We start from the raw sequence: 72,089 nt of genomic DNA on the forward strand, positions 1-72,089 counted from the left end.
TTTAGTTTAGTTAGGGTATGTTAGGTATTTTAGATTAGGAATATTTTGTATGACTTTCTAGGGTGTTTTGCTGTGTTCTATGTAAACATGTGTCAGCAGAAAGGAAATATACCTTGCCAAATGGCGCTACAGCTCTGTGTGAGCCTTGGCCTCCCTAACAATGTGCCTCCATGCTTTTCTATCCTTCGCGATCTCCCACCTCTCTTCACTTTTAATCGTTTTAGGTCTTCCGTTACGTCGTCTATTCACATTGTCATTTTTCTTTTCTTTTCTTCTTACATAATATATTTGCTTTTTCATTATTTTCCTTTGTATTCTCGATTCTGGCATTCTCTGTACGTTGCCTAGCTATCTTATTCATTGAGATTTAATAAACTTTTCAATATCTTCATTTTTAATATACTGTTTACTCTTTCATTGCTCCTTATTCTCCATATATCGTCTTCTTTCACTGGGCCGTTTATCTTGCGTATTATTTTTCTTTCGAATCTTCGTAGAGCTTCTTCTTCTTCCTTTTTCATGACAAATATTTCTGCTCCTTACGTTACGATTGGCCTGATTAATGTTTTGTAGATGGTATGGTTTTCCTGTTACCTTGGTTTTCCTGTTTATGAGTTTGCTTCTGATTAGTTGCATATTTGCGTAGTAAGCCTTGTTTCTCATGTGTATCCTTTCTCTTATCGTTCCTTCCTTTTTGTTTGTTGATTGAAATAGGTCTACCTAAATACCTAAACGAGCTCACTCTTCCGAATTCTTTCCCATGTATAACTATGCTTTTCTTCTTAAATTTCTCTGGTTTCCTAGTGATAATCATATATTTTGTTTTGTTGACGTTTGTTTGTAATCCAAGTTTATTTGCTTCTTCTCCTAATCTTTGATATGTTTCCGTCAGATCTTTTTCTGTTTTAGCTACTATTGCAATATCATCCGCGTATGCGCATATCTGGGCGTTTTTGGTGAAAAGTGAGCCTATTTTGTCTACTACCTGTACAGCTGCGTGCAGTGCTATAATAAAGAGCGGGTGGATAGCCCATCTCCTTGCTTGACTCCTTTGTAATACTGAAATTCTCGACTTACAGCATTTCCTATTCTTACTTTAGCGCTTGTTTGTGTTAGATTAATCAGCTTATTGGGAATGCCCATTTGCTGCATCACCTTAATGATTTGGTTTCTATTTACACTGTCAAAGGCTGTGCGATAGTCAACAAATAGAATTATAAGGTCAAGTCCGTATTCGTAATGTTTTTTCTATAATTTGCTGTAAAACGAATAGTTGATCAGTTGTGCCTCTTCCAGGTCTAAATCCACACTGGTATTCTCCGATTATTGTTTCTGTGTACTTTTTCATTCTTTTGTTAATAATGTTCATTAATATTTTGTACACCGTGCTCAGTAACATTATTGGCCTGTATTGCTGCATTCTGTGCCGTCTCCTTTCTTGTGTATTGGGCACATAATTCCTCCTTACCAATCCTTAGGCATTCGTTCTTCTTTCCAGATGCGCTTAAGGGGTTCATGAATTTCCCTCTTCATTGTAACGCCTGCAATCTTTATCAATTCTATTGTTATCTCATCTTCGCCTGGGCCTTATTGTTCTTCATTTGGTTTAAGATTTTTCCACTTCTTCATATGTTGGCTGCTTTTCTGTGACGTCCCTTGTATTCTTCCCTATGTTTATAGTGGTTGTGAGTTCCAGCTCTTGCGTCTCTTTCTTTCCTAATTGTTCCTGGTAATATTCAGCCCACCTTTCTAGTATGCTGTGTGTATCTCCTAATATTTCTTCATTTTTGTCTTTGTAGCCAATTTCTTTGGGTTCACAGCCTTTATTTACTTTTTGATGGTTGCGTACATTTTACTTCGCGTTCTTTTGTTCGCTCAGATTATTTATCTCCATTATCTCCTCCATAATCATCTCCTCCTTCTTTTTCCTGTATGTGTTGTTGGATATTCTTCTCTTCTCTTTATACTTATCAACGTTTCCTTTTGTAGCAAATTCATCCTTGCCTCATTTTTCTCTTTTATCGCACTCTTCATCGAACCATCTGTTTCTCTTTATAGTCTGTATCTCTTTCCCTATTATTTCTTTACCCGATTTCTTCAGAGTTTCTTTAATTTTTCCCCAATGTGTATGTATTGTTTCTCTTTACGTTTCCGTCCATCCTTCTATTTCTTGCTTTATAGTTTTTTTTATATCGTTGTCTATTTTCTTTTTTATCAAGTTTTTTTTTGTGTTCCACTTTGTTCTACCAAATCCATTCCAATGTGTTTTTCTTATCTTTTCTCGTAGCTTTACTTTCAATAGAAAGTGATCGGAATCACAGTTTTGTCCTCTGGAGCTTTTCGCGTCTATTATTGCTGATGCGTGCCTTTGACAGATCAGTGCATGGTCAATTTGGCTGACTGAGTTCCCACTTGGATTCTTCCAGGTTCCTAGATGTATACATTTATGTGGGAAGCATGTACTTTTTATTATAAAATTCCGTCTGATTGCCAGCTGGCTTAACAGATCACCATTGCTGTTACTTTCTTCATGTATTATATGTTTTCCACTTACTCCTTTTATGCTATAGTTCTCATCTATATGGGCATTGAAATCTCCCAGGATTATCTGTATGTCGTACTTAGGTGTTCTGTCCAGAGCTTCTTCTAACTCGTCGTAGAATTTTTTTTTCCTTTTCATAGTCTTCCTTCTCTTCTGTCGGGGCGAGGACTGTTAAAATAGTTACATTTCTCCATTTACCTTTTAATCTGAGTGAACTGATTCTTGCGTTGATTAGTTTATATTGTAGGATGCTTCCTCTCACTTCTATTGAAACGATGAATCCTGTTCCGTATTGGCCAGTTCTTTGCTCCGTTCCACAGTAGAACATTGTGAAGTCTTTATCCTCTATTTTTCCTGTGCCTTGCCATCTTATTTCTTGTAAGGCCGCCACTTGTATTCCATACTTCAGTACTTCCTGTGCTACTTCATGCATCTTGCTTGGTCACATACTTTTCACATTCCAGGTTGCCAGAACCATGTCCTTATTCCGTTTCGCCGATCCATTCCCTATTGTCCCATCCTTCTGAGGCACACTTTCGGGTTTCTGAACGGTTGCTTTTTCTGGTGTGAGGTTGTTAGCCTCACGCCCAACCCCCAACCTGGAGGACCGAGTAACTTTTTGTCAGGGTTGTCTTCCCTTAGCCTTTATGGGTCCTTCCACGAACTGCAAGGCAGCAGTGCTGGTTTTGGTTCACCCCGGTTGACTCCGGTGCCTGCTATATGTAGTAGACATTACCCTATCCACCACCTGGGGAGGCGCCTGGTAGGGGTCCAGCAATCCCTTGCCCTTTGGGCCCAGGAGAAAGGAAAGATGAACATGGTATAAATGAGAGAACCGTGCTACATGTGTGAGTTTGAAAAGGATGCGTAAACACTCCAGCCGGTCGTAACCATGTAACCTGACACCTATCAAAAGAAGAAAGATAAAAAGATAAATGAAAGATCTAGTCTACCACAAAATAAAATATATTAATGTAATGGGAAGATTTTAATGTTGCACAACAAGCCTGTTTCATATTTTTAATTTATATATATATATATATATAAAATACAGTGAGTTAAGAAACATTTAAAAGTTGACATGATGTAAATAGAATTTAATGTTATCAATGATTGGTTAAACTTAAGAGAAATTAAACTGTAAAATCTCGCTATATCTGATTCCAAGGAGAATGCCATGCTACCAAAAATTTTCATTTTTTATTTATACTTTCTTCAGTAAAGTTTGTATAAAATTTTGAGCTATTATTAAATAAAATGTTCAAGCTGTGAACTGAATATTTTCTTTCAAAGCAGAAATGGGAAATCCAACTCTAGTCTTAACTAGTCGAGAATACAGTAATTTTTACAAAGTCTATGGTATACTGAAAATACATAGAGCTGTACATGAAAATGTTCTCAATTCTAAAATGAAGATTACAGCTGTGAAAGAACCAGAAGCCATTCTGACCACAACCCGAAAATGAAACAACCTAATTCTGAAGTAAAATTCATTCTTTCAGTTATCTCAAAATTCTCAGTTTGGATTTTTTAAAAATTATTTTCCGTTGCGCTATAAAATACTGATTGGAAGTTATTGCGAATTTTTTCTCTTAGGGCGATTACACACAATATTACAACTCTTTTTTTTTTTGAGTCATTATGTTTTAACGCTAAAGTAAATAGAATCCTGGCTGGTGTAGCCAATTATAACAATACCATCTCAGGGTATTGGGGAAAAAAGATCAAGATTATATTAGACTTAATGTTCAGGTTGCGTTATCTTTAGAAAAGAAAAAAAAATGAAGTTACTAACAACAAATGAAGTTGCTACTATTATCAGAAGATTTCCAAATTCTTGCTTTGTGTCCAACCAAGAATAAGAGTCGACATTGTTCAGCTTATTTAATATATTACTAAAAAAAATATGAGCAATTGGAACTGTATAAGTTCAAGTTTATAGATTGCATTCGAAATCATAGAGTTAAATTTTTGGTGATTAGTTTATTCGTGCCATTCGTTAATTACAATATACCAGATTAAAAAAAATATTATTAAACATTTGCCTCCATCGTGGTATCTCTAAGATACTTTTTCAACATTTTTATGAAATGATGTTACTATAGTGCTTTATCATATCTAGGTTCTCAAACATGATTCTCCAACATATTTCATTAGTACATATAGAACTCATTATCACTCAAAGAATTGACGATCCATCCCTTCTACTTATGTATTTACATAGCAAATTCTTTATTGGGCGTTCATTTCTTATAATGTCCCTGTCATTCATCAAACAACATGCAAATTATGCAGACATAGGCAGTATCATCGCTACTTTCCATTTTCAATAAAAAAAAATATGAGTAGCATCATGTATTACTTTACGTTAGCCTATGCGTCATTCGCATAATACATTTACTATGAAAGCACTACTATTAATGGAAATGATATATTTACAAATGTCTAGCGAGAACGAAAGAAAAAAATCTACATCTACTCGACAGGGTCCAACTATTGGAACGCCTTTTCAGAATTATTATCATTCTAACTTATTATCTTTGTCCACAACTCATTAAACTTACAGAGGGATGGTTACGCATAAAAAAAAATCATATTCCACTTAAGAGTGGCAAGTTGAAAGAAAACATTCTAACACTATTGGTTTCCGATGAGGCAAATATATAAGTAGGCACGAACATTTAATTTTGCACGGTAATTATGGCACGTTCAAAGTAAATATCTACCTAAACTGAAAATAAATAAACTTAGCACGAAATAGTATTTTATAAATAGTAATATCGAACTCCGGAGGTATGTCCAGAGTAAAGTTCTCCCGCATCGGCACAGACCGATTATTCGCACTCATCAAGATACGATATCAACATCGGAGGACATGTTATGTTCAATTTTCCCTAACCTACAAAGCTAAATATATGGTGCAACGCAATGTGATGATACATACGAAAGAAAATTTTAAACTACTAATGCATTTAGAGATACTATAAAAGGGCATACGACAAAATAATAATAATAGACACGTTCAAAGTACAATTTTACCGACATTACACGTATTGAATATGCACACGACAAAATATGGCAAGCACGTATACAAAATACATTACAAATTAATATCAAAGGGACACACGACAAAATATAGCAAAGCACGATCAATCACAATTGTTACCGGTTCTACACATAAGAAATGAAAATTTTATCTAACCTACACGCATGTATTACCAATACGACTAAAAGGACACATTAATATATTAGAGCACTCTCAAAGAAATTTCATCATAATATTTACAATGGACATATATCGCGAAGCAATATTAAATCAAATGAAATAAATTACGAAGCACTTAAATTCTTAGATACGGAATATTCGTATGTGCATTCATAGTAAAGGTTTCCCAACAAAATAGCATATATCACATTGCAATATGTAAAAGGCACGTATTAAATTTAGAAACACGGATGAAAGAGAATCTCCTAACCTAACCTACATAGATACTATGGATCACACATTTACAAATTAGACCTAACCTAACCTACAGCAAATATTTCACAAAATAAGGCATCATCACGAGACATAATTCAGTAATGTGTTTAACATAACCTATCTAACCTAAATATTCAAAATTTTCAAGGTACATTGCCATCGAAAGGTGCGTACAAAGTAAAATATTACCCTAATATCAACATACACATTTTCAAATTTACGTAGAGACACATAAGATTTAGTAATTCAATTATACATGCTTGTATATGAGTGGACGATGACGATTGATAAGTTCAGAGACGCGTAACGCCCTTTAATTTAGTTACCCATACTACTTCTCAAAGATGCCATTTGTTGAACTGCTATACTGTTTATAGAAAAATAAGAAAATGGTTGTTACCCAATTATCCGCAGGTCTCTCAGAATAGTCCGCAGGTTAAGCTGCAAACTCCAACTTCGCAAAGTAGGTTTCATCTACTTGCTTGTTTAAAAATCGAGAGATGACTCCTCCGGTATACTGGCTCTACACTCCACAAACGTAGAATGTCTTTCCGGTACGCCGCCGTAATCAACTTCAATAAATTATATCTCCCACTCCATTACTGTATATGTCTAGTAATGGCGGAGATGACATCCGATGGCTTGTAGCCGAAAGAGGTTTTACTAGATTTTACTTCGGTTAAGCTCCTCAATATCTATTTTCTTCCAAATAACATATCAGGTTACTCTAAAATATAATTTTTAACTAGGTTGGAGGCCGAATTGCACGTTTAGTTGCTAGATTTCTAAATTTTGGAGGAGCTAATCCTAAGCCATCGTTCTTCTACAGTGAAATCTATCGATTCACTGCGTCATCATACACTCGTAGCCAGGCCTCGATAAACGCGGTTTCTACTATTATATCTTTGATTATAATTCGCACAATTTTACCATAAATACATATCGATACAAGAACCTAACCGTAAAAATCATGAATCTCTATATCTATTTTAATATCTAACTTACCGAAAATCCTATTTAATAAATTATAAAGAGTAGTTTACTTTCTTCAGGCACCTGTTTAATTTTTGTCATGACAACGGAAGACTTACTATCACTGCCGAACCGCCATGTTTGAAACTGTTAGTTTCACGTATGGCGATTCGAACGCCCTCTTGCGGCAATAACCAGAGGGATCGCCATATCAGCAGTAATATAATGTAACAAATGAACGCCAAGGTAATTAACAAATGAATGAAATATAACAACACAACTACATCAGATATTCGGTAAACTTTTAAGCTAAAATTTAGTAGTATTTAGTTTTACTTATATTAATTGTTCTAAGAATACTGTATGGACTGTAATTATCAACATTTTTACATGGTTTGAAGTGAATCGGTAAGAACTAGATAAAAAAAAAAGATTTCCGGATGTGTTTACGTGCGTATCTCATATCAAGATTGAGTGCATGTATTCTTTTGTGCCATCCCTTGTACAGCGGTGGACACTTCTAAATGGTACAGCCATATGGAGATTTACGGCTAAGGTATACCATTTAGAAGTGTCCACCGCTGTACTAACAATACAAAACGAATTAACATTAAATTAGTGTAAACTTACACGTAACAAAACTGGGCACAGTAATACTATGCGGGAACCAACTTCAACTTCCACCGGTAAACATTACAATACGGACCCAATGTAAACAGCCGGTAGTCGGTCTGTTACAACAAATTTCAATCACAGAAGTCCTCAGGGCCAGCTCAACTGGGAGGTTGACATCCTGTGTTGGTAGTTTTTGGTTCGCAACCTTTCTCACGACGGATTGCGGATGACAGACTGCAGACTTTCCCGATTTTGACCTTCTCCTGACTTTGGCCTTTTTCCCGATTGTATCCTTTCTTCCCAATTGTCCTGTATTTTATTCAATTTTGTTTCTGAATCATAAATCCTCCGTGTGAGGTACCCATTTGACTATTTTGCATTCGTAAAACACATGAATAGCGAGCTGGTGAACCTACCTATTTGACCGGTAATGGTCTACGACAAGACATGACAAGACTATAGTGAAGAAGACAAGACAAGAGTACTCACGGGAATTCGACAGTGGTCGTTACGGCGATTACCTCGTGTGTTGTGGTGCTCTGTGAGGAAGAGATGGAGTGGGATTTCCTATACGCCTACACTACACTTACATTTTCTTTTACATTTACACGTACATACATCCCCTTCTTTTTTTACTCTTTGTTCTTTTTTCATTTTACACTTCCCACTTTCCTCTAACTTTTTGCCCTGTTGAACTTGGCTTTCAGCCCTCTTTCACTGTCTGAACTCCTTTCCCGACTTTGACCTTTTACTTTTCCCGATTTTAACTCTATCTTCCCGATTGTGATACTTATTACCGTTTTACTATAATCACCTACTTTGTCATTAATTATTATCCTTAATCCTTTTACTTTTTACCTTTGTACTAATTTATGTCTTTACCTGGCTACATTTATTACAAACCTTGTTCAAAGGCTTTAGTGCCAAGAACATACAAGGGGGATTTCATCCTTCCCATGAAGTGAAGTGAAGATTACTCACATAGTTTAGAATTTTACTTCATTTCTCTCCTTAATTTTTCACCCTGCGATCGTTCCCAGTTCTACTCTCTCTTGTGTGCAACTTATGGTTCGGGACCTTTCGACTTGGATTCCATTTTTTTCACGGCACCGGTTTCACTTCTCAAATTTTTTCTCTTTTACCTCTCTAAAAATAGCATGTTCCGCTATAGTTCAAAGCGCTCTCTCTTGTCATCCGCTTTTCTCTTAAGTTTCAAAGAGGTTAGACTCTACCCTATTTGACCTATCTTACTTTTCTGTTGTAACCTCTGTAAATTGCCGATAGCTCTTATTCAAGACGGTGGCAACACTTCTTCTTCGAATTAGCTGCAACAGCTGTGTAGTGAAGTGTTCACTGTACACTAATGGCGTTTATAACTTTTTTGTAATATTTTATACTGACATTTCGTCTCACAATTTTTATTTCCGTAAATTTTGTATTTCGGGACTCCATCTGTGGTTTAGTGCATTACAACGGATTAAAATTGTGAAGTGTAAGAGAAAACGGACTATTGTATATTATTTTCTGCCCAGTATACAAAACGGTATTTTATTTTGTACAGTTTTACTGTACGCATCCATAGTGTAAGTAGTAGTACTAGGGTGCTGGTTTACGTTTGGCGCACCACATTTTGTAAGATTTAAAGGTAAAAATGAATACTTTGTATGAAAAAACATATTTATAAGGAAACATTTCTGCAGCTCACAGAATTTTATAGAAAGTAATACAGCTGTGTTTTAGGTGTACAAGTATAGGGTTACTAGTTTAAACTCTTTACAGATACTTTACGATGGATAATATTACCGAGTACATATGAAACATGATTCTATTAGATGTTATTTTCTACCGGCGGTGTATTACTGATCAGCATACAGTAGCTGTATTTTATATTTAGAATTGGAGCGTTACCAGTATGAAAGAATGAGAACTGCTATTGAAGTTCGTGTCTGCCAAAACCCATTTCTTCACTGTTGTCGCTTACTATATACCCACCATTTCTGACGCGCCTGCTCCCTTCGGACACGCCCCCCCCCCGTGTCTCCGCGCTGGCCGGTCAGTTTTTCCCTGCCCTGATTCGGTTGAATGCAGTTCGTGTTTTTGGTGGACACCTAGCACATGTTGGTTTTTGATTCTGATGTACTTTTTAAGCGATACATCCAACAGCTATATTTCTACGCAAATCGAAAGATATTGAATTTTTTAGGACTTACTTCCGGTGGCCCCCTTGAATTTTATCTATGCCAAGAGAGATATTTTTATGTCACCCAGCGCAAATCTTTTAAGAGAAATTAAAAATAAAATTACAGGTATTGAAAAAATTATAATTTTTCACCAATTATTTCGAATGGTGCGCCAAACGTATACCTGCACGGTAGTTAGGGCGGGATAGAAACCCTGCAAGGGTTGGTTGGGTTCTGTTCTCGACATAAAATAGGCAAATTACAGACGCCCAATTTTTTCTGTACATTTTATAATATATGGATCCGTATAGTGAAACTACATGTTTTGGAAGATAATATGGAGAAAGTTAGTTAAATAATTACAACTTTTCGACAATTATATTGAGTGATATGTCTAAACTTGACCTTACAAAATTATAATTATTTAGCGGGGGTTTGCTTATGAATGCAGCGGTGAAACATGTGAAAATAGTGCTAAAATAGGAACCAATGTGTTACAGTTTGCCTTTACATACCATTTATGGTATCCGTCCAACTAAGGGGTAGACCGAAACTGGTGGGTCCAAGTAGGGTGCGTTCGTATTAAGCAAGCGCGTCAGTGACGGTGGGTATAGGCGTTATCTAGGTAGTGAGGACATATTGTTTTTCGTGGTTACTAGATGCGTTATCTCTCGGACAGTTTTATCTTTACGGGTTGTGGAGTAGTGTAGGTTAGCGTAGTGCTGGAAGGTTGAAGTAACAAGTATTATTGTGAGAATTTTCGGAGAGATGCGAGTTCATTTAGTAGTTCTAATGGCCTATGTTTAGCAGAAGGGGTCCAGCTCTTTTCTCTAAAAAATGTTACAATTTTGGTAATTTCTGTTCACATTCGGTTAGTTTGCGGTAGGGTTGGTTAGTTTAAGTTAGATTAGGCTAGTTTAGGTTACGTTAGGTTAGTTTAGTTTATGTTATATTAGTGTAGGAGTCCCGCATAATTTTCCAAAAAATGATAGAATTTCGCCTATTTCTACTAATATTACGTTAGTGTAGGTTAGTTCAGGTTAGCTTACGTTAGTTTATGTTAGGTTAGGTTAAATTTGGTCACGTTATGTTACGTCTAAGTACTTGCATCACTCATTTCTCCTGTAAATTTTGCGTTTTTTACGTGCTTCTGGACCCCTTGTACTAAACATACCCCGTTCTAATATGAACACGAAATGGAACTGTATTTATATTTAACCGAAAATAGGTGTATTAATTACTACTTAAATAGTCCCCTGTCGAAGTGTGTTCTTAATAAGTATATCTGTCTATACAGAATGTTCAATTTTATCTGTAAATTTTGCGAAATTTGATGTACCTACTTGAACTTAACCTGCAAATTGGCTAGTCTAAAATTGGCCACTAAGCAGTTTATGTATTATGATGTCACTTTAACTACATATATAGATGGTAATCAGGTTAAAAAAAATACCTCATAAACGTTATCAACAACGTTATCAATAGTTGGGCCTCATTTGAGATTGTTACAGAACCGATTTGAGTTGGTTTAACATAAAACTTACGAAGTACAGCAATTACTTCAAATAGTTTCTGCTGTAACATTAACGAAATACATCAATCGGATTCCCAAGATGTGGATAGTTAATAATGCATATATAGTCTATTTTCTCAAGTAGAAATGTAGAAATAACTCCAAACTGCATACAAAATACATAAAACACAAGGTCTGCTATTTATATGGGTCGCAGAACAATAATTTATATACTTCGAACAAGATTTGATGTATCGTTCCTAATGCAACTTACAATATATGGCTATTTACCTTTGGGGAGCCAGCTTTTTCACCTACTTATTTGCGATATTCTATTCCGATTCAGTCGTTTTATGGTTTCATACGTTAAATTAGGATCCATAGTATAGGTAGTAGTAGTAGTAGGACTAGGAGGAGGAGTAGGAACGGGTTACAAGCCCCGCAGGGGTTCGTTTGGTTCTGTTCTCAACATAAAATGGGCAATCACTTCTACTTGCCTTTACCTACTGCTGTAAAAAATGTGTACGATATTTTCTCAACACTATCAACTCATTTCTCCTGTAAATTATCTTGTTTTTCACTAATTTTGGCCTTCCACTTCTAAAAAATTACCCAATATATCTAGAAAAAGTGAATGTCTAAAACGTGAACATTCAGGAGTTTTTTTCTTTTTTTTAATAGTTTCCAATAAAATAAACAAGGATTTCATTATTGCAGGGTAATAAACATTGAAAACGTAACAAGTAACATGAACAAATAACCAGAGTAATTGTCTGCAAATATTCATAACGAAGAAATGTATAAACTCAACCAAATATAATATGGTGCACACTCATAAGGGGCCATACCAATTTACCAAAATTAACAACTATTTACAAATAAAATTAGCGATTTAGTTATTTGTACGTTAACGAATTTAACACTATCCATTGCATTTTCAACTCATATTTCTGATGGTGGTACAGATTAGGGACTATGTTTAGCAGAAGACCAATGTCCAGCTATTTTTTTTTTTCTCTAAAAAAAATTTTACAATTTCGGTAGTTTCTGTTCATATTAGGTTAGTTTAGGGTAGTTAAGGTTAGTTAGGGTAGTAAACTTTAGATTAGATTAGGTTAGTTTCAGTTAGGTTACGTTAGTTTATGTTAGATAATATTATTGTAAGGGCCCAGCATAATTTTCCAAAAATAATAGAATTTCGCTTATTTCTATTAATATTAGGTTAGACCAGGTTAGTTTAGCTTAGGTTAGACTTGGTTAGGTTATATTAGGTCTAAGTACTTGCATCTTCCAATACCCCCATAAATTTTGTATTTTTTTACGTACTTCTGGACCTCTTCTGCTAAACATTTACCCAGATTAGGATCAGGAAACAGTAAAATGAATAAAATAATATCCCGGATGTGTTTTTGTGATTGCGCGATTTATTTATTTTAACTAAGAGAGTTTCTTTCTATATTCGTTGATTTAGGAGAACCAATTCTGAATGAACTTCGAGCAAAGAGACTCGTGCAATAAAGGACAATAAATAATGTGTTAGTTAAAGTTGTAGATGATTTGTGTATTCCGCAACTTGAATTATTGAATTCTGTTAAGTACTATAAATTACTGCAAAATTGAGCTGTAGTTTTTTCTATCATTTCCTTAATTCGTAACTAACATGGCATCTGAATTGATTTCGCCCCTTAAAATACAATTGGTGCAGTTTAAATCTGAATTCGGGTTTCCAGATACTCATAAAAAATGAAGAAGTGACGTGGCTTCATTCTCTTCACTAAAACCTTTTGATGTTGATGTTGTTAAAGTACAGTCGTACTGTCAACGTTTCCAACAAAGGGCATGTTAACGGTTTTGCTGTAAGATGGAAAAGGGACAACATTTTTGTCGATGATAGGTCCAAAATCTTACGAAAATCTATACCGTTTGATTGCCTAAATATGCCCTATGATAAGAAATTCAAACAGGTAAAGGAGCTGATGCTTGGACATTTTGGTGGGATTACAAATTAAATTGTTGGAAGTTTCTGTTTGCACAGCATTAAACAAGAAAATAAATCAGATTGTGACACACTTTGTGTAACCCTGACGAAGCAAGCATCCTATTGCAATTGACATGCTTGCTTGGAACATGTCTGCGGTACCAGTTTGTATTAGAAGCAAATTTACAGATTGTTGCTTCTCTTTCTTAGTTCATTCTACTGCAGAGCTTCCACCCATCTGGACGACCTGAAGATCCTGGAAAAGTCAGGGATTTCAGCTTACTAATAAAAGTGAGAGGAATTTAAGTAGAGATTTTTGCTTCTCAGAACACATTTCTCTTTCGGGTAGGTTGTATTTTGTAAACTTTTTTTTTTTTTATAATTATTAATACTTCTCTACTTACACATCCACACTATACCTGTATATGCATAGTAGATGAACAAAGAGTTTGTCTGTCTCCAGTGCATAAGCGTCAAAAACCTTGGGATCAACATCAAGTCCAGTGTTCATTACAGATCGTATCACCGAAAAACGTGTAATCACTTATTCAGAAATCTCCGTTATTTTCAAAGATTGGTGTGGGTTTGCAAAAAATCTCTATCAGTGTTCCCATCATTGCTTGTTCCACTACCTCCTACTTTGAGTCTATCAACATTAAGACTTTTTTTTTTGTAATCTAAACTGCATCTGAATCCCATATTTTTGTGATTCCAGTAGTTCCTTGTGCTCCTTCCGAACTTACCATGTCTTGAAATCGAGTCTATATGCAATATGGAGGAGGCACTAAATAAAATCGCATATACGCATGTAACACTGACAATCCAAGGCGAAATGTGGATTCGTCTACGTCTTTCATAGAAACTCTCTATAAATCGTTCATTTCTTTGGGAGATGCTTTCAAATATGACACTTTGTTGTTCATGAGTGCATTACTCACTTTTTACTGATCATAGTAAGAATGAGCTCGTAATGCATAGTAAATTGGGTTCTACTGACGTTCACAGTTGATGGGTCAAGATCTTGAATTTGCTGTTCGATGCACTGGATTCATGTATTATCACATCTTTCGTTTCCTTGCAAAACCGAAATCATATAGGGAGTATCTCGTTGATCACGTTCGAGGATTCTGGTACATTATAATTTCCTCACCTACAAGTAGCCGAATTGCACGAAAGACGTAAACAGGAGGTCTTCCTCAAAACATAATGTCATGTCCTGCTGAAAGTTCTGCTTGTATACACTGTGACCTGTACTTCCATCATAATCCCAATTAAATTTTAAGAACAGTTGCATGTTTTGGCACCAATACATAGACAGTTGTATTGGCTCTTGGCTAACTTAACATCGAGAAACAATGCAAACGCCTCTTCTTTGGTGTATGGTTTGGCTGAAATGCTCTAGTGCTATGCGCTCATAAACGCTTGTCTCATCTTACGAGCTCTAGTCGGAGTTGTTTCTGTCACCTCACGAAGTACTTTTGCTGCATCTTCTTGTCCTGATAAAGGAAGTCTCATTTGGCAGTAAAGGTCAGTTTCGATGTACTCGCAGATGTGCGTAAGTCTTCCGTTTTCCTCCGTTTGGTTCTGTCAATAGATTATCTGAAATCCTTCAATGGACGACCACCAGGATTTGATCAACGTTTCATCCGTCTCTGGATTGTTCTCCATCAAGCCATTCTGTATATGTCTCCAGATGTCATGATTTCTGCCACTGTTATACAGTTGTTATCATACTTGACTGCAAAACCTGGAAACAGTTCGTCGAATGTCTTCACTAACGTGGGCTCGGTGATCACCAAGGTCGAATTGCGTCAAAACTCATGTCTGGACATGCAGTGTTTGCTCTCTTTTACAATGTCCTTTCATTTCGCTCATTTTCTCATAGAACTGAATGCGTCTCAGCTTCATAATGAACTATAGACGTCATCCACGTAAAATAGTAGGAATTATTAACCTCGGTGTCCTGTCACCACACACAATCACAAAGAAACATGTATTTTACGAATTCGCACCTAAACTCCCGAAAAACAATTATCATGGATTATTCTTTCAGGCCATTTCAATAACTCTGCTGGGGAACGCTGGGCAATATACTAAATCTCTGCAGTTTTGTGGAACTTCTAAAATAAATTAATTTTGTCACATTAACATACTTTGTTCGAGGAAACGTACATATGGGAGATACCACATAGCCACTTTGGACAGTTGCAGTGCTTGAGAAGTATGTTGATGCAGTATACGACAAATATTTCTTGTGACCACATATTCTTAGATACCAAGCTATGAACTTGAATGACAAATACTCCATTTGGCAACTATTTCACAGACACATTCACAATGGTTAACTTCCACCCTTTCTAACTCGTACATTACATGTTACTCATGTTCATTGTTTTTATATAGTAAACTATGGATATTTCGTAACCCATACACTAAACCAGTATCACTAGTTTATCAGTACCAAGGGACCAGTATCACCAACACACAGCATGCGTAGTTTCCTTGGAATCGCTTGTGCCTTTTTTCGATTTTGGCCTTTGTCATTATTTCTGGAGATATTTGAATAGAGGCCGTTCCTCCTCCTGCAACCATTTCCTCACACAAAAGAAAGAAAAACGTATTCCTTAATTTTCTATCTAGTATGAGTATACGCCTTTTTCTGCAAATTGATCATGTTCTTTTGGAGATTTCAAGCTTTTTTGAAGACTTCGGGAGGGTCTTAGGCCCCTTCAAACCGTTCTTCCGCAGAAACGAAAAAATACGGGTCATTTTATTTTGTGTCTAGTATCTACCTGCAAAATTTCGTTGAAATCGGCGTGCAACACTTTATGGATGTTCCGTGTAAGATACCATACTGTATAACTAGGCCAGAAAAACAAATATTTCAGGTAAAGATAATGTGCACTTTCTGTATATTATTTCAGGTCGTAAATGAGGATGGTCTGGGAAGTTTGGAAAGGTTGTCTCTCTGCAGCTGGAGCATTGAGTGAATTCAAAGAGTTAACCTTGGAAGCAGAATATCAGTTAAAGGGATTATTAAGAAAGATGCTGCTGTAGAGGGCACGATGAACGAAGATCAGTATCCGACATCTCAAGATGATCTTTGGGATAAAGACTGTCAGGTTGAAACTCCAACTCCTTTCGAGGTAAGTTTTGTTACACATCATGATTGTAAGTACGAAGACTGATCTTAATTTTTATGAGTGTCAAGAGCACTATGTACTACTATCCACTATTTTCTTGGTTTTTTCGTGAGAAAAATAACAGGCTAATGCTTTTCTTACCCTGGAATTTAGTTAAAAGCCTACGGCTTTATTGTAGTCCATATTTCAATATAGTGTTTTTTGTGTTTATTTTAGTTGAATAGGATTGAACATTCCTTTTCACCACCAAGCAGGGTTTGCTCGAATAGACCTAACTAAAAATTAAAGTAGTGATTCGTTTAAAAAAGATATTTCAAACAAACCTGAGTTTTTGATCTTTTTCTTGGTATATTATTGGTACAACCAAGCTGTATCATATTTTTGTGAACGAAAATTTGGACTTTTATTGGCAAATTAGATGTTTTCCCATACTAAAATATCATATATCAGCATTTAATAATACTAAAATATTCTAAAACTCGGGAAATTCTGAAAATATTAAATGAATGAAAGAATCTCAACGTATTTGAGAAATTAAAAAAAGAAATAATATATGGGTTATATTTATATATAGAATAGCATACGTAGTTTTGTATAAAAAAAAAATCTGTTAGGAAAACGGAATAGTAAATTTTAAGAACATAGCAGCCTAGAATGTAGGAATTTTCGATTTGGGTCATTTCTGGCACACAGTTAAATCTGCGAATATTTCCTTATGTGCATTTATTTTGGCAGGATGACAAGTGAGGATATGCGTGCATCACGCAAAAACAATCTGATGGATATTCAAATGATACAGGGTAAATCCATGTCAAGTGATCCAGGAAAGGAATAAATCGTTACTTGACAATGTTTAAAAAATCTGACTTTTGATGTGCAGTTATCTTACCATGTTGTTAGTTCAAAACAACTGACGTTAGGTTTCGAGTGGCAACCATATTTGTTTTTAAAGATTAGCCATTTGGTGGCGTTGTAAGATGTTACCAAATCTGAAGTATCTCAGCTCTAGTTGTTCTATCGATATACAACAAAAACCAAAATGGTCAACAAATTGTAAGCCGCAAGATTATGTATTAGCCATTATCGTCCGTAAAGTATAGCAGGGTGAAAAGCAGGTTTGAAAAAGGAGGTCATTGACGTTAAAAGTTCCGTAACGTTCTCTGAATAGAGCAGACGAATTTTGCAAGAAGGCAAATTGTCAGGAAGGTGAGCTTTTCTTGAAAAAGAGATCTGATATAGAAGTGCTCATTCACTAAGTTTCAACCCTTAGAGATGTCCTCCTTTTTTTATAGAAATTATTAAAAATTCAGAACAGTGAAAAAAGTGCGTACTTCACAGGTATATATCTCTACTGGAAAACCTGTTAAAAATATACAATTCCTTCCCATAACAGGTAATATTTATCAAAAATTAGGAGTTTTAGCTTTGACTGTAAGTATCTTTATTATTAACACAAAGTTATACCTACAAATAACCATAAGAAGAAGTACGGATAACTGAGAGTTTACTGTATAGACATCATAAATCAATAGGCAGTGGATGAATAACTCACAGAGAAGACAAGCAAAACATACGAGAACAATGCTGGTTTACGTACAATTTAAACAATGTGTTCCACAAAAAGTTTGGATATTGCATAACACAACTGAAGAGTGATAGTATGACACCGACCAGTCGCTGTTGAAAGTGATTGTAATTATTCGTATCAATAAACAGTAAACTGACCTCTGTACCCTGTGAAGATTTTGGATATTGTATTATATCATGACCTTCTTCAGCACCATTTCGTTTGTTGTGCTATCGTCTATGGATATCATGCTCGTGAGTTGTTACCTGGAGAATTGAAAGGAAGCAGGATCATCCGAAGAGCAGCTAAGTTTGGTTATCACTTGTAACTACCCACACTTACTTGTGGAATTTTGTTCATGACGTGGAAATTTCTGTTAAGAGTGTCACTTTTCACCACTTTCTGTCGATTTTTCTCATTGAAAGAAAAACCACTATGTTTCTTCCCATTAACTTGGTGTGCAAAACACGTAAAAGTACTTCTTTTCATTGTGTATTTTCACTCATCATGTACACACTTACTGTCCGTGCAACAAGACCTGGCCTATGTCGTAATTGGCCGCCAGAGCGGTTGTGTCTGTTGCAGAGCCTTTGGCAACAGCACCACCAATACTCCGCGTGCTCTACCCAACTGTCAGAAGGCAGCTCTTGTTGCACGGATAATAACTATGTATTTTCCATGGTAATTACCCGTGTAGCTTGGTGTGTGGCACCAGATATAAAAATTCATTTACTGCAGTAGAAATTCTTAGTATAACATTTTATATAACATCAATTTTAATAAATACTATCATATTGGCTATGGGTTGACACTTGTTTATTATTGGTCTATGATGTTGAGAAACAATATGGTACCTGTCAGTAATAGAATAGTTGCCAACTTCATAAAAAAAAAATCACGTGCCTTTCACAATCTTACGCATTGGATGGTTACCATTTGTGTGTAATAATTTAAAATTGACCCCAAAAGCTTGTGTATTTAGCTTTACAAATATCGCTTTGCGCATTTAAAATTTGCATTGTTCTTGTTCCTCTACAAATCTGCAGCATGACTGAGAAACTGATTAAGAGAGATTATCAATTCGAAATCGTGATACCTATTTGTAATCCTCGTTTCTTTATATAATTTTGTCTTCATTTTTTGCAGGATATATGTAAAATTGAGTATAAGGAAATTGATATGAATGAAGACATGGGAATACCAGAAGATTTATCTACAGATCCAGATCCGTTTTTTCTATGCTCTAATGAGGAATATGCAGGTGAAAATGTCGTACCTAAACAAGAGCCTGTAAGTGATGATGATGATGATCGGGGAGGAATTGATAAGGAGGAAGAGCAAGAAAGTAATTACGGTGACGTCGACGACGATAATGATATTAATGATGAAGTAGATAAGCAATGTAATTTTCCTGCTGCTGATGTTGGTAGTAAAGAAGTGAATATGTCATCAGAACCAGATTCTGAACATGCTTCAACGATTCAGTCACAAACAGCATCATCTTCGGAGTCTTCTGAATTTCCTAGTAATGCTGACAAGGCTTCATTTTCAGCAGCTCTAGCAAATCAGATGTAAGTATTTGACCTGTAATAATAAACCAGGGAGTGTGAAACAAAATTGCTTATTTTTATGGTTGATTAATATAAATCAGCGTGAACTGATGATTATTGTTTAAATCAGTGATTTGAATTAAGATTAATATTATTTAAGTCTGAAATGCTCATTCTTCATGCTGGAGAATTAAGTTTAAAAATGGAAGATATTTGAAAGGGGTGTATTTGAATTCTTCCCTCTTAAGGTACATATTATAGTGAGAGTAACATGATAAAAGCACATCTTGAGTCAAGTATTATGTTTGGAAATTTATTTCAAATGGTCCGGCCTTGGATGTGACGTTTCTATATTGAGAAAAAAATATTAAAATTGCTCTCTTTCCTTCCCCTTAGAAGTGGAATTTCTGAAAACACTGGGACACGTTTTCCCTGGATTTTAATAAGAAGTTCGTATACCAAGTTTCGTCTCCGTAACATGAATGGCTCGTGAGATACACTATTTTTGGCATTCATTTTAAACTTCTCTCCCTACTTCTTGGGATACGTATTTTAATGGAAATATTTAACATATTGGGTATGATAAATCGGAAAGTCTGGTTTGAGGTATATCGGAACATTTAACAGAAACTCATTACAGTATAACATAAAGAAACTTGTTTCTGAAAATTTGTTTATTCATAAAAAAGAAAAGAAAAAAGTTAAATTTAAGAAGAGATTGGTGAAGTGATGAATGGGAAGTAGTGATTACAAAATTTCCACAATATTGGCATAACAGTAAAAATCATCAACAATAGTTGCTAACCTTCCACTAATGAACAAAAGAATACGCAAATTAAACTCGCCATATTGCAGCCCATGTTCTCATTATTTGACGCGTGGTTTTAAGTGTGACAAGGTGATTCCTGCACTGCTCTATCCTAGTAAGTCCTTTTACTTTTTCCTATTTTTTTTCCTTCACCAGTTGTTTTCCGTAACCAAGTTGCTAGGGGAGAGTCGAAAGAATATTCACAAGTGATATTCAGGAATAGCATAAACCTGTAAATAGAATGGTAATTAGAATTCCTGAGCGTGTCATTAAAATGTCTGAAGTTGTGTCTAATTCGAAGTGCAGGAAACTCGGAACAATGGAACAATGAAATACTTTCGTTTATTCAAGAAAGAATTCCAGTCCAAAGTTAGTATTAATTCTAAAATGAATAAAGTGTGAAGGACAATCCTTACTCTGTGTTTTTATGCTGTGAATTCTTACTGGAAGTTGCCTTTAAATGTATCACACATGCTATTCTGTAAAAGCAAATGGTCAAAGGTGTTCTCCCTCAAACGAGCGACTGGTCGTGGATAAATGTGAAGTTCAGCAATTTTTGTGCTTATACAACTGAGTGCTTTCTGATCAGTGAATGCTCATAATTATTTGCTTTTTCAGTTACATTTTATAATTTTGTATGTTCCACATCGACGGTTTATTTATATGATGCTTTCCAGACAGTGATACTACTAGTTTCCATATGAGAAAGCAGGGGCGTCATCTCAGACTTCGCTTGGGAGGGGCAAGAACACCACTGACATAAGAATCTCACGTTTTGTACTAGTATATTAGTAGACGATCTATTAAAGCATTGGTATTCCTCAAACTCTTGGGGAGGGGGCATTTGCCCCCTCCTGCCTTCCCTAAATGACGCCCCTGTGAGAAAGTTATAAAAACTATGCATTTAATTTTGATTGTTAAGAATGTGAGTTTTGCTTTCCTGTTACCGTTCTCTCCGGAAGTTGTGTCTGATAAATAGAGGAAATAACGATTGTATATCAAACCATGGTAAGACGTAAACCCGGATTGGAATCACCATTCAGTCGTAGATTTTTTCACTCGTTGTATATCATTCCTTCCCGATAAATACACCTTTACGAAGACACTTATGTGTCGGGTGGAGTGGATTGTGTGCTACAGTGAAATTTAGAGCTATGTCGACGGTATTTCTCTACCAGAAGGGTCACCCCTACCAAATTGGTTTAAATGGAGTAACCAGATGAACAGTGTTCTGAGAGAAGGCAACAGTTCTCCAGTAGCCAAGTTGGGGGAAATTATAGTGATTGGTATGGCAACTAGGACATTAATCCTAGGCGTAATCATAGTGACACGCAAGGTGGATACTGCAAGGTGGAAGGCAACAGGAAACCACCACTCTATTTTTCCCTAGTTTTCTGACAGGAGAAAGAGAACATATGTACTATGGTCTTCCGCAGGTTAAAATATAGTTCTGGAGTTAAAATATCCCTCATTCGGATCTTGGGGAGGGGCATGTCTCGGAGAAAGAAATATGAAAAGAGAGAGTAATAATGTAGAAAAGATCGCTACAGAAAGGAAGACAAGGAAGAGCAAAGAGTTTAGAATAGGGACATGGAACGTATGTACCGTGTTACAGGGAGAGAAGTTAGAAAATTCTAATGAAATGAAACAAAATATCATAGACTTGGTAGGAGTTTGTAAAGTTAGATGGGAAGATAATAGGGAGTTAAACAGCGAAGGATATATATATGTTAACTTTTAATAAAAAGAATAATTATAAAAGGTTGTTGCTTTTCTAAAAGAAGGGTTTTATGCTAGTGTTATTTATATTTCAATTGTATTTATCTTAAACTATTCGTAATCGTATAGCACTGTAAATCAAACCCATGTGTTCACACTTATATAAAGCTGAACTCTCTATTGTACCTTTTAATCGTATCTTTGTTCTGTAATCTTTTGACAATATCTGTTTGAATCTTTCCCAATTCATATGCTCATACTTTCTGGTCTTCGTACTTACGAAATATATTCTACATTTTCATTACATCTTGTTTTCCTTGACACTCATAGACTAACTAACCTTAGTCTACACAGCATTATCCTCCTCCTCCTGCACGCCATTCCAGTTGGAGTTGTTAACCCGAATTCAGTTTTTTCAATCTTGTCTTCCTTCTAGCAATCTCCGCTTCATCTTTTTCGCCGTACTGCTTAGCTTCCCATGCTTTCTCCACCATCTTCTCCGCTTCTTCCATGTGACAGTTTGCTACGTTTACTAATGACTGATGGTGAGACGTAGATTTTTGTCTTAAGTGAGCTTTGGCTTTTGGCATCACAACTGGATTGTGATCCTGATCTACTGTTGAAATTTTTGCATGTAAATGAATTAGATTAAGATTAGGTTTTTCAACTATTGCAAATTTTGTGTTTTTGATTTGATATTTCCACTCAAGCTTGGGACTAAACCTTTTGGCTAAACATGCTCTCGCATAATGACCAATAAACAGACATCTAAAACATCGTTTTGATTTAGCTGGATATTCCGTATTGATGTGAACTCGTTTACATCTTGTACATGACTTAAATACTTCACTAGTGCTTGACAGTGTAGATAGGTAGTTATTATATTTCTGTTTGGTTGGTGTATTTTCTTGCTGGCATTTTAATTGGCATTTTAATAAACATATTTCTTCTTTTAATAACGTTATCTCCTGGTCTCTGTGTTCAAATTCCTATGAAACCCTCCTTTTACCTTTTGAATCAACCATCTTCTTTCTGTTTCCACCAACTTGAGAGCATAAAGTTCTTTAAAGACAATCGCGCCGTTTGTTAACTTTTAAAAAAGAATAATTATAAAAGGTTGTTGCTTTTCTAAAAGGAGGGATTTAAGCCATTGATATTTAGGTTTCAGTTGTACTTATCTTAAACTGTTCATAATCGTATAGCACGGTAAACCAAACTCATGTGTTCACTTTTATATAAAGCTGAACTCTTTATTCTACCTTTTAATCGTACCTTTGTTCTGTAATCTTATGACAATAATATCTTTGAATCTTTCCCAGTTTATATGCGTATACAGTCTTTCTGATCTTTGTACTTACGACATATATTCTACATCTTCATTATACCTTGTTCATCTTGACACCCATAGACTAACTAACCTTACGTTAGACAGCATTGTAGTCTTCCGTGACACCTCCTGCCAACAATATAGAATATTATACTCAGGTACCGTCAAATGGGGTGAATAGAAACACATTTTTGGCTATATGAGAATATAAGTCTGGTAATGTTAAAGATTTCGCGTATCAGATTATTCCAAAAGAAAGGTCTTAATATGCTAATGAATTTCAGTAAACGTCATATTAATTTATCAACTCCACTTTTCTTCACCTTGATTTTTCTTAATGTTTCTATTCACCCCTACCCATGGGGTGAATAGAAACAATTACTTTATTTTCATTGTTGTTTCTTTTATACTATTGGAAAGGTAAAAAAGAAACAGCGTATTTGTTGAAACGAACGATTTATTTGATACCTGCAAGATATTAGTTCAATAAGACCAGTATTACATAAGTTACAAACTTATAAAACAATACAATGCACAATATAGGTATAAACGACCATATAGTTTTGATGATATTTGAATAAGATTTAAACCACTGAAATCATCAGGGAAACTTATCATGAGTTGAGTTTATTTTGAGGTTTACGTCCCGTTCAGCAGCGAGGCTATATGAGACGTGAACCTACTGATTAACGTAGAATCAGAACTACATGAGCTCCCGCCGGGAATCGAACCCGGGTCTCCCACGCCAAAGGCGCGTACGCTAACCGCTTAGCCACGAAGGGGCCCGAAAGTTATCATATACTTAAAGCGTGCTGACGAACTCCTAATAAAACCCATCAGTTTCGTTCTGAAAATTTCATTGTTTATGTGCTCTCTTATAAAACACTCCCACATATGCATCATGTTCCCATTTTTGCACTTGGGTGCTGAATAGTCTCATCGAGTTTTAGCTTCTCATTTTACCACAGCAAAATCACCAGCTTTAGAAAACCATCATCTAGTTCGTGATCGTCTGGAATGTTGTCTTCTGGAGTGTTGTCTTTCTCCTCTTCCGACAATACAAAGGTAGGTTGAGTTTCGTTGTGATTTGATGAAAATGTATCATTTTCAGAAAACAAACCAAAACTCTTACCAGAAACATCTATTCGTACTCTCTTCTTCCCTTATTTAATTTTTTCATCTTCTCTCATGCTCCTGAGAAGATCCATAAGGGAACGGTTTACAGTGTGAGATGACTTTTGCTGTTCTGTTTCTTCTCGTTCATTGTCTTTTTTTTTTTTTTTTTTTTTTTTTTTTTTTTTGGCAACATCCTCAGTATTTGGTCTCGACAAAGGGGAAAAATTCCACACTTTTCAAATTCAGCCCTGATATTTTCCTCCTTCAGTTTCACACTTTTTTTTCAGAAGACTTGGAAATTTGTTTTTAGAGATGGTTGATACATTCCTATCAGGTCCTTTTTTCTGCTCCTCAAGAATTTTCCACTCCTTGAGGAATTTCAAGAATTTCCCAAGAAGTGTTTCTATTCACCCCACTAATTAAAAATCATAACAATAACCCAGTAAAGTTAAATTTTGATTAAAAATAATATACAAAAGGAAAACTTTTACTATGAACGTCAGTAAATGAAACAACAAACTACAAAATAGGCATATGTTCAAATGCAACAAATATGAAAATGTCATACTTACCAAGAAAGTTTAAGGAGCGCTAAAATACCGTGTAAGATTTCAGTAACACATTAATGCTACTGCCGTCTACCTCAGTGTTCCCAACTCAGTAAACATTTTGTCTCTGCCCTGGACACTTTAGCCGTATAAGACTATGTTAAGAAATTTCAGTTTTCTTGATTAATTTATCGTCCAGATAAATCCAAAACTAATCTGGGAGTTTTGTTTCTATTCACCCCCATGTTTCTATTCACCCCATTTGACGGTAATGAGAAGGGTAGTTATAGTGGTGTAGGAATAATTCTTAGTGAGCTCTTGAAAGAGAAGGTAATGAAAGTAGTATTTATTGCTGATAGAGTTATGATGTTAAGACTTAAAGGAAAAAAAGAAGGATATACTGGTGATAAAAACATGCATCGAGCTCCGCATACAACTAAAGAAGTAGAGTAAAATTATTAGAAAAAATGAAAAAAATATAAACAGAGAGAAGAGGGGTGCATGGTAATTGTAATTGGAAATTCCAGTGCAGTTATGAGGGCAAAACAGAAAGGCAAATACTGTATATACTCAAATCTAATGCTGCTTGTAGACGATCCAAGAAAGCTTGAACAAGACCATTCAATACTTCAAATTTACACGTTCAAAAGAGTATTGTTTAAGACACTTGAACAAGAGTCTCGAAGGGACTTGAAACAACTTTTACACGACCATAGAGGTATTGAATCTGTTTTATATTCTTGTTAATAGATGGCAGTCCAAAACAAGTGATTGTAACTATGAAAACAAATGAAAGTGAAACTGCATACTAATTTAGTACAGACCTACGCATGAATAGCTATAATGTTAGCATATTTTTCGCAACTTTCTTCAGGCATTTGTAATTTAACAGATTATATTAAATAATTTAGAAAAAAAGGTCGATTGATTTTGCAGCAATCCCATCGAATTTTCACTAACTCTTTTGTCCCTTTTACATTAAATACGGGTTAGGTTACCCGACGTTAAAAAAGTAAAGTGCTGCTTAGGTATAAGATCGTTCCCTATACTAAACTTTTTTTTTTTTTTCAAATCTGATTCTTCAAATGGCGTGCTGATGACAGAACCACACTCAAAAAAATTCGAACTGTTTCCTGGCAATGACTTTATGCTATGGTATCGAAGACTGTTTAAAGAAAAGGATGAAATCACAGAAAACCAAAGGAAGCAATGATAATATTGTTTCAGCTACTGCACTTACCGCCCATACATGCATCAGACTTTCTTCACAAATGTAACCCATATTTGGTACTGGTTAAGAATAACCTGTCAAACGAATAGTAATTTTACTGTTAAAATGTGTGAGTGTGTAGTATGAAGGAGGATTGTCAGAGATACCATAATAATTCCCACTGTCGGAACATGCCTGTATAATGTAGAAAACCAGTATTTTATGTTTAGAAGTAATGTTACCAGTATCAAATCATTACTAGGGCTATAGTTCAGTTCAAATGAGTGAATATGATGTCAAGGGTTTGTTGCACAATTCTCATTTATCCATGATTCTTATTCGTATGTTTCTTGCACTATAACCTCCGTCGATGACGCGCGTGCTCCGTACTCTCCCGTGGACCCCTTCAATGCTCCTGCCCTGACACTGTTAAATAGCATTCTCGATTTTATTTATTGGTTATTATTATTACTTGCACTGTCTTGTATGTAACATATGTTAGGATGCACATTTGTACCTTACGGGAAAGCACTGGTAAAATTAAACTGCACGCGTGAAAGCAACCTCTACCTTAAGAAATAACTTCTGAAATACTACGTGTGGATTTCGTGATAAAATAATTAGATTACTATAGGATAAAATGTAATCATTTCAAGGATACTTCAGTTTGCGAGCATAATATCAATCTGTACGCAATTATTTGATATTATCAGAGATTAATAACAGTACAAAATGTCTTATTAAATCAAGAAAAGCCAGTTATATATTTTTTATTTAATGGACTCTTCTTTCTTAATCTACACCCGGTATTCTTGTATATTAAATTCTCAAATTAATACTTATACTTCTCATTGCCTCAAAATTTAACAAAAGTTATGGGCATGCAACCATTATAACTATAAATCGTGTATGTTATCAACAAAAAATACTAACAGTATCTTGCGGCGCGAATATTAGCTTTTGTTTATTATAATGCACACTTGGAATATCAGATAATTATGGAAAAGAGTAACAAAAAGATATTTATTCAACAACTGCAGCTCTGTTTCACGATGCCATCATACTTGTTTTTTATTTTCCTGCACTCAACTCGAGCGCTGATTTGCTATTGAATGCTCTTGAATTGGATTGTTTAGAACAGAACCGAAACGAAATTTCTTGAACGAAACTATTGAATTCAAGAAAAAAATGACTTCAGTACTGACGCTTTTTTCATCAAATAGTCTTGAATGATCTTGTTCATTCATCAAGAGTCTTGAATGCTCTTGGTCTTTACATCAAGAGTCTTGTTCAAGCTTTCTTGGATCGTCTACAAGCAGTATAAGACGCACCCCCATTTCTAAACTTAAAAAGTTGTGCCAATTACTTGTATTCAGTTCTAAGACTCATCCTAGATATTCAATGAAGCAACTCAGAATTTGACAGTACAAATTAAATCATACGGGTTTATTTGTTCAAACTAAACATTTAAATGTCAAGTGAACAGAGAACATCCTGCTTAAGCACTTTCACTGTCTGTACAAACTTTCACACACTTTAGTCAACCTCATTGCCGGAGCGGTTTTATATGTGATTCCAAGACGCACCTCTCATTTTATACCTGAAATTTTGGCAGAAGAAGTACGTCTTAGATTCGAGTATATACGGTACTTTTTCATTTATTTATTGAATATTCTTTAAAATGGTCAAGAGCGCATTTCTTCAGTTCTAGACATAAATTTAGATAGTTATTCATGTAATAATTATTTCTGTTATTTGCAGGAGGCAGTTGCTTAACGAAGATTGTGCGTCAGTTTTGAAAATGTGCAAAAAATCTACCGTGCTTATGAATCAACAAAAGTATCAAGACTATAACAACTGTTATCGTCCTTCCAATAATATCCAATGTAACAAGTCACAAATTGAAAAGGCGGTTTCTCAGCTTAAAGCAATTAGCACAAAGAATTCCAGTATTAAGGATTCACAGATTACAAAGGCGAATTCTCAACTTAACACAATTACCGGAAAGGATTTTGGTGTTACGGACTCCAAGAAGGTTCATCGTCGCAAATGTGAAATTTGTAATAAGTTTGTAAATAGAACATACTATCTTCAGCATAAAAGGACTCACACTCAAGAACGAAATTATGAATGTGAAGTTTGTATGAAACGATATAAAACTTTGCAGGATCTTAAACAACATGTCAAACGCCATGACAAGGAAAAACTTAAGTTTGTGTGTAACATTTGTGGAAGAGCGTTCTTGTCCCAAATTAAATTGACTTATCACGAGAAAAAACACACAGAAGAACCACCTTATCGTTGCAGGTTTTGTAATCGAGGATTTTACGAAAAACTAAACTTTGAAAATCACGAAAATATCCATACCCAAGACAAGATATATATTTGTGAAACATGCAATGCACATTATTTTTCATACGGTAGTTACTATACCCATTTGCAAAAACACAAGTCTAAGGGTTTTGTGTGTGATATCTGTGGTCGAACCTTTCTGTTCGCGAACCGTTTGAAACAACATCAAACTATTCATAATAGGATAAACAAGAAAGTGGAACTATATACTTGTAATGAATGCGGTAAGAGTTTAACAAGTCGCGTGTCATTGATTGAACATCAGAGAATACACACTGGAGAGAAACCGTACGTTTGTGAAGTATGTGGGAAGAGGTCTCGAACTCAACATCTTCATGCTCAGCACTTGGTCTCTCATACGGGCGAAAGGAAGTTTAGGTGTGACTTATGTGGAAAATCCTTTACGCAGAGTAAGAACCTTGTAATTCATAAGAGGTCGCACACAGGCGATCGACCATACAGGTGTAGTCACTGTGAAAAATCTTTTACTTCTAGATCAGCTTTACTAGGACACCAGAAGAGTTATTCACATGAGTAAAAGGAAGAATTAGAAATTCTTTGTCTCTTTCGAAGTTTCACCAGTGACCAGCTCGCATTACTCATTGCTGTCTGCTGAGGTCTGTGAGGGAAAGTCAGTCAGTTGATCTTCCCGTTTAAACATCTTTTAACTTGCACCAGAAGAATCTTAGGAAATTTGTATACTCACGGCATATTTGTCTAGCAAGTACGATTGACATGTAAAACATAAAGTAAGTATCAGGGTTCCTACAAATTAGTGTTATTTCTTTAATTCAAAAAAAAATCAGATTTTTATAAAAATACAATAGCACTCAAAATAATAATAAAACAGAAACAAAAATAAATAAATAAATAAAGATTTTATTTTAAAGTTTCCAAGATGGAGACAAGTTAAATGTAGAAATAAACAACGTATATTTACAAATATGCTTCACGAAAGAGAAAATAGGTGTATTCATATTATTTGTCGTAGATTTAGGGACACGGAGAAATAGGAAAACTTAAAGAAAAGTACACTCATGTCCAAAATGATTGTCGCATTTCTATAACTGTTTTCTTTTAATAATATAATTTGATAATGATTTTGCAGGGTACTTTTAATACTAATACTACGCGTATAATCGGGAAATGTATATTTGTGGTAAATTTCATGGGAAAAGAATCGTAAATACGAAAATTAGAATGAGGAAAACAAAATGTTGCTAAATGGACAAGAAAGTTTTATTTTCCTTTTATTGTTCTTATTTACTTTTCTTTTGACATGACATTTGCCCCATACATGTCTTTGCAGATTATACACATACTAACATTATAAGAAATACCGGGCGAATTCGTTATCAAATTATATTCCTACAACAACATATTTATAGACATGCGACAATAATTTTGGACATGAGTGTACATATATAAACTCAAAATTTGGTAAACGAATTCATATGGCATTGTTTCTTTATCCAACGTGGAAAATCTAAACCGTGTGATGCTCACTTAGAGTCGAGAATGACAAATTACCGCAGCCTCCCAAGCATCTAAGTTTATTTACTTAAGGGGATGTCTACCGATCATCACAGGCTTCAGAATCTCCATAAGGTAACATGTAAAATTTAATTCATAAATATCTTACAAAATACTGCACCTAGAAACTTGCAATTTTCTATACGAATCCCAAAGAGCAATACAAAGAAGATGGTTATCTCAATTTTAAACTTAATGACTTAGATTAATTGTAATAATTACTTCCGTAATGACGGAATCACTATTGCAGGTAAGAGATCAAAAGACCACTTTCATACTTCATAAATTACTACGGGTGACATTCTTTGAAGAACACATGCTGGGGAGGAATGCATTGTGGCAATTTGAGGAGAGAAACTTGTGTCCACCACCTCCATTTTCATAATCATTTACGCATTGAGCAGCCTTCCTTCCCACCCTACCCCCACTTCCGTACCGAGTTCCTACTACTTTACGACGGCAACTATAGAACAAAGATAATAATCTTTGAAACCTCAGTTTCGAACATGTTTCCGATTGTTTTCCTACATCTTTTGTTGCTTCAAGCGGACGGATTCTCCGAACGGCTTTCACCTCTGCCACTGACAACTATAGTACCATACAACCAAAGGAAGTCTAAATGTTTCTTATTTGCCTATTTGTTTTGTTGTCTGGATGGATAGGTTCCTTTTCGTTTTATATTATTTATCATAGAAAACCACAGTATGATGTTTCTGCGGTTAGAACGAATTAATTGTATGCAGGGGTGTCAAAAAACAAGTTTTTCCTTTTTTTAAAAAAATAACTAGTTTCGTTTACCAAAACTCCTTTATATATTTATCATACCCGTGTATGCATGTCTGTCCGTGGGGGAAAAAAAAGTTAAGAACCTCTTCCTGGATCATCACCAAATTTGGTCAAAATATAGAGTCAAGAATTGAGTTTATTAAAACCATGTACTCAAACCGGAAGTGGTTTAAATAAACCATTTCCGGTTTGATCATTGATCACCATAAATCGAAAACGGTAATATGTAGTGAGATCCGGTTTTGTGTTTCGTAAGAACAAATTTAATCCCTATTAACTCTCTACTAAAACCGAAAATGTTTCAAATTCTGTTTTAACTATTAGTATTTCTGGTTTCAATAAATATTGATCTACGTAGAGCAAAAACGCTAAAAAAAAAAAAAAATAGATGAAAGCGGTTTCCTCCAATCGAGTAGCTCTCAAGCGTGTCAAGTCTACCTTTCATCTCCTCTTTTGATCTTCAATTGAAACCTGAACTCGTAGAAATTAACCACTTCCGGTTTCAGTAGTGATCTCCATGAACAGGAATGGTAAAAGCGAGAAGCGGTTTTTTACTTTATGTTCAGCGTTCTAAAAATAACTACTTTCTTCAGTCTTAAGCCTCTATTCAAACCAAAAGAGATGGAAATCAACCACTTCCAGTTTTAACGGTGAAAGCTATAGAATAAAAACTGTAATAGACAACAAAAGCTGTTTTCTGATGTAACGACGTCTTGTATTTTCAGTGTAGTTATCTTGTATTTTCAGTATAATTTTAAAATATTCCGGGCAATATATGATTTTAAAATATGCACTAACCAGCTTGAAGAAGAAAAAGAAATACCAGAAGGAAAGAATTAAAATTGATTCTAATATGATAAATTTTTGATGAGTTTTTGTCTTTACGTTGTCATTACAACGTTTTGTAAATAAATGATATATAATTCAGGAACTATTATATGAAAGTATGTATGCATGATTATAAAGGTGTGCATTTATTTTCAATAATTATGTGCCACAATAAAAGGCAAGGAAATCTAAATGCAATTTAGACAGTTTATAGCTATAATTATGACTGAGGACCTGTATATAACGTGATACGTTATACTGCAATCAATTAGGCGTCACAAGAATCTATTTCGTCTCTAGTCTAATCTCTCTACTAAATCCGGAAGTGGTAGAAATCTACTACAATTTCCAGTTTCAATATTAATTGTGAAAATATCGTACCATAAATACCAAACTCCTTTGCGTGGTGTACACGTGGCACTGCTACTTGTTTTTGAACCATTTTCTTTACCTTATGGATATTCGTGGCGTCTATTTTTTAAACCATAAAATTAGTCAAACTCGATGTCATTCGTAAACTAGTTGCCAGTAGAGCACAAATTGTTTACTAGTCTGCCCATTCAGCACTGTTCATGATTGACTAAGCCAAACCGAGTAGCGCGTCTGATGAAAACTAATATATAAAATTATTTGCATGAAGTTAAATCTACTTTAGATTCGTAATAAAGGATAAGAAATTGTAAACATCTGAGAGATTATTTGGTTCATACAGTTACAGTTAAGAAATAAATAAGAGCCTAAGATAGATTGGGTTAGAGCTAAGTTAGGATAAAACTGAAAGTATAAAACCTTTTATTGTGCTATTCTATGACAACCAATTAGGTTTCATAATCTTCAATAAAATTCTGTAACCGCTTACACATTTTTGTAATGAAAGTCTTGATTCTGAGCGAAAAGAGCAAGTTGACCTTTGACCTCTAGTTGGGCCGGTTTGCTGTTATTTATAAAATATTTATTTAACAAAGTTGTCTGGGTCATGATTTTTAGAAAGTCGAAACTTATTTCCAAGAGTAAACTACCCCGTGTATTCTTTGTAGGACAAATGAGTTATACTGTACTGTCAGATTACAAACAGAACGGCCTGGGTCTTTTTTTTTTTTTTTTTCGTCAGAAAACAACTCAGCCCAAGACTGAAATACTTTTTTTTTTCCCAAAAACTCATAACACAGTATAGTTTTGTAAATACAATATTAATGTATGAAACATGAACAAAATCCGTTGGAGCCGTTTCCAAGAAAATCTTTTTCCCTCCTAATTTTCACCCTTCAGGAAACTACTCTTATTGTTAGAGGTACAAGAAAATGCGACCCCTTTCCTGGAGAATCCTGGAAAATTGATACACTTCCTATATCCACTAGAATCTAGGCTGAAAATAATCACTTATCCAACATTTCGCTCTCTAGTTATTTCTTTTTTTGTACCATTACAACCAACTTTCTGCGGACTATATCTCTGAAATAACGCATTTGTGTACCAAGATTGGTCTGTAGGCTTTTTCACGTTTACGTGTGAGGATTCACTTCCCAAAGTTACTTCCTAACACCATGTGTATATATTACCCTTACTTACTTTCGAGTAACAAGAACTAGAAATGTTCGAAGCCCTAGTTCCACCCATATTTATGACCATAGTCTGAAACATTATAAAATCGCCCATGTAGTCTAAATTATGGTGACATTACTGCGTCCGTCCTTTATTAGCTTGATTGGCTTTGTGGGTTTAGAGTTTAGCTTCCCTTTCTGCACCAGTGTTGTAAAAGACTGGTGATTACGGAACCTTCAGTGGGATCCGTATCCTTAGTAACGGATGAAATTTCAAGGCTCTTCCACCGGGTATCGAACCCGAGATCCGTGCTCCAAAATGAGCGAGCTAGGCACTATACCAATGGGAAGAGCTGCTGTATTTTTGAAATGTTACTTACGTATGTTTATTCACAGGCAATTTGGTTCATGGGTTTCAGTACATCGTTTCTGTTGAATGGATCTTGAAGTAAAGTTGATTTTTTCATTACTTCCTGAAAATTTGAATAATGTTGCCAGAAGGGGAAGTAACTACCCGTTACAAATTTCAAATCCCAGTCACTAGAGGGAATTATGTATTTTGTATTCATGTAAATGTCTCATACAAACTTAGTGCTGCAAAGGAACGCTAAATTTCAGCCATGATCTGTATCGAACTGTTGATCCTACTACCCACAGTATATTTTTTAAAGTTGAGGCAGTGCTATTATAAAGTTGGAACTAACTAATGCAGCAGCAGAGAATCGTAACAAACAAAGAGTTCAAATTGTCGTGTTCTTTCTTTCTGGCGTTTACAAGAAAATATACCTGCTCTGCAGAAACGATGGAAACAAATAGAATGAGGGTGGCAGCCCGGGGCGTTCTACCACACCCATTGGAAAAGGACTTGAGAGGGGGAGGGAAATCCCTGCCTGTCAGCAGCACATCTCTTCGTGAAGACCAAATCGGAGCAGATACATTCAACCACTATGTAATATATAGTCCATTACAATATTACCAAAAAATGTTAATTACTCGCGATCTATGTCATTAAGCGTGAAATTGAAACTACTATTTAATTTCTATTGATTTTCTCTATTCATATGGAAGATTTTAAGTTGTTACGTACCATATTTCGTTAGATATTCATGAATAAAATTTACATGTTACCTTATGGGGACTGAGAAACCAGTGGTAAAAGATATAAGATCCCCTTAATTTTCAAAATAACATTTTGTACTATAAAACTTCACTTCGTTAGACCGCGATTTATTGGGAGTGGTCTTTCATTAATTAACTGTTTTGACGGCCATAAAAGAGGTTAGTTTTCAGATAGCTTTTATTTGGTTGTAAATTTCTCAATTTTGTAAAAACAAACCATGTAAAAGTGTTTAAACCCAGGTAGAATAAATTATTGTTTGAATTAAGGGAAATTTATATAAACTTATTTATATTTTAAATGAAATATATTTTATGTGTATATTAAGGGTACCAAAAATAGCAGGGTGGAATGTCGTAACTCCTCTTAATTCAACAGCAAAGAGGGTTTACCATCGATGCCTTAGGCAAATTTTAAAAATGAATGTTTAAAACAATTTTGTGCTGATAATTGACTTCTATCAGCAACGGAGAAATAGAGATCTGCGGTACAAAAGCACGAAATCCCTCTTCGTATATTTGAATTCCCTGGAAGTTCTCAACCTTTCTTTTAAAAATATACGATCATGGAAATATACAGTGTGCCCGTAAAGTCGCGCAACCCAAAGTTTGATTGCGTATATCTTTTAATCTAAAAATGATAAAGTCTTGAGACTTGAAGCAAATGTAAGCATGTTCTATGTAGATATTTTCCAGATTATGACCAATGCTGGAACGTGTAACGTTTTTGTGTAGTAACGAAAGAAATTACCGTAAGTGTAAAATAAAAAGTGCAAATTGAAGGAAATCAATATTCAGTTGCAGAAAACTGATTTCATGCGGGTGAATTCCTGTATATATGTACAGTATGCATCAACATTTATCCATTGGTGCGAAAATGTAACAAGATTAATGCAGTGTTGCCATATAAAAAGACTATTTAATGCAAGTTCGTAAAATGGGTGTTTTTTGACAGAAACGCGGCCCCTGGCAACACTGTTGTTGTAAAATTACTGCAACAGGTGTGTTTTAGGTTAATTAATGATAAGCAATGAGAATTTGTACATAATTGATCAAATGAATTTTTATTCAAAAAGTTGCGATCTACATATAACATGCTTACATTTCCTTCAAACCTTTATCATTTTTAAATCAAAAAATATACACAATCAAACTTGGGTTGCGCGACTTTATGGACACACTGTATTTGCCTTCTCACAAAAACCTCTCAGTACGTTTGAAGAACTGATATACGCCATCAGAGAACTAGCCGATGCAAAATTTCTTAACAGGCTGTTAGGACAGTGGCCTCCAGCTCCGCTCGTACATCCGTATTGAATCATATAATAAATAAATTAGAAAATCTTCAGTTACAATCTAGTACACAGTAGGGACTATTGTGGCATTTGTAAGCAAGGAAAAATATATTCTTGACGCCCACATTTTGACATAGCAGCTAGTAACGACAAACTTCGACAACTATTTAAGTCCAGAAGAAATAGCTTTTCTCGTTCCCACTGAAGGCAGTGTTTTCTTTTCATTCTGTTTTAGATCTTTCTTCTAGGATTGAATCATTCCGTTCATGCTCTTGTACTCGACAATTGTTCTGTGAACACCACTTAGGAGCACCAGCGTAATAAGGAATCAAGTCCCACTTGCAGTAAATGTGCTCACATGTTTGTCCGCAATCCAAACAATCTCATAATGGTTCTAGATCTGTTAACGACAGGGACGCAGAAACTGAAAAAAAAAAGTTTATTTCCGTAGTTTTTGCGGGGGAGGGGGGAGTCTTTTAAAAATATTTCAAGTTTAATGAGGATATAACAGTACATTCCACTTTAATTTTTCAATTTAAACATAAGAAAGTATTTAATTACTATTCTGAAGAGAAAATCCTGAAAATAAGTACAAGAATCAAAGAAACCCGACCATTCGATAGGACAGAAAATATCCAAATCGGTGGACCTCCGTTTTCCATAAATCATAGAGAATCCACTAGAGTGAAACAGAAGTGATACCTGAACAAGAAAGCCATACAAGTATTTAAAAAAAACAAGAAAGAAAAAAAAACCTTCATGTCAACGTCACTTCAATCGGCAGCAACAACCAGTGTACTCGATTTATATGTCACTAGCCGCCCCACCCACATTTCGCCTTCCTTTTCTCCATCCATATCCTCAAGGTATCCTAAACAGCTCAATAGTATGCATCACGACAATCATACCTCGTTTCGGCTCCCCAGACTGCATCACAACAATTCCAGGAAATTCAATTTCCCGAACAAAAACCGAGGAATAAAAGGTGAAAATGCATCTTCTCCCCACTTACCCTAGAATCCACCCTCTCTTGACCCGTCAATACCTTAAATAAATAGACAAATTTATCTGCTTTAGAGGCAGAACCTTGTGATATTCCCTTAAAAGCGGGGAGGGAAAAAAGAAAAGATAATTTAGTACTTAATGTGATATACTCCTTGGTACGGAATGCACCCTAGGCTATCCATTTCTGATAACTTTACTTTAAAACTACCCAACGGAATACTAACTAGTAAACTGATATAAACAAATAAAAAAATCATGATAAAGAAAGAGAAAGAAAAGTCAACTCTGATTTCAATCTAAGTCAGTCCTTAGAATATCCCACCCACTGGATACGTCCCGAGGTGTTTCTCTTGAAACAATACATCGACACAAAAGACCTTGTCTTTTGTTCAACATTAAAGTTCACCAGTTTAATTTATGTTACTTCAAATCCATACCTGAGGACAGAATTTAATATTAATATTAGATATTTAATGATAAAGTGAATTAAATTGAACTTTATTATTAAGTCATCAAATAAAACTCCTCTTCCAGTATGGGTAGGTAACTAATTTTATTTTATTTTATTTTATTTGTTTATTTATTTTTTTGAAAACACTTAGGGTCTTTGTACTTTTAGATTGAATAATATAACTTTAGCACAAACTGAAACAGGCATTTTAGAACTGAACAAAATTTGGTGTACAATCTTCATACAGTATATAATTTCAATAATAGGTTGCCTGATCAACTGGCTGGAAAGTGGCGCCACGAAAGTGCAGCTCACATCGTGTCATTCAAAGAAAGTGACCAGGAAAATAGGAGAAAGGAGTGCTTCTGCAACATGATAATGCAGTCCTCACACCATCCGAGAAACCACTGCTACCATTGATCAACTAGGGTTTACAGTGCTGTAACACCCTGCTCACTCTCCGGACTAGGCTCCCAGCGACTACTACCTGTTCGGGTCAAAGAAAAAAATCTCTGCATGGTCGTCGGTTTGTAGATGCTCATCAACTTGAACAAAATGTCCAAACATGGGTAAGACTCCAAACAATTTGTTCCAGACAATCTCTGTAAGGATCTTCTGAAGCTGACACACCGCTTGCAAAAATGCATAAAGGGAGATTATATTGGGAAGGTGATTACATCAATTACTGTGTAACATGTATGAATAGTCTGAAAAAAGAAGTGTAAATCATTATAGTACGTCCCTCGTATTATATAAATTGCCTCTATCCCCTCATTACGAGCTGAATTTGTTACAACACTTGGAATATGAACATTTATTTTTAATAAGGAGCTTATAAAACGGGTTTCGTCTTCCTAACATGAGAAGATTCTGAGATAATAATTTTAGACATAAGGGGCCTTACGCAGAGTCGTTCTGACGCGTGATTAGTGCCATGCTAAAGAGTTCGACTAACATATGTTTCCTGCAGTAGTCAGGCCTTTACTATGATGCTAATCATACATCAAAACGACTCTGCATAAGGCCCAAGAACTTTATCCCGTACTTTAGGAACGGATTTAAGTGAAAGTAACGTGACAAGAATCCGGCTTGAGGACAGTACTGTTTGTTTAAAACAAATAATTTCAAGTGGTTTGGCCGTTTCTCCGGTATATCATGTTACAGACAATAATAACTTCAAATTTATAATGTTGTAGATATAGATATAAGTTATTTGATTTGTTTTTTAAATTGAAATTTTATTCGAACTCTTCTCTCGATGGCATTTGACTGTTTAATGAAATGATAGAACAGATACCTTGAATATGAAATTACAAGCTATTATTCGTCATTAGACGAATCACCAAAATTATCCTTCGTAAGGAACTAAATCCACAATTTGGACGGGTGTGTGATAATGAATATGCAAGGTCACCAGAATTTTCACTTGCGAAAACGGGACGCATATGAATCGGCCATTGGAAGGGGGGGGGGGATCTCTGACTTGGGACTCAACAGTGTTCTCAATTTACAAAATACACAAATAAGAGTGATAACACACCGTTTCTAACTTTACGTGTACCACACAACAAATAATGGTTCCCGATTGCAAGTTCTACCCACCAATTCTTTTAACTAGTTGAACACTTAGAATTCCCACTCAATTCCCACTTGAACCACGAACACACAATTCCCATTTAAAAATTCAGAAGTACTACACGGCTGAACCTTGGTAACGAGTGTTTGTACGGAAGAGAGTAGAATTTGCATTGACGATTTATATTTTGAATAATAATTACGGGACAACTAGGTCATTTTTACTTAAAAACGGGACATTTAGCCGTCCCGTTCGAGAATCAGAAAAAACGGGACAACGGTTGGAAAAAAGGGACTGTCCCGTCTAAAACGGGACGTCTGGTCACCTTGTGAATATGTCTTTCTAGTATCTAAAATTTTCGAATAAGAGTCGTTGTTATATGACTTTGTTTACTACATATATTAGATATTATCATTATTAATATTATTGAATTGCGCAAAAGATAACTTCTTCTAGTCGATAAGACGCTGATTTGTGTGATTGTATGAATTTTCCCAACAAAACTCGTAAAACTTACCGAACTTTGATTAAGCGTTTGTATTGCTTTTGAATCACGACTCTCTCTTGAAACTGAAATAATTAAAACTTGTACCAACTATGATTGCACATGGTCTTAGGCATAAAGCCAAACCTCAATAACTTGATAGTTGAAACGATGAAATCATTGGAAGTTATTAATTTATCTGGGGATTCAATATCGTATTCCTATTCATTTGCAACAGCTTATTTAAAATAAATTATTTCTAGCTACTGTCTTTATTTAACTATATAACGTCTTGTTATAGTATTTTATAACTTCAGTTTCGCACTCAATCACTTATAAAGTCACGGTGATTGTATTATACATAATATGTATTGTGTGTATTTATTTTCTAAAAATATTTCCGATACAGCAAAACGGCCATTTTATACCGAAACATTAACAATAAAAAAACAATTTTTTACAGAAAGTTTGCAAAAGCTTATGTATAAAAACTTTCCCGGCGTTAGGCTGGTGGTGATGTAAAATCACCAGCCAGAACGCTTGGTATTCAAATTCCAACTTAGCGACTCTAAATTACGAAGCGTCAAGGCTAACCACAAACCAACGTTCCCTCAGTAAATGTTATCAAATTACTTTTCTGCAATTATTTTTGTAAAATATTTATTATTTTTTATATATTTATTATTATTATTTGGATTGAGAACTATCTCTACTATATTTTTAATAGGCAAGTAAATAGTTTACATTCATTATTTTCACCCATTTTCTACATACATACTTGCATAGATTATTCGTGTAAATGTTTTAATGTAGTAATGTTTCATTAAAGTTGAGTCACGTGGTAATTAACATTTGAAATATTTATAAGTTCCCTTTCCGGTTATGACAATAATTAGGAATAAAGTTCCCTTTTTATATAAATTCTTGAAAATTTTAACTTTGCAACTATTCAAATAAACTAGAATGAAAAGGATAATACAAAATATATATATATATATATATATATATATATTAGAACAAAATATTATTGTTTAACGAATTCTCAGAATCAAGCTTTAAAATAAATACGATAGGCGATGGTATTTGAACTGATGATGGTGGAAAAAGTAAAACTCCTAGAGTGCACACGCTCACAGTTACCGACACACTAACATTAAGAGTGTTAAATTCCATCGCCTGCTACGTTTGTCCATTGTAATAATAACTTTTTTGGTAATAGTATACATGAGAACCCCCTGATCTGCGTTTCTTCTGTGTTCTATTACCACTTCTACATGAAATACCATAAATTTTCTACGTAGTGCAATAGTAAGAAGTATCCATGTGCACAAGACATGCGATATGCGTTAAATTCCCCCTCCCCCCCCACACACACACAGTCATAGATGAAGTACAAGGGCACTACACATACAGATATAAAGTACAGGTACGTTCTTTTTTATTTTCGTATCAGTCGATAAGTAAATAAAAGTCGCTTTGTTACCCCCTTTTGTAAGTTCGTACATACTCAATGAATAATCCCTAAAAGTATGAGCGTCCTGCTCCTTCGGGAACTGATGCAGCTTCATGTATACTATATCCACTTTTTTTATATCAATACCCTGCTACCAATGAAATGATAACATAGCATGATTTGTTATTCGCTCTGTCCTTGTTCGCTTTCAAAAAAAAAAAAAAAAAAAAAAACTTTTAAGACGCTTCAGGGTAGAAAATGATCTCTGCACTAGCCATGGGAAGAAGTACGGTGGCCAGTATTTTCAGAAGCTGGTGGATTGTTGGATACAAATAAACAGGACACGATACTAAGGCTGAAACCACATCCTGGGGAATAACAGTATATATGTTTATGTATACGGTATATATATATATAACTGACATGTCCAATTTCGTTGTATGACAATGAAGGGATGGAATAAATTATGCTTATGATTGATAGTTACGTCTTTTTCAACACTTTTCCACTTTTAGGACTATAGCATGTAATGCCATTATTTGCATTTAACTCCTGATTTGATGTATGTTTATGCTCAATTTCTTTACAGTATCACATGCACTGATTTTACATTTTGAGGTAGTAAAATCTGAGAAACGGCCAGTATATCCTTATTGTGTCCGAAGCGCGATGTTAGATTCTAAATTAAGGCATCGATACAAAGTATGAAAATATCCCTTTCGAAGTACTGCTCCGGCTTTTCTGACGGATAATTCTGCCGCCTTGTTTGCTTTTTTGTTAAACATGGAATTTTTATTTCGGTATCGGAACACGTTTTATGATCTGGAATGCTTGGTGGAAGATATCGTTGAATGTGGTTACAACGTTTTCAGTTCATAAAATTTGCAGTTGTTTTAAGATGTCTTTTGTACATTCCATTTCTGTACTTATATCATCTTTGGAACTTTGTAAATAAGTTGCAAGTCGAACTATTAAACTAAGCAGGGCCGTCGCGTGGGTTGTAAGCGCCCGGGGAGAGAATTCTAAGGCGCCCCCTCCTCCTAGTGTGTTATGAGAAACAACCAGAGTTTATTCTGTACTTCTAGATTTAAATATGGAATTTACATAATATCATAATCTAAGATAAAAGAAGTTAGTATTATGTCAATGTTTTAAAGTGAATGGCTTTTGTAGCTAAATCATAAAAGTTAATGAAAGCATGGTTTTGAATTATTGAAATCGAATGCTATTATTCTTTTTTATTTTGAACTTGATACACATCAACATAGTAGTAGCATAGAATATACAAATAACGATAAAAATATTAAATTCCAAGATAAAAAATTCTCACAGAGTGGTGAAGATAATTCCAGTTGAATAATCCTACAAAATGTTTTACGTTACTGGTAATCTTCAAGTTCAATATTCTATCGGGAGTCCCTCAAGGATCTAACCTAGGTTTCTTGATGTTTCTTCTTGTTATTAATATAATAATATATGTTATAACTTATTCTTATCATATCACTTCTGAAGTTTTTCTTTTTATACTCCGAAGTAAGTTCAATTGATGACTGCGTGAAACCTTAATAGAATCTACTAAAAGTTCAAATATGGTGTGATAAGAATAAATTAGTCCTGAATGTGTCCAAATGTAAATCTGTATCTTTCACGAGGAAAGAAAATCCAATTAACTTTTCATATATTTTGTATAATAAGTGGCACTTCCTTATCTACCCCAAATACTAATAAAGATCTAGGAGTTATATTTGATAGCAAATTAATCTTTGCTTAATACGTTGACGCAATAACAAGTAATGCATATAGAAACTTAAGTTTAATTTATAGGACAGGGCAGGATTTCTACAAAGAATCAACATTTATAAGGTTATAAATTTCGTATATGAGGTCAAAATTAGAATACTGCTGTACTGTTTGGATACCAAATGTTATTAAATACTGTGATGCAAGAAAAGAATATACAGTTTAATTTTTTTTAAATGCTTGCATACAAGAAAACCGGTTTCTACCCAAAGTATGTCCACTATGAAGGCTTAGTAACAAATTTTAGTTTTCAAACATTAGAAAAGAGGAGATAGGTGTTTGATCTGTTGCTCTTACATACATTATTAAAATGAAAGATTGGCTATCCAGAATTAGTTTCAGAAGTATTCTTGTGTGTCCCAATAGATAAGACTGGAACGGCAAACACTGGGATATTCTATTGTAGAAAAGCAAGAACTAACATATTACACAGGTCTCCTCTGTGGAGAATGTGTGCTTCATATAACGAAACAATTAGATTTCATGTAGTAGATTAGTTATTACGTCCGAAAACAACAATTGTCAGACAATAACTTCTGCATAATTAAACGATGTATATTTGTGTATGTATAATTGTGTATGTTAGATATTTATGTACATGACACTTGTAAGAACGAGGGTTCGCCCTTACTGTATTTATTTTTTTGTTAATAAAGAAGTAGTGTACAAATGTATATAATGTTGTTATTGATAAACGTAAGTCTGGCCAGACATATATTTAATTACATATATACATATTATGTGTTATATATATTTATAATTTCATCTTGGTTAATGCTTATTTGCATGTGTATATCTGCTTAAGCTGTGTACTCTTGCTTGGATTTCTTTTTAGCTTTACTTAATGAACTCAATATTCAAGTTTTTTCTATATAGATTTTCTTATAGTGATCGATGGAATTTTCCAGAGGCTTGTGACGGTTGCTCGTTTTTCAAAAGACTTTTTTGGGGACTTTTAAGCGAAAATAAAATTAAGTAAACTAAAAAGGGGAAGGGTCATCGACCATATAAAAGGAAGTCTCTCGCCGCATAGGGATATACTGCTGGATGACTACGGCTGTTAGAGTCGTCCTACGTTAAGGTCCTGCCTCGGTTTTTTTTTTTTTTTTTTTTTTTTAACTTTCCTATCTTGTAGAGAACGGTCTGAATAATGACCGATGACAGAGAATAAATGATTTCTCTGGAGCCTGAGTGATGGCGTTAGAATTTTCTGATATTTTAATGAAATAAGTCCCTAATAAGTGATTTCTTTCGGTCTGAGTGATGACCAAGTTTTAGGACATTTAGCTAGTCAGGTTATAAGCTTAAATGGTAGCTTATTGGGATAAGTGGTTCCCATTATCTTCTAGTGAGGAGAGATAGGTTATAATTATTTTAACCTCAGAGGCAGAAAACACTTTAAGGTTTTCTTTAGATTTATTTTATTTTTTTTTATTTATTTTTTTTTATATTTTTTTTTTTTTTTTTTTTTTGCTAGGCCAGAGAAACCTAAGTGATGGCCTTCCCTTTAGAGAAGGAGAATCAATCATTGGGCTAAGTGATGCCCATTGACAACCGGATCCCTTACATTTATAGACGGAGAGTTGTAGTCATTCTTTCCTGATAGCGGTAGGCGTCAGATAAAACTGTGAGGGAATGACGGATCGGTGAAGTCTAAGTAAATTTTAGGAGTCTGTTGGTCTGAGTGATAATCATCTGACTTAAGGGATAGGGCTCTGAAGTTAAAGAGTTCCGTAATCTTTTTTTTATTTTTGCCTTAAAGAATTTCGTCGAATCACTTCGATTTACTTTATTATCTGAATAAATATTTATCTACCCTGATAAGACTAGTAGTTTTCGTTTAAGAATATAACAACCCATATATTTGATGGAAATTTTAATAATTTGATCGTGGTTTAATTGTGAGTGGGTACACTTAGAGAGTCGTAACAAACTGGAAGGAAGAAACCACAACAAATTTTGGGGGCTCGTAGCCGGAATTTTTTCATGATTTTAAAAGAAGCGCATAAATAGATAGAGAATAGTAAAGTTTATGTTATTAAAATCAGGAAGGGTAAAGAAAGAAGTCATGGCGAGTACAATAAGTCTAGAAGAGCTTAGAAACGCTTTAGGGTTAGAGGAAAGTGAAAAAACGTATTTGTCAATTATACTAGAGGAAATTAGGAAATTGAAAAATGCATACAAGGGTTAGGGTAGAAGCGAAACACCTTGTAATTGCAGGAAAGCAGACGATATGCTTGATATAAAATTATCGACACCAACTTTTTCGGGAGCTAAAAACGAATGTCCATTTGAGTTTCTAGATTCAATAGAAGATTTCGCGAAGCAGAAAAAAGATCGTTGAAAAGGATATATTATAGCTAGTACTTTCGAAAATATTACTTGATGAAACAGGAAGATGGTTCAAGTTCCGCAGACCATTCGAAAACTATGCAACATTCAAACAGTTTCTTACAAGAGCATTTTAGTTTTGATTATAACTCAGAAATAGAAAGCATGATTGGTTAAGATACAGAATCCAGAAGAATCGTTGGCCAAATTTATAAGATATGGCAACCCTGTTTTCGAGACTCAGAAATCCTCCGATGGAAAAAGAGCAGATTTCGAAAATTATAGAAAAATCACATCCGAAGTTTAGACAATTTTTGCATGGGAAGGAATTTGGTTCTCTGAAGCAACTCGAGCAAGAATCGTTAAAGATTCAGTCATATCTGTTAGGTGAATAGAATTACGTGCAGCAATCGAGAACTGGAATTTCCAATTATTCTCACTCTGTAGCCCCTATAAATACGAGAGAGAAAAATGAAACGACAGTTACTGCAGATATAGCAATTTCTGCTTTAGATCCGGCTAAGTTCAATAGGGTTTCTAAAGAGAATATTCCATGAAAAAGTAATCAAAATGAAGAAAGGAAAAGGATCCAGTGTTTCTCTTGCAGAAAATTCGACCACAAGAGCTATGAATGCGAGGAAAGGAAAAAAAGAACGACCGAGAGAGAACGTTTCAGCGTCAGTCCTAGATAAGAACCATATTAATAAGAAATCAGTTGAGCCTTATTTGTATGGATTCTTTTATAGAGAGAAGGAATTTATGTATTTAGACAACGGCTCTTGTATAAGTTTATGTAATACAAGAACGGCGAACAGATGGAGAAAAAGGGACGCCTTCTATGAAAAGCGAGAATTCGAGATTCCCCTAGCAAATGGACATACGAAGTGTTGCAATCATTACACCAACTTTTTGTATTAAAACACGTAAAATTAGACATACGTTCTACGTCCTCCGTAATACTAATATTCCCCTAATTTGTGGTTTGGACATAATGCAGAAACTTAGTATATCACTACACCTTAAAGGTGGATGGAAATTCGAGAAAGAAAAATTTATCACTTCGTTCGTTCATCCTAATGGGACAGAAGGAAACAACAGAACAGCGTATGGTTCTAAACAGGTCAAAGGAGAAAGGCACAATAGCCCTAGGGTACGTGCTCAAGTTGACAACCTCAAAGGAGGGGTGAATTTTTTGGCTAGCGAAATTAGAGGAGAGAAACGAAGGACAAGAAAGAATTCTTGTAACAATGTAGATACAGTTACAAAAAACGGGGACATTTCTCGTCTTCGACCAGGAAGACGATGAAAAAGAGAACGTCATTAAAGGAGCTCCTTGTGAAATGCAGTGTTTTGGGGATGGAGGATATAATGTATTTAGATATAGGCAGTACCATTTCATGTGTTAACCAAGAGAGCCGAAAAATGGAGAGGCGCGGGTGTCAAAGAAAGGATATTTTGAAATACTTTTAGCTTCTGATTCTGCCAGGACGAACGGTTCAATAACCGTAAATGTTCAATTCTATGGTCACACGGTTCGTCAGATCTTCCATTTGATTCCTGAACTGATAAAATCTATTTTAGTTAGGGATGGTACCGAGACCGAGACTAGTCTCGGTATCGTACCGAGACGAGACCGAGATCGAGGCGAACTTTTACATACCGAGACGAGACCGAGATCGAGACAGACCTCTATAAATCGAGACGAGACCATGGTCAGTCTTGAAAGTCTCGGTCTCGTCTCGAATATTGATTGTTATTTTGCCTTTACTCAAAATTTGTTTCGTTGCTGTATGAGATAATATGAGAACGGTTGACTGATGTACCTGCACAATGGCGTATTTAGGGGGTAGGTATCGGGCTCAAGCCCCTCCCGAAATAAATTTGTAATCATTTTTCGCATTGCAAGTAAAACACAAATGTTTGTTACCCGTTCCTCAAGCCTCTCCCGAAACAAAATCTATCTATCTATCTATCTATCTATCTATCTATCTATATCACATTAGCTCTAGTATGAAAACGGTTGAACATAAATGAACCAAACAAAAATTCAAATATTAAATCCACGAGGCAAATCGAATGATATTGTCGCGATGCCCTCCAGGGCCGGCTTTCATGGGGGCCCAGGCCCAACTTAGAAATTTTAAACGAAAATATGGGTCAAGTGATACCTCGTTCGATAGATCTTCATACACTAAACAGCGTTTTGGCAAAAGATTGTTCATATGGGTCACCGTTTTCAAAATGGCCGCCAAGACATGGTGCCTGTGCCTGTATCAGATAAAACGTCCAGTACCACTGATATGAAAACGGTTGAAGATAATAACGGATGAACAGAATAAAACTCCTATAGGAAATCACAGAGGGTATTTATCATTCAAGGACTCGAAAATGTTGCAACGGAGAAGATGCCTAGAGTAAAAGTGCCATAATGGAAAGGAGGATATCTAGTTCCTAGAAAATCATCGTTCCAACGTCTTCCGTAAGTGGGTGAAGCGGGACGGGAAGAAACGGTGAAATTGCAAATGAGAACTTTAGTTTTTGCAAATTGTACTGTATCTACACAACAAAATTATCTGAAATGTGATTTTATAACAGATAGGTGTCTATAAAAAAGATAGGTAAAATTCTTGTTAAATATTACTTTCCATTTTGATTGCAGCCAATGATTTGTGCAAAAATGAATCAACTGAAATGCGAAACCAATTTGTCGAACAATGCAATTTTAGAACAACGTGTACAAATGTTGGTTTTGCTCAAAAGTCGTCTGCACAATATTGGTTCATTACTTCCTTACAGTACCAGTCACTTGTACACCAATGTGTTTCAGACAAACTATATTTATTGCAAGTAAAAGTGGGGTTCTCATTTGAGATTTTACCATTCATTTCCGCTTCACCCACTTACGGAGGGAGATCGGAAAGATAATTTTCTAAGAATTAGATTTCCTCTTTAGTAGCATTACCTCACTTATACTTTAATAATCTTTTTCTCCGTTGGAATGATAAATACTTTCTGCAATTTCCTACGAGTTTTATCCTGTTCATTTATCTCCAACCGTTTTCATATTAGAGGTACTAGACGTTTTATCTAATACAGGCACCATGTCTTGGCTACCATTTTGAATACGGTAACCGATATGAAAAATCTTTTATCACAACACTTTTTAGTTTTAAAGATCTATCGAACCAGATATCACTTGACCTATGTTTTTTCCATTTAAAATTTTAAAGTTGGGCCCTGGGCCCCCATAAAGGGCGGCCCTTGGGGACACTGCGACAACACCATTCGATGTGCCTCCATGGCTTTCCTATTTGAACTTTTGTTTGGTTCATTTATGTTCAACCGTTTTCATATTAGTGCTACTGGACAATTAACTGATATAGGTAACATAATTATCTTGGCTGCCATTTTGAAAACGGTGACCGATATTAAAAAAGTCTTTTGCCACATTTCTTTTCAGTTTTTAAAGATCTATCGAACGAGGTGTCACTCGCCCCATGTTTCCATTTAAAATTTTAAAGTTGGGCTCCGGGCGCCCTTGAAGAGCGGCCCTGGGGGACACCATGCAATCACCATTCGATTTGCCCCATAGTATTTCCTATTTGAGTTTTTGTTCAGTTTATTTATGTTCAACCGTTTTCGAGATATTTCCGTGGAAAGATTAAAATGGGCCACCTTGTATATATATACAGGCGCGGATCCAGGATATGATCAAGGGAGGGGCTAAACCATACTTTGCCTCTTTATCCAGTGTAAAGCAGGATTGAAGCTCATTTTATTAAGTGTATAGCTGAACGTTAAGGGGGATATAGCCCCTATAGCCCTTCCCTTGGATCCGCGCCTATATATAAACAAGCAGTGTTACCAACGCAAAATAAAGTTATATTTTCTCAAATTGCACTATGTAAAGTATTACCTATTTCTAATTTAGATATTAAATAAAACCACAATACCACATATATTATTCAGTGTAACAAAGGACAATACAGTATCACTAACATCACCATTTTGGAGATCTCTGATAACTCAAATAGCATACACAGTGCAATGCGCATGATTTGTATCTTAGCGTCAAATACTATGATCATGGTATAATGTATTTCGAATGAATGAAGGAACAAAGTTACAAGAAATGAAAAATTTAACTTTTCCTAAAGACTTTACTTCGAAAACGTGCTAACATATCACGTCTCATCATGTAGATGGTTCCAAAAGATTTTGATCATAATGTCATTTACAAGAATTGTTATTTCAAACCGTTTCAGAGATACCAAACACATGGATAGTGATTGTTTTATTGCTTAAAATAACGCATTTGTGTTAAGTTTTTATAATGATTATTGTTTTAGTTTGTTTCTATAACATTACAACAATAGTTTTTGGTTGTTTTAATTAAAACAAGTTGCAGTTCCATTATTTTAAACAGTGTTGCCACTTAAATAAATTGCTAAATATTATTCTAAATATAGTGCAAACAACGTAACTAAGCTGCAAAATATTTTAATAACACGTAATTTGCTTTATGGTGCAAGAATGGTTTCAAAAGACGTTGTTTTTCATAGTCTTTGGGCTATTTATAATGTTAATGTCAAAGTTTTTGTTCCAGCAATACATGTAAATACAAATTGTAACTGAAATTAAATGTAACTGATAACTTTTCAGTAACACTAGTTGTTCTCCTAAGCCTTAGGCCTGATGTACACAAAACCATGCTTAATTAAAAGTTCTAAATACACCCTAGTTACATTTCACTTGTTTTAGTTTGACCACCGACCAACTCAAACTCGATCCGTACCATTAGCTATATGCAATTATTCAAGGACTTACAGTTAGTAATACACATTGTGTTGATATTTGGTTTAGTTTGTTTTCGTTTAACGTCCCGTGATTATGCTAGGGCGTCTAAAGGAGACGTGGAGCTACTGATTATAATGGAAACCGAACCACTTCAATCGTTCAACTGTACCCCCACCGGAAATCGAATTCGGGACTACGCGAACCGAAGTCAAGCGTGCTAGCCGCTAGACCAAATGGAGGTCCTCACATTGTGTTGATTTAAATCATTGAGTCAGTGTTGCTAGATTAGAAGATCAAAAAGTAGCGTGTCTGTGCTCCAAAAGTAGCGGATTTGAACTATTTGTAGGCCAAATATATACAGTAGAAATGAATATTTTGGCAACTAATGACTGGTACTAATTGAATAATTTTTAACATGGGCTGGAAAATGTGCTGGACATATTGCAAGAAATTATGATCGATGAACAAAAACAATTCTAGACAGGATACCACGAGATAAAAACAGCCTAGGAAACGTCCTTATACAAGAAGGTTTGACGAGATCAAGAACAACTGGGGAGTAACCTGAATAAGATTTGCTCAAGATAGATAGTTTTGGAGAAGACTTGGAAAATCTTCATCCCGCAGTGGATTGACAATGGTTGATTGTGATTATGGCTATGATTTTATTATATCTGGACCTCAGAGGTGAACTAAACCAAGTCATAATTTCGTAAGACCAGTTTACAAGAGAATCGAAAAACCAGTTCCTTAAATAAGACCTATAGTACTGTTTTCAAACTATACTAAGTAGTTACAAAGTAATAGGATCCTTTTAGACTTACATTGTTACACCACTAGAAAGAACATAGTCTATTTTTAAAAAAAGTATTCTTAACTCAATTTCGACCAAAAAATGACTTAGCATAGTATACCTCTAAAGTTCATGTATATATATATAACTTTTTACTAGGTAAGGTAGGGTAAAAACAGATCCAAAATTTAACGAAATTTGTACAGCGAAAAACAAATTTGATCCTTCATATTGCAGCAAAACTACGAAAATTAATACTAAAGAAAACTAGAAAGTTAAGATTCACTTGTTTTGCCGGGACAGAGAAAATAGATACATATAGCTCGAATTACCTATATACTTACAAAATATATATGTCCATGTTTCGCAAATTTCAGCGTAATGAACGCATCATTAGTTTTCTCGAATAAAGATCACATGCATTGCTGAGAAAAATGAAATGAAATCTTTGAGTTTTACGTCCCATGGTTATGCCGGTTAGGATAAAGGAGACAGTAATGTTGAGTAATGAATGAAATGGTGGAATGAAGGAAGTCCCCCGAGAAAACCCCGAGGAAACTTACACACACGATGTTTGTCCACCACAAAGTTCACTTGGCGGGGATTGGGATCGAAACTGGGAGCCCAAGTACCAGAGGTGAACGCTCTACCACTGAGCGACCGCGGCCCCATGCTCCGCTGAGAATTCAGGAATAACCTCAGGAGAACTCAGGAATATGTTACGGCACTGGATATATGCTTCTATAATACATTACGACCTTATAAACTTGTATAAGAAACAGAATGTACTTAAAGCGAACTATACGGAACATAAGACTTTGAATCTAACTTGTTTGGTGATCCAACCGAGACCACAGATAACAAAGATGTGCCGTAGCTCCCACTATAAGGTTAAGGAAGTGCCTGTTTTAAAGTGTCAATTAAACACTGAGATGTGAAACGGTAATAAAGCAATTGATCAATTTGAAACAAAATATATTGTAGTAATAATTTACTCTATTTGTTAAGACAATGAACGTTATATTCTGTTTCTAAAATGACGATCAAAGCAGAGTGTTTTGGATAATAACTGAGAAATTGTAAAATTTCAATTTCGGTACGATTAAATACATTTGTGCTGCTATGTGTTGCGTTATCCGTTATGAGGTATCGAACAATTCTAATTTAAAGGAAGTAAATAAACTATTGTATAGTACTGGAGTTAATTTAATAGAGTTTAATTGTATAGGCAGTACTGAAGCTCTTTGAGACAAAGTCTATACCACCACTATACCATACCACCATCATACCATAATTCTGTGAAAAATGAAGGCAAAAAGTAAGAAACGGAAACGACAGACTGTACGATAATAATACTTTCACAATTTTAATTTCATACTATTTATTTCGAGACTTTCGAGACGAGACCCGAGACGAGACCGAGACTTGGCCTTCGAGACCGAGATCGAGACAAGCATCTGTTGACCGAGACGAGACCGAGACCGAGACGGCGATTTTTGACTCGAGACGAGATCGAGACCGAGACCGCTACTTATCAACCGAGACGAGACCGAGACTGTACAAAGTCTCGTCTCCGTCTCGTCTCATCTCGATACCATCCCTAATTTTAGTTGGGAGAGATTTTATTTTGAAGGTTGGGATCTCGGTTCATTTAAAATCAGGAGAATGGAGTATAGATAACAATGAGACACTTGTCTGTCTATTTGATACAATGGGAGAAAAAACAATGAATAAAAATGAATTAAACTTGGTTAATGGCGAGAAAGTAGATAACATCGAAAGTATGATTCAAAAAGTTAACTTAGAACCCCCCTGATGGACTGTTAGGGAAATTATATATGAATATAAAGAAGTTTTTTCGGAAAAGTCCGGATTAACAAATGTAATTGAACATACAATAAAGTTAAAAGAAAAAAACCTTTTACTTCGTGATTAAGACCTTTATCAGAGGAAAAAGAAAAATTATGTCGAAATTATTGGATGATATAGAAGCTGAAGGTCTCATTGAAAAAACTAACTTCAGATTATATAAGCTGGCCTATTTTACATAAAAAACGTAATGGTAATTACAAACTGGTACATTATAGTCGTCGTCTCAATCAGGCCACGGAGATAGAATCGACAAATATTCCAAAGATTTTTGAAGCATTAAGTTACCTAAGGAATAAGAAATTCTATCTTAAGCCCGACCTCGCTTATGCGTATGCAAATATAAAAATAGCAGAGGAGTGTCAGAAATATACAGCCTTCATTACTCATAAGGGAGTGTATATGTACAAACGAGGATTTTACGGTTTGACCGGTTTACCGTTTAGTCTAAACCGATTAATGCAGTTGGTACTAGGAAAACTGTATTACAGGAAAATAATCACTTATTATGACGATCTCGTCATATCGACAGAAACCCGAGAAGAAATGTTAGAACTTTTAAGAGAAGTCTTGAGAAGATTTAGAAATGCTAATTTAACCGTCACGCTAATTTTCCTTCCAAAGCATTATTCTTCGCTGAAGAAATGGAATTTTTGAGATTTCAGATAAAACGCGGAATGGTGTCATGCACAGAAGAAAAGAAGAAAATGGCGCAACAAATTCAAAGACCGAGAACTAGAAAACAATTACAGTCCTTACTTGGATATTTCTCTTATTTTTGACAAACTATTCCAAACATGGCGCGAATCACGGTTCCTTTGAGTGATCTTCTTAAGAAGACAGAGAAATTTAAATGGGAAGAGAGACACGAGAACGCTCTGCAGAAATTAAAGGAGTCTTTAATTGCAGACAAACTTTTACTTCGAAGACAAGGGAAGGATATTTTTCTGTTTGTAGACACTTCAAATGTCAGCACCGGATATGTTTTTTCTCAAAAGAATGAACAAGATAAATTGTGTGCAGTTGCATATGGTTCCAAGAAACTGACTGTCGGACAACGTCAATATAGCACAACCATGAAGGAATTATTGGGAATAGTATTAGCTACGGAAAGATTCGAAGTTTATTTAATTCATACGCCTGTTGTATGTGTCTACAGCGCTGCTAACAATGGTAAAATCTCCTAAGCTCTCTGCAATGCTAACAAGATGGACGGCTAGATTGGTGAGATTTCCGATTGTATTGAAGTAGAGAAAGGGAACTAAACATTATGTAGACTATCTTTCTAGAATAGATAGTGGATATACTGAATCAATAGAATTCGAAGGCTCAGAACTTGCCAAGGAACATTTTCCTTTGGAATCTGAAAATGATACAGGAGTTCTTAAAATTCAAGAGAAAGATGGCTCTCTAGTGAATTACGACGATTCTAGAAAGGAGGAAAGTCTACTAATTGATATTGAATACACTAAAAGATTGAAGGAATTCAAGAAGTTGCAGAAACAAAAGAAGAAACCAGATAGAACCTATAGTGGAAAATTAGAGATTAAAGACAAAGAAAAAATTAATTTGTTAAAGGAGTTACCATTCTGTTTAGTAGTAGAAGATAGGAAGTAGAAAGAGGGAGGAGAAGATTAGAGAAAAGAGGTTTACTCAGATAAGACCCTAGTTGATTTGAAGGCAGTTAAGAAACTACAAGAGGCACATGCCTCTTTATCTCCCGTAATTAAATTCTTATGAAACGATGCATCTGATTTTAGAAAAAGCAGACTTAAAAAGCTAAAATCGAGCGCGAGAAAATCGTTTATTTCAAGAAATGGATTATTAATGAAAACCGTGAAAATTCAGGGAATTAAAAGGTAATCTGGCTACCTAATACGTTAAGAGCAGCTGTGTGTGACGACACACAATCAAAAATACTCTGGACACCCAAGTTTTAAAGACACGCTACTAAGAATCCGGAAAAAGTATTTTTGGACATCATGTATAAGGACGTAAAACAGTTCATACAAGCCTGTGTAGCTTGTTCTATCTTTAAAGACTCAGGAAAGGCAAAATATGGCTTCATGTCAAGTTCTTTAGTGAAAGCCGCCGGACAGTGTGCCTACGTTAATTCTCTGGGGCCACTAAGTAGATCAAGCACAGGTGATCATGTATATTGTTTAGTTATAGTAGACGCATTCACTCGATTAGTGAAATTCCATCCGCTTAGGAAGGTTACTTCTAAGACAGTAGCAAATTGCCTCCTAAGTTTTTTCTGTGATAACGGTTTTTTTCGGAAAGTCGTGAGCGACAATCATGCAGTCTTTAACAGTAAATTATGGAGGGAAACGCTTGAGATTTTAAATTCTAAGGCGATATATATATCAGCATATAGAGCCTGTGCGAATAAAAGTGAAGTATGGGTACTCGTAAAACAATGTAAAACTAGTATTTCTATGTACTGTGAGAAACATAGCGACTGGTCTAGGGATATCAAACTATTGGAGTTTGCCATAAATTGTAGAACTTGTTCGTCCACTGGTTTTTCTCCTTTTCTGTTGACATACGGGAGGAAGGAAGGATTTTTCTATGATAATACAGAAACAGCCGAGATGTCCATGAAGTTATTGAACACAATTATACCAAGCTTGTTACGGATCATAAAAAGAGAATGAAGGCGGCTCAAGATTGCGCAAATATAACGCAAAAAAAGAGACACGAGGCTTCGAAGAAAATTTATGACAAGGGAAGAAGACAACATTCTTTTAAAGTTGGGCAGAAAGTTTGGGTAAGAGTGGTACGATTGTCCTGTGCACCAAGACATTTCTGGCAGTTTATTACCAAAGTACCTGGGTCCATATCTTCTGTTTAAACTGTTAGCGACGAATACATTTTTGGCAAGAAACACGTTTACCAACAAGGTTGTAAAAGATAATACACATCAGATGAAAATGTTTAAAGTCCACCAGAATTTGCGAAACATCTTCCAGAAGAGAAAGAGGACTTCGTAAACAGAACTCCGGAAATGGTGGGAAGGGGCAGAGATGACCCTAAAATAAAACTCGCATTCACTGAGAAAAGGCAGTAGGGGAAGGGGAGGTTATAAAATTCTTAGCATAATAGACAACTTTAGTTTTATTTAGTCACTCTGAGGTTAAGCAGCACATTTCTCTGATATGGCAGGACTATTTAAAAAAACATTTCCTAAGAGAAGATCAGTATATACCTCGTTCAGACAATCCGTTTGAACTAGATCTACAATTTCGAATTGACCGCAAGAAACCGGAGGACCGTAGCGACAGAAAAGAACTAGTAGCACCCAATTCTAATATCGACCCGAGATTTTGTACGTTAGAGGAGCTAAGAACTCTCAAAAGAGATAAATTCAGTGTCCGAAATGAAGAGGATCCTAAGCCTGGATCAACTAGTTCGTTAGGTTACAACGAACTTGACCTAGATGACGATGTATTGTCCATCTGTGTGGACGAGGACGAGATCCAGGGAATCCCAGTAACCCCGGGGAAGTTTCTCGAGGTTAGTGAGAATAATGGGAAGGATACAGTCATTAGAAAACTATCCTTCTAAAAGACTCATGGTGAAGATTTTTTTGAGGAACTATGAACTCTAGAAGAAAGAGCAGTGTTTTTTACAATCAGGGAACTGGAAAATTATGATTATCTTCGTGACATTAGACTAGGCAGAAGTGATGCCTTTATAAGTTTTTTTTATGTTCTGTGGTTTAATTGAGAGTTGTGTTTGTGAATATTGAGTTTTTTTTTTTTAAAAAAAAGAGAGAGAATAGAAAGATTCCAGAATGAACAGTGAGAGACGTTGAACTGACGAGGAATCTGAATTTTTTCTCTTATTTTGTTCGTCAGTGCTATGTAAGGACGAGGGTTAGCCCTTACTGTGTTTATTTTTATGCGAATAAAGAATTAATGTACAAGTGTAGGGACGTAATGTTGTTATTGATAAATGTAAGTCTGGCCAGACATATATTTAATTACATATATACGTATTATGTGTTATATATATTTATAATTTCATCTTGGTTATTGCTTATTTGTATGTGTATATCTGCTTAAGCTGTGTATTCTTGCTTGGATTTCTTTTCAGCTTTATTTAACGAACTCAACATTCAAGTTTTTTCTATATAGATTTTCTTATAGTGATCGATGGAATTTTCCAGAGGCTTGTGACGGTTGCTCGTTTTTCAAAAGATTTTTTTGGGGACTTTTAAGCGAAAATAAAATTAAGTAAACTAAAAAGGGAAGGGTCATCGACCATATAAAAGGAATCCTCTCGCCGCATAGGGATATACTGCTGGATGACTCCGGCTGTTAGAGCCGTACTACGTTATTAAGGTCCTGTCTCGTTTTTTGTTTTTTTGACTTTCCTATCTTGTAAGGAACAGTCTGAATGATGACCGATGACAGAGAATAAATATTTTAATTTCATAATTCCTTCTAGTGTAAATGTCAAATTCGTTTCTTCACTTTCCTCTAACCCTAGAGCGTTTCTAAGCTCTTCTAGACTTATTGTACTCGCCATGACTTCTTTCTTTACCCTTCCTGATTTTAATAACATAAACCTTACTATTATCTATCTATTTATGCGCTTCTTCTGAAATCATGAAAAAATTCCGGCTACGAGCCCCAAAAATTTGTTGTGGTTTCTTCCTTCCAGTCTGTTACGGCTCTCTAAAGGTACCCACTTACAATTAAACCACAATCAAATTATTAAAATTTCCATCAAATATATGGGTTGTTATATTCTTAAATGAAAACTACCAGTCTTATCAGGGTAAATATTTATTCAGATAATAAAGTAAATCGAAGTGATTCGACGAAATTCTTTAAGGCAAAAATAAAAAAAAAAAGATTACGAAACTCTTTAACTTCAGAGCCCAACCCTTAAGTCAGACGATCATCACTCAGACCAACAGACCCCTACAATTCACTTAGTCAGACTCCATTGATCCGTTATTCCCTCACAGTTTTATCTGACGCCTACCGCTATCAGGAAAGCCTGACTACAACTTTCCGTCTACAAATGTAAGAGATCCGGTTGGCAATGGACATCACTTAGCCCAATGACTGATTCTCTTTCTGTAAAGAGAAGACCATCACTTAGGTCTCTGGCCTAGCAAAAAAACCTAAAGAAAACCTTAAAGTGTTTTCTGCCTCTGAGGTTAAAAAAAGTTATAACCTACTTCTCCTCACTAGAAGATAATGGGAATCACTTATCCCAATAAGCTATCATTTAAGCTTATAACCTGACTAGTTAAATGTCCTCAAACTTGATCATCACTCAGACCGAAGGAAATCACTTATTCCTTGCTGTGGCCATCACTCAGGCTCCAGAGAAATCATTTATTCTCTGTCATCGATCATCATTCAGACCGTTCCCTACAAGATAGGAAAGTTAAAAAAACGAGGCAGGACCTTAATAACGTAGAACGGCTCTAACAGCCGGAGTCATCCAGCAGTATATCCCTATGCGGCGAGAGGCTTCCTTTTAAATGGTCGATGACCCTTCCCCTTTTTAGTTTCCTTAGTTTTATTTTCGTTTAAAAATCCGCAAAGAAAGTCTTTTGAAAAACGAGCAACCGTCACAAGCCTCTGGAAAATTCCATCGATCACTATAAGAAAATCTATATAGAAAAAACTTGAATGTTGAGTTCGTTAAATAAAGCTGAAAAGAAATCCAAGCAAGAATACACAGCTTAAGCAGATATACACATGCAAATAAGCAATAACCAAGATGAAATTATAAATATATATAACACATAATACGTATATATGTAATTAAATATGTCTGGCCAGACTTTATCAATAACAACATTATATCCCTACACTTGTACACTAATTCTTTATTCACAAAAAATAAACACAGTAAGGCCGAACCCTCGTCTTTACACACTCTAACTGAGCATTAAGCCTGTTGTATTGTCCTTATGAAATAAATAAATAAATTTTACTTACCCGTGGAATGATCATTATTAAAATATCTGAATTAACATTATTTTTTAAGAAAAATATTTACCAACATAAGGTGCGTTGCTTGTATTTTGAATTTTGATGATTTGTGGTCCCGGCGGCCGGGACAGTCGCCCCCGCCCACGCGAAAGCAATTTTTCGCATGTTAACAGAGATATCAAAAAGGAACTTTTTCCATGCTGACAATAATTGCTGAGCCCAGTGTGGGATTTTCTCTCATTTCCGCCAATAGATTGCAAACTTGCGAATTTGGCTCAATTAGTTCAACAAAAACTATGGCGGTATAACGGCGTTCAACGAATTTTATATCACACAACCTGACTAATCCTAGTTTTCTTGCTTTCTGGTAATAGTTCTTGTACGTATTGTTTGAGCATAGTCTCGGAAAAATTATTATTTCGAAACAAATCACAAACGTCTTTAAAAGGTATACTTCTGTTCAGAAAAAGCTAGAAACCCTTTCAGAGACTTAAACCCAAAAAGTGAGCCTAGATCCATCACAATTCCCACAGATCTGTACAGAGGGAATTGCATTTTCCCTCTGTTCTCATACAGACACCAGCTCCAAAAACTACTTGTGCCATCGGTAGCCGAGCGTTGTGAGGCACTGTTTCTTCATATAGAACTTGCAAAGCCTGGAGATCGAGGGTTCGAAAGTCAGTCTCAGATGTTTCATTATTTTAAATATGAAGATATGGAATAATTATAAAAGTGTAATATTTGTTACACATGTAAATTTCAAATTTAATGCTTTGGTGTTTATTGACTATATTTCATTTTTTAAACTTTTAGTTTCAAAACAAATTATTTATAAGACATCTCGGTTTTCTAGAATAATCGGTAACACTTACAAGGAGAAGGCAGACTTTGGTAAATGAACTTCGGGGCCATTTTTTGCGAGGTGGTAATCCACATATAAAGAGTTAATTTTACAAACTGGTATGAGTGTGTAGCCCCCCTCACTCCCATTCCATTTTAAATTTTCCCGTTTTCTTTGGCTGAATTGGAATGAGGCTTCATGTACCGTACGTCAACGCAAACTGTGTTTTAGTTTTATCCTTTTCTATGAGGTGGCAATCCTGTAAATGGTGACTTGTGCTTCCTGATCATCGAACAAAAGAGGTGCAATGTGGTCATGATAACATAAAATGTAGTTCCTTAAATTCAAGTGCCATCGCGAAATGTTTATACTGTTTTTAACATTTTAATTATTTCGTCCTAATGGTAAACTTATTTAACGCCCTCTGATGTGTGTATTTCTCATAAAAGATATTTATTACGAATATTTATAAAATCTTTTCTGGCGTGCTCAGCGTAAACTTACTGACGCTGAGGCAAAAAAGCCGCGAATGTTATGTTAAGTGGTTATGGCGGTCTGAATCGTTCTACTACTGTGACGCCAGAGAAAAATATCTGAGTTTTTGTTTGCAATCGTTCAAGACTTCGTAAATTTGATAATGGAAGGAATGAGTGGAATCTACATAGGCATTTAAATGTAAAATTAACACAAAATATATGTTCGTGTGTCAAGACGGCGTATAATGTGTAAAACCATGAAATCGGCGAGGCAAGAATAAGGAATCGACACAGGTAAAAGAGTGAATTGCACTCCCAATTGAAAAGTAGTAACTTCCACGGAACTTAAATAATGACTATCCGACGAACAACAAGAAGCATGGAGAAATCTTGTTCGTAAGAATAACTACATGACCCCCCCCCCAAAGTCCATCAATAAATAGTGCAGCCAAGTGTGATACGAAATGGCGTGTGTTTAATACTAGTGCATTATGTAATACAAATCTTAGCCGGCATTCGTAGTGCGTTATCTTTTTTAAAGAAAGAAAGAGAAAGTAAAAATATATAATAATCTCTTCACATAAATTCCACATTAATAAAGTCTTGGGCTCACGATGCGTTGGTACATATTAAATAAAAATCACTAACAAAATGTGGTAATGTTGTAAACGTAAGTATTATATATAACCTGTGTTAAGTGAATAAAATTTACATACTATCTATTTCTTTATGTGCAATTACCTTTACAGTATTTCTGCACAATCACTACTGGAATGGTGGATGTTATGTCTAGTAACTTGTACTTATTCTGCTGATACCAGCAGGCGTGGCAAGGATGGTGGGCGCTCGCAGTCGCAACCTCAATGAAACAGAATATTGGTTCGAGATCCAACTTGGAGGTTTCCGCACTCTCCATTGCAGTATTGTCATTTGTATTGGTAATGTCCTTTTCACGCCAACTACTAAAATCCACCACAGGTAAGGCGTACCGAACAGGAGTTGCATCGAGTGGAGTTATAAAAATTGGTTATCCCGAATGGGATCAGGTAAGAATCAGCTTCTTCCAGCCACTAAATGGTTAGCTCGAATAGGAACCAGACCCTTCAGGTCATAAAAATGGCGCCCGAACAGGGACAGAACTCCTGCATTGTAACGTAAAAGTAGTGATTTATGCGCAGAAATATTGAAGTACAAGGTAAGTTCTGACTCGTGCTTTTTAAATTTTTTGTAATAGTACAAAATGGACGAAAGTAACGTCAAGTTATTGCTAGAGGCAATTAATGCAAATAAAACTGAAATGCAAAATTTACGCGAATCCTTAGAAAAGAAAATAGAAAAGAGTAATTCATCTTTAGAAAACAAAATCGAAAAGGTCAGTGAGCAAACTCATAACGTACGCGAGTCTTTAGAAAGTAAAATAATTGAGATTAATGAATCTTTGGAAAATAAAATTGTGGAAGTCAGTGAAATAACAAAAAAGCAGATTGATGATAAGCTTGAGGTGCAATTAGAAATTATTAGAAAGGAATGTGTAGGTAGATATGAACAAATATCTAAAGAAATAGACGAGAAATGTGAGAGAGTAAATGATAAATGTGAGAAAATATGGGGGAAAACAGTTCAAAATTATCAAGAACTTGAGGACATTAAGGTCGATTTGGGTAAATGTGAAGAAAAGGCGGACCGTGCCTTTGAAAAAATTGAAGCAATCGAGGAGTCAGCAAATAAAATTGAAGGTAATTTAGAAAATAAAGAAAAATGCTAGTGGGATTAAATGATACGACTCATAAGTTAGAAAGAAATGTTGCAATATTGCACGGTAGGGTCGACACTTTGTCACAGAACACTATCCCTTCCGGTATTGACGTGGTCAATATGAGTCAAAATATTGCTGCAATAGGTGACAGGTTGTTGGATTTAGAAATTAAGGTAGATGAAACCCAAACGAAGCTAACCTCATTGACTGAACATACTAGCAGAGAGGGGAGTGAACGTAACTGGCGTAGATTAAGTATATTCGGTGATGATAGGAGTAGTCATAAGTCAAAATACACCAGTAAGGAAGAAACTAGTAGTGCCAACCAAACAGATTGTAGTTCTTCGACAGCTAGTGAGACAACAAAACTAAAGAAGCGTATTAAAGTCAGAAAATCAGACAGGGGTGAAGTAAAAAGGGCTAAACGGCGAATATTGTGTCATGGTGACATCGAAATGTTTCCGAAGTTTTCTGGTTTAGAAGATGATGAGTCACCAACTTCGTTTTTAGAGCAGTTTAAGATTGCAGCGCACGCAGTAGACGTACCTGAATCCCAATACTTAGATGTACTAGGGTTTATTTTTACCGGTAACGCTCGTGAGTGGTACAAGTCAAAATTAGGTACTTTTCGCTCATTTAAAGATTTCACTAAAGAATTTAAAGCTCAATTTGCTTCTGAACAAGTCATCGCAAGTAAACTTTCAGTGTTGCAATCGCAAGCGTTCAACCCAAAAACTGATGGTACTGTCACCGACTTTGTTCACAAAAGGTTCAATAAGATACGTGGTTTGTCACCTAATATACCGGATACTTTCATTGTGAATACGATTAAACAGTTGATCCCTATTTCTTACCGACGACAATTAGCATTGTTCCCAAATTTAGATTTCAGTTCATTTTTAACCGCTATACAAAACCTTGAAACACTGTATTATGACAGCAGAAGTGTTAACAATAGGAACAACTTTCAGGGTAGAACTGTACGTGTCAATCAGGTAAATGAAGTGCAAGGGAATTATGAGAGTTTTAATAAAAGGGGAAATTATGGTAATGAAAACCGCAAAAATTCAGGCAAAGGTAAGTTTGACGGACCCAGAAGGAAGGGAACTCCGAATAAAAGAAAGTTCCATTGGAACAAAGGTAAGAATAATTATAGAAGAGATAATGATCGCAATGAAGGTCAAGGTAGTAATCGTAGTAATTACGAAGATGATCACGAGTATGAGAATTCAAACCAAAGCGAAAGGGTGAACTTTGTAAATAGTAACCATGATGAAGGAATGAACCGAACACAGCCAATGCCCACATATACTCAATCTGCACCACAATTTCCGTATTATAGTCCAAGAGTTATGTTCCCTCAAAACAAAGACCAACATTTAAACTAAAGTTGCTCTCCAACGCGAATGCGGTTGGCAGAGTTGGTAATGTAAATGGTAATTTTGGTACTGAAAGTCAAAATGCACTCAATGATTCGCAATGCGAGCTTGTTGTAATTGGAAGGAATGTAGTGAATGTAGTAAGTTGGGACACTGATTCATCTGAAAGTAGTGATGAAGAACAGAAATTTAATAGCCAAGCTAGGTCAGCTGAAATAAAAGTACAGATCTTAAATCAACCGGTAGTAGCCTTGTGTGACTCTGGAGCTTCAGTTAGTATTTTGTCTTTAGAGACATGGAAACGTATAGCGTCAATCATATCACACCCTCACTTGCGACCAGCTCCACATATTCTGTTGGTGGATTTTTCAGGTAAGAAAAAGAAACAGGTGCAAGGTGAAACAATATTATGTATTGAAATAGGGAAAGTTAGTTTTGACGTACGTGTGCTAGTTGTCTCTGATTTGAATACTGAATGCTTATTGGGTAGAAATTTTCTCACACAATCCAAGGCAAAGATAGATTTTGGTGATAATTCTATTACGGTTGAAAAGGAAGGAGAAATCGTTAACGTACCTATGCTAGGTGGTCAAGCTGACAATATGAAAGTTACAAAAATTCTGACTAAAGGTGATGTACAGAAAAAGGTAAATTTTGTATCTCAAGTTGGTATTGAAACTAAAATGAATGATACTAGCGACAGTGATGATGAATCAGAAATTTTATTTGAGATTGGAAAAGTAAATGTAGAGTGTCCCATAGTAAATAATTTGGTAAGTGAAAAGCAAAAGCTAGAAAAAGAATGGGTTAATCAGGTTGTTCTTTCTGATCAAGCTTATAATATAATTCGTAATTCTTGTAGTAATGAAAAGGAACTGAAAGTGTTAAATTTGGAAGTTGCCAATGAAGATAAATTTTTGTTTGATTACTATTCACAGCAAATGTCAGAAATAGATTATGAGATCGAAAAATCGCATTGTAAATCGTTAGATAGAGTTGCAGTCTGTAACACATTTAATAGTAAAATAGAAAGTGAATTTGTGTCAATTTCAGAAATACGAGAAAAGGTTAGGGAAGCTCAATTGTCTGATTTTGAAAAAGAGAAATTGTTCAAATTGTTGTTGAAACATAGGAAAATTTTTAAAAATATTCCCGGACGTTGTACCAAATTTGGATATGAAATTGAGGTAGACACAGACCAACCTTTGGTTAAAAGGCAATATACATTACCATATAAATTCAAAGAGCATATTGATTCGCAAATCGATGAGTGGTTACAATGTGGCGTAATAGAATCTTGTGTGTCAATCCATTCACACCCAATCTTTTGCGTGCCAAAGAAAAATACTAGTAAAATGCGAGTAGTAGTCGATTTAACTGTTTTGAACAAGCATGTAAAAATAAAACAATTGAAGGTGAATAAAATTGATGATCTGTTGTTAAAGTTCCAGGGGGCTAAATACGTATCAAATATTGATTTAGTAGGAAGTTATACACAAGTTCCAATTTCTGAAAATTGTAGAGATTACACAGCGTTCTCATGGAATGGGAAAATGTATAGATTTACATCTATTCCCTTTGGATACGCAAACGGAGGCGTAGGATTAATGGCTTGTCTTTTGTTTATGTTAGGTCATGCATTGTTTGATAAATTAGTTACGTACATCGACGACATTTCTGTACCAACTTTTTCTTTTGATGAACAGTTAGAAATTTTGAATTTGTTGTTTACAAAATTGGAAGAAGCTAATATGACTGTAAATTTAAAGAAATCTTCATTTTGCAATACGAGTTTTCAATTTCTTGGTTTCGTAGTCACACCTGAAGGCGTGAAAAAGGATCCGTCGTATGTAGAAACAATTCGAACATTGCCTCGTCCCAAAAATGTAAAGGAACTTAAGCGAGTGTTAGGTTTGTTCGAGTGGTGTTCAAAATTTGTGTATCATTTCGCTCATTTAGCCAATCCATTGTTTGAACTCCTGAAAAAGAATAAAAAATGGGTTTGGACTGACGAATGCGAGCAAAGTTTTGTTAAGTTAAAAGCATCGTTAGCTGAAGAAGTGTTGTTAAATCATCCGCTGTTATATCACGATTTTTGTTTAGTGACAGACAGTTCCTTGGTAGCAGTGGGGAGTATATTATTCCAAGAAGTTATCGGTGAAAAACACATACTTGGTTTTTACAGTAAAACTTTGAATAGTGCACAGCGAAATTTCACTATCACGGAATTAGAGGCGTACGCAATCGTCACAGCCGTACGTAAATGGGGACATTTATTATATGGTCATCACGTGAAAGTTTATACAGATCATAATTCATTAGTGTTTTTGAATAAAATCCGCCATTGGAACTCTCGTTTGGCTCGGTGGAGTCTCGAACTACAGGGATTTAATCTAGAAATAATGCACATTTCAGGGAGTGAGAATGTTGCCAGTGATGCATTGTCTAGGATAGTTTTAGCCCCTCCTAGTGAAATTTTGGACATAAATAATTTAGAAGTACTTCCATCGTTCTTCAGAAACATCACACCAGGAGAGCTAACCGAAAAACAAAAGGAGCATCCTGAGTACAGTAAAATTATCAAATTTTTAGAGAAACCAAATGATCCTTACAGTAAGATGCAAAATAGGAATGTGGAAAAATTTTACAAATTGGAAAACGGTATATTGTTGTATAAGAACTTTCATTTTCCCAACAGTTGGAGAATTTGCATCCCACCATCTTTAATAAATCTGGTAATTGAAGAAATGCACAACAACCGTGGACATTTCGGGTGCGAAAGAACAGTAAGCTTCATCAGCGAGATCTGTTATTGAAAATCTATGCGGCGAGACGTAATGAGCTATATTAACGACTGCCTTGAATGTAAACGAACTAAAGTTGATACCCGACCCCCAGCTAGACCTCTTGAAACCATACAGGTGAAAGGCCCTAGGAGATTAATTTCGATTGACGTTATCGGACCTCTTGTGCCATCTCCCTCAAAGTGTAAATTTATACTCTCAGTTTTGGATGTTTTTACTCGTTACCTTGTTCTTTATCCAATCCGGAACGCTACTACGAAGTGCGTCGTTAAATGTTTGGAATCATTGTATTTTGTGCACTTAGGAATACCTTCAGCTATATTGGCGGACAATGGTAGTTGCTTTATTTCCAAAAATTTCAAACAGAAAATGGAAGAATATGGTGTTAAGATATTTTATTCTACGCCTTACCATCCGGCGTCGAACGCGGTGGAGAGAATCCATCGGGACACGAATAGGTTGTTTAGACTGTTTTGTAAAGATGATCATGGTTCTTGGGAGAAATTTATATTTGTGTTGTTGAACTATTCCATATCTAGCAGTCTTGGCGCGAGTCCAGCCAGCTTACATTTGAACATTCAGGCTGAAAAACCTATCTTCGAACATTTTGGCATTTTTACCAATGATACCAACGAAAACGATAATGAGAGTTGGGACAATAAATTGGTAATGGCAGATTTTAAAAGAAAAGAAGTGATCCGAAAGCGAAATGAAAGGTATAACTCACAACAGGAGAGTAAACACAAAATACAGGTGAACGATCTGGTCTTCTTGAAACAGGCAAACTTAAGTTCCGGAATAGACAAGAAAATCCCAAATTTTTCAATGTGTTCAAAGGACCCTATCTTTGCGTTAACAAACCATCAAATTCAGAAAAGGTGTTCGAATTGTTAGATCCTTTAACTGGTAAATCAATTGGATCACACTCTGTGGATAGACTTAAGGTGTGGAAACCTACGAAACAAACTCGTAAAATCTGGTTAGACCTCGCAGTAAAACATAGTTCTGAGAAATACCATCATGTACTTTCAAGCGAATTTAAAAATTCAGATCTAGAAAGTAGTGTTGAAACTGTTCTTTGCAATGCATTAACTACAACACTAGTATGTTTGTCTCAAAGTGTTCAATCAAGAATTAACAACCAACGAATATATAAAATTTTAGAGAAATTGCTAGATGTTGACAAGTATTTGAATTTTCTGTACTGTAAAAATCTGTGTTCATCTGATGTGTTGGAATTTGCGTTGATAAACTTACGGAATCCTTATGTGTTATTGAATGAGAGAGTATAAGGAATGTAAAAAAAAGTTATTTCCTTTGATATATGGAGGCATCTGTGACCAGCTATGCGACTTCCAGATGGCCGTTGATATTTTCTTTTCCAAAGTAATGGAAAACCAGCAAAGACATATCCCAAGTCATGGAGATGAGGCCCCCCCCCCTTTTATGTGTTTTGGGTAACATTATATTTATGTAATGCTCGAAGTAAGCTATTTTGGTAAATCCCATTCTTTATTATTTTAAGTTTTTAAGCTTGTATTCTTTAATTCAGCCTCATCTCGGGGTGGTAAAATAAATAATTCATTGTGGGTAGGTTTCTTGAAAATTTAGCCAGGCAGATCATGTCGAGTGATCAGAGAGAGTCATAACTGAATTATTACGTTGTAAAAATTTAGCTGTGAATCTTAAAGGCGCCGATAAATTTTATTAAATCTCGACAAAAATATATATTATTCAATATTGTGTGAAATAAAGTTTTTAATATGTAATATGTTTTAAAAATTTGTTTACTAATGAAAGATTTCATTTCATATATTCGTGTTACTGTATTATTGCATTGTGCTTGAAGTTAACTAACTAATTAATAGTGCTGTTTAAGTGTTGTATTTTAAATGTTTGAATGATAAAATCGTACATAATCAAAGGTTATTTGAAAATTAGTTATAAGAAAGTATATATTCATAAAAAGGTTGTCTTTGCATTTCATATGCTATTTCCTTTTCAAAATGTTGAAAATTTCATATGTTTAGTACGATAAGAATATTTAGTGTAAGATGTAAAAACACGAGTCAGATACTTAAAAAAAAAAGATGATTGAAATTTTATGATTTATATAATGGTGTAAGAAATATATTAGTTAAAAGAACATAAAACACATATAATATAAAGTGAAAACATAATAAATAATCAATATATCATTCAACTTATATTGAAATATTGTATTATGAAAACAAATGTAATCTTATATTTACACATACAAAAGGAGAGCCCATTTAAAGTATATAGCCCATAAAATAAAATAGCCCTTCTACGTTTGTGGAAAGCGTTAGTGAATTATAATGAATCAAATATTACTAGTGGAAGAAAGAAGAGGAATAATAACCAGAGAAATAAACTTTTTGGGGAAGAGGAATTTCAAGGTTCCAGGATACTGATAATCTTCAAAGAAGATCATCGTCCCACTCGCGCGCCATTTATGAGTGTGTAGCCCCCCTCACTCCCATTCCATTTTAAATTTTCCCGTTTTCTTTGGCTGAATTGGAATGAGGCTTCATGTACCGTACGTCAACGCAAACTGTGTTTTAGTTTTATCCTTTTCTATGAGGTGGCAATCCTGTAAATGGTGACTTGTGCTTCCTGATCATCGAACAAAAGAGGTGCAATGTGGTCATGATAACATAAAATGTAGTTCCTTAAATTCAAGTGCCATCGCGAAATGTTTATACTGTTTTTAACATTTTAATTATTTCGTCCTAATGGTAAACTTATTTAACGCCCTCTGATGTGTTTATTTCTCATAAAAGATATTTATTACGAATATTTATAAAATCTTTTCTGGCGTGCTCAGCGTAAACTTACTGACGCTGAGGCAAAAAAAGCCGCGAATGTTATGTTAAGTGGTTATGGCGGTCTGAATCGTTCTACTACTGTGACGCCAGAGAAAAATATCTGAGTTTTTGTTTGCAATCGTTCAAGACTTCGTAAATTTGATAATGGAAGGAATGAGTGGAATCTACATAGGCATTTAAATGTAAAATTAACACAAAATATATGTTCGTGTGTCAAGACGGCGTATAATGTGTAAAACCATGAAATCGGCGAGGCAAGAATAAGGAATCGACACAGGTAAAAGAGTGAATTGCACTCCCAATTGAAAAGTAGTAACTTCCACGGAACTTAAATAATGACTATCCGACGAACAACAAGAAGCATGGAGAAATCTTGTTCGTAAGAATAACTACATGACCCCCCCCCCCCAAAGTCCATCAATAAATAGTGCAGCCAAGTGTGATACGAAATGGCGTGTGTTTAATACTAGTGCATTATGTAATACAAATCTTAGCCGGCATTCGTAGTGCGTTATCTTTTTTAAAGAAAGAAAGAGAAAGTAAAAATATATAATAATCTCTTCACATAAATTCCACATTAATAAAGTCTTGGGCTCACGATGCGTTGGTACATATTAAATAAAAATCACTAACAAAATGTTGTAATGTTGTAAACGTAAGTATTATATATAACCTGTGTTAAGTGAATAAAATTTACATACTATCTATTTCTTTATGTGCAATTACCTTTACAGTATTTCTGCACAATCACTACTGGAATGGTGGATGTTATGTCTAGTAACTTGTACTTATTCTGCTGATACCAGCAGGCGTGGCAAGGATGGTGGGCGCTCGCAGTCGCAACCTCAATGAAACAGAATATTGGTTCGAGATCCAACTTGGAGGTTTCCGCACTCTCCATTGCAGTATTGTCATTTGTATTGGTAATGTCCTTTTCACGCCAACTACTAAAATCCACCACAGGTAAGGCGTACCGAACAGGAGTTGCATCGAGTGGAGTTATAAAAATTGGTTATCCCGAATGGGATCAGGTAAGAATCAGCTTCTTCCAGCCACTAAATGGTTAGCTCGAATAGGAACCAGACCCTTCAGGTCATACTGGGAGAGCGCAATGGCCAAAAATAACCAAGAAAAACTATCTTAAAGTTTTCTACTCGCTGCATATATCTACGCGCAAACTTACCAAGTGACTGCGTGGTAGAGTTAGAAGAACCTAAGACTCAAGTGCAAAGGGTCCCGGGTTCGATTCCCATTCGAGAAACTTTTATTTTTGTTTTTTTTTTCAACTAATAAAGTAGCCACTTGGAACTATAAGTAAAATAATTATTCACCATATATTTATATGTATTAAAACAATAGAAAGTTTCAGTCACTTGTTAAATCTTTCAATATTCCATGTTAACTAGGAACAAAATTTAATCTCTTCCCTAAATACTATTGTTACCGCAGTCGTTGTGTAAAAATGTTCTTGAAGCTTCATGTCTACATCTGTTGACGGTGTGCGAAATACAACGGGAATGAGGGGGAAATCTCCTTTGGTTATAGCAACACCCAGTATTAGCAAAGGGGATTTCCCCCTCAACTTCTTTGTAATTCGCACACTGTCAACAGATGTAGACACGAAGCGTCAAGAACATTTATTACACAACGATTGTCGTAACCATAATATAACTCGTGATATCAGTATATTTACGGAATAGATTAAATTTTCTTGCTAGTTAACTTGGAACATTCAAAGATTTTATAAGTGATTGAAAATTTATATTGTTTTAATACATTATAAACATATGGTGAATTAATATTTTACTTATAATTACAAACGGCTACTTTATTGCTTGAAGCAAAAAACGAAAATAAAAGTTTGACTTGAATAGGAATCGAACCCGGGCCCCTTTGTATTTGGGTGTCCGGTTCTTCTCACTGTGCCACGCCGTTATTTGATAAGTTTGCGCGTCTTACGATATATGCGACGAGTAAAAAACTTTAAGACTGTTTTTCTCGGTTATTTTTTGCCATTGCGCTCTCCCAGTTTTTAATATTAACTCTTTAAATGTGCACTACCACCTCGCAAAAATGGTCAAGAAGTTCACTTACCAGAATCTGCCTTCTCCTTGTTAGATGGATGTGAAATGATACTGAAATAACCGGAAATAAGGATGTAATTAGAAATTATATAGAATGTTATATCTGATAAAATACACTGCTACTGCAAATATATTTGATAACAATCATACAATACTGACAAACTAAATATATATTTTAGATAAAGTGCACTCAGTGCAATGAAGGTATCTTTATTTTCTTTACTGTGGGCGCGGTGGCTCAGTGGTAGAGCGTTCACCTCCGGTGTTTGGGGTCCCTGGTTCGATCCCAGCTCCCGCCGTGTGGACTTTGTGGTGAACAAACACCGTGCTCGTGGATTTTTTCGGGGTTCTCCCGTTTCCCCCCACTTTCTTCATTCTACCTTTGTTCATGCATTTCTCATCATCACCGTCTCCTTTAGCCTAATCGGCATAAGCGTAGGACGTAAAACTCAAAGATTTTATTTTATTTTATTTTATTTACTATCACGAATATAGATATACATCACTTACTGTAAACCAAGAGTTGTGCTAGCAGCTCTGTGAAGAATTTTCATATCCTTTTCGTAAATAATCGTCTCTTATTAGTTCTTAAAATATTTGTTAATGTGCTAACGAAAGGGATACGAAATTTCCACAAGTAAGAAACAATATATTTCTGCTGTGCCGTAACGTATGAATGAAAAGTTTGAGACAACCATTAAGAACATAAATTGATCATCTGACATTCTGTCAGTAATTATCAGCTGCTGATTTTTCGAAAAGAACAGCTACCAGAAATAAAAAGTACGAAGTCTTTTACATTGAGATTATCAATTTTCACTCTCTCTTGAAGAGACATAAAGGAAATTGAAGAACGCAAGAAAATTAAGTGGGACTACATATTATTAAACCATTATAGTAAATAACATTATAGAACCGACATATTTATTCATTATCTCTATCTGTCCACTTGATTTTACCTCATGCATTTTGGGTAAGATAATCATTTATGAATTGCAGCACATAAAGTTTACAAAATTACACTAAAATGAATGGAATAAACGTTATTTTGTAAAAAACTTGCCAACGTGATTTTGGTACAAGTAATAAGAGTAAAAAATCAACATATTCATCAAAATCGTACATGTAAGCACTACTTCATCTATTACCCAAATTTTCGTCCCCAAGCTTTCGGCTTCGTGGGTATATATTGTTTTATGTTAAGTCTATCCTTGAATAGCATGATTTGCCCGTCAATGCATACGTACTCTTCATCATTCACAGCAAACTCGAATCTCTCAGTTTGTTCAGTACATATCGTAACTTATAAAGCCTGTCGTTCGTACCTCGAAAGTGTGAAGTATCATTGAAATAAAGATATCTCTATATCAGGTCAAACCGGTTTACTTCAGCTACAACTTTACAACGTAAAACTTCATCTGAATACTAATAGTGTCATCTTCTTGGGTAGCAGATATAAGTCATTAAAAGATTTATTTCAAGAAACACTTTGATTTCACCTGAGGCAATCCAAAATGCCATTTTGCTTCGCATACAGATTGGTCTAAAACATAATGTCACTTACAAGGTAATTTGCAAATAGCTGCGGAAACAAGTGAGCTTCTTCATTTCCTGAAATATTTACATTGTTATTTCGAAGAAAGGAAAAACATTTTGGTAAA

The 72,089-nt window shown here is 35.2% G+C and overlaps 1 protein-coding gene across 5 annotated transcripts; it reads left to right on the plus strand.

Moving 5' to 3' along the window:
* Positions 1–8,711: 8,711 nt before the first annotated feature.
* Positions 8,712–41,750, plus strand: LOC145663089 (uncharacterized). 5 transcript variants are annotated; one of them, XR_014127150.1, is made up of 5 exons: positions 8,712–8,830; positions 16,206–16,427; positions 19,138–19,562; positions 28,031–29,370; positions 37,443–41,750. XR_014127150.1 is itself a non-coding variant. In XM_081729355.1 (4 exons), exons 2-4 carry the CDS (start codon positions 16,347–16,349, stop codon positions 29,157–29,159), a joined length of 1,635 nt encoding a protein of 544 aa, XP_081585481.1. In that variant the 5' UTR covers positions 8,867–9,193; positions 16,206–16,346; the 3' UTR covers positions 29,160–30,219. The 5 variants fall into 5 exon arrangements, 1 of the variants encoding a protein (XP_081585481.1); XR_014127147.1 differs by lacking the exon at positions 8,712–8,830 and adding an exon at positions 8,867–9,193; XR_014127149.1 differs by lacking the exon at positions 8,712–8,830 and adding an exon at positions 8,867–9,153.
* The last annotated feature ends 30,339 nt before the right edge of the window (positions 41,751–72,089 follow it).

Source organism: Thermobia domestica, chromosome 10, assembly GCF_964235325.1.
Source record: "Thermobia domestica chromosome 10, izTheDome1.hap1.1, whole genome shotgun sequence".
NCBI lineage: Eukaryota > Metazoa > Arthropoda > Insecta > Zygentoma > Lepismatidae > Thermobia > Thermobia domestica.

Excerpts from the sequence above, each read along its gene's own strand:
- LOC145663089 (XM_081729355.1), top strand. The coding sequence starts at position 16,347 with ATGAACGAAGATCAGTATCCGACATCTCAAGATGATCTTTGGGATAAA. Across the intron at positions 16,428-19,137 it reads AAACTCCAACTCCTTTCGAG|GATATATGTAAAATTGAGTA; the intron begins GTAAGTTTTGTT and ends CATTTTTTGCAG. Across the intron at positions 19,563-28,030 it reads GCAGCTCTAGCAAATCAGAT|GAGGCAGTTGCTTAACGAAG; the intron begins GTAAGTATTTGA and ends TGTTATTTGCAG.